Raw genomic sequence first — 51,618 nt, 5'->3', positions numbered from 1 at the left:
TAAAGGTTTGACATGTGAGGCTCCCCTGAACACACTCTCTGTAGGCAGCACTGTGGAGTAGTGGAATGGGCTCAAATCCCAGGTGGGACAATGCTGTTGTACCCTTGAGCAAGGTACTTCACTTAGATTGCTCCAGTAAAATGCCCAGCTGTATAAATAGGTTCAAATGTAAGTCGCCCTGGATAAGAGCGACTGCTAAATGACAAATAATGTAATGTAAAGAGCACTGCACGCCAAGGGTCAGGAGTTCATTCAGTTTGTGTGATTTGATTTATTTTAGGCTATAAACACGTTGTATGTTGTTATTTTGGTATTATAATCAGTCTTCCATTGTTAAAGTCACATAACCAGCTAGGATGCACAGGAGCTATTTGTAATGTACGTGGATGTATATTAAATTGAGATAGGATAACTTATTAATGCAAATACAAACTATCGATAACGTTTTTGGTTACTATTTCTGTGCTGCGCTGCGTTTTGCTTATTATGCTTTCATCAAAATATGTAATTATTAAATCGTATTTATAATTTTTATTAAAATTCGTATTTTCTACTCGCATGTCAAGCATAATAGTACAGTTGCACACATTTAAAATCTTACCTCCAGGTGTTTTAGGTGTTTAGATTTTAAGGTTAGTCCTCTGAAGCAGACTGTCCCGTGGTAGGCACATCTTGTATTGCACTTTAATATTTGCTCCATTTTCTTTCTTTGGAAGTGAACAATTGCCTGTACGTCCACGAGTTAAACCCCTGCTCACACACAGTGCTGCCACAGCAGCTTCAGTTGCAGAGCCGTATGTTACTGGCTGGGATAGTGCTGACCATATAGTAGCTCCATTCTACTGCTTGTTGCAGAATGGTGCCGAATCAGCCGCTCTAGGGCTAGAGACGCATAGATAAAAACAATGTTGCAAAAATACTACACACAGGCCCCTTCGGATTCCCTTACACTTGTACACTTTGATGTAAATTATGTATAAGTAATGAGTAATCTCTTAGTCTTTTTAAAAAGTATCGGTAATCAGTATACTTGTCTAACATGAGTAACTGTAATGGGAATACAAGTATCAGAATTCTGTAATCTGATTACGTAATGACGCTACTTGTATTCAGTTACTCCCCAACCCTGATTATTATAGTATATTATATATTATATGTGGAAAATATTAAATAAAATATGAAAAGAAAAATAATTAGGTTTTTTTTCCACTATGCCCAGATTTACCCCTGCCAGCCCCACTGGGGTGCAACTGGACAAAACAAAGACTCACAGTCCACTGGATCACACGCAAACACCGTTGACAGTTGCCCCTCTGGACACACTACACCCTCAATATAGCCCTGCTTCTTTGAGCAGGAACTGTGAGCACTGTAAGATCAGCGGAGTATATGCCAGGTGCCCTTCTGCAAATTCCTGGAGAGGCCCAGCTTTGCTCATTTGCATGTCTGAGTGACCTGAATAAGTCAGGGAAAATAGAATAAGAAAATTCGATATGGTCTATTTGCAAGACAGGTGGATTATTTCAGTGTTATTTATATAGTATATTGAAAAACAATGCATATTTCAATACCTAAGGCTTTAAATACCATATTCAAAGTGTCAAAATTGTTCACAATTACTGTGTAGGGTGTGAAATCAATAATAATAATAATAATAATAATAATAATAATAATAATAATAATAATAAAACAATACATTCAGTTTCTTAACTTTTTTTACTTTATTGCACATTGTCCACTGAAATACTGTTATAAGTACATTATACATGAAAAATTAGGTTGTTTCGAAATGATAGATATTACACACATTTTGGTTCATAAGCAAATGTATATTGTTTATCAGCTTGAAACATTGGCTCAGTCCTCTGAGGGTTAAAAGATGAATGGATTATCACAATATACATGTGACATCTAGGTGTGCACAGCTACAGTGGAAGCTCTAATCGACATTGTATCGATTGTATAAAAACGTTGCATGATCACCTTCCGCAGCTATCGATACACACTGTATCGTAGCAGCACTGCCTTTCGGAATGATATCTGAAACGCTGGACTGAGCATCCGCTAATAGAATAGAATAAGAAACTCTCTGTACACACATACAGCATTGTACTGAGTGAGGGTTTTCATTTGACATACATGCGTACGTCATGGAACAGCTCTAATATAATTTTTGGTGCATTTTAACTGCTTACAGAATAGAGATACAATCACTATTGCTCTTGGAAATGTAAAAGTCACCATAAATGGGAAGTGTAAAATTGTCCTTAATTTTGACCTTTCATTTGAGATCAAATGCTCATCTTGAGTGATTTTAGCTTCATAACACCTTAAAAGGCATGGATCGACCTTTGGTCAATATGGAACACATATAGGAAGTAATATTGTGGCCTTTCACCTCTCTTTCAAATCAAACTCAATACTTCAATGACTCTGAATATAATTTCACCAAGAAGGAATGTTCACAGCTCCAATCTGACTTCAGATTCTAAAAGAGCATCTTTGGTTTTGTTAAGACATTGACTATCACCTTTGTGCTCTGCATAAGACCCACATATCAACAGACCCACCAATTGACAAACATGACACTAGTAGAGTATTACCAATGTGAATCAATTCAAGCTGCTACACACAATAACATGGTGGTCATGACCCAATTAAAAATATTGTATGCACTGCAAAACACTGCAATTGAGATTACTGTTCACCAATCACAATGACAGCATTTCATTTGAGTCATTAAGGGACCACATTTAAGCTTTTAAACTGTATTGGTATTCTATTCGATTATACTGTTTGCATTCAACAGCTATTGCTTAAGACAGTGGAAAAACAACAACAAACAATCCTTAAACAAAGCAGACGAAATTTCATCAGGAACTTCCATTCTAGTTATTATTATGATCTGCGTTGAAAAACACAGATCTTGTTATTGCTCGGTTTCTTTATGATTTTTCGTATTATTATTAGGCCTATTGTTTCTGTTTGGATTTTTATTTTTAGGGGGCCAAGCAACTGTTGCTGGAACTGTTGCTGGAACCCAATTGTAATTTTTAGGATTACTAGGCTTCAATGCATGAAGTGCTGGACACCTAGTGTTTCTGTTAGGATTTTTATTATTATTAGGCTTCCAGGTCCAGGATGCCTGGAAGCCTATTGTTGTTGTAAGGATTTTAATTATTAGGTTTCCAGGTCCAGGATGCCTGGAAGCCTATTGTTGTTGTAAGGATTTTTATTATTATCATTATTATTATTATTATTATTATTATTATTATTATTATTATTATTATTATTTCTTTTCTTCTGCCAGAATATTTTCAAATGCGTATAACTTTTGAACCGCTTGGTATGAGTATGTGAATATGAATATGGTGGCCTAAAGTCACATGGTTTGGCAGCCATCTTGAAACATCGTTTTATCAACAATGGTAAAGAGTTGGTTTATGAAACCTTTACTACATAGTGCGCTTATGTTAATACTTGATTTGGATATAACAGAAAATTGATAAATCACATGGTGTGCCCACAATGTTCGATTATGGTGAAAACACTCCTCATAGACCATTTGACTGGCTGATGTGTGCTTTGGTATACAGCATCTTTGGACTGTTCTCTACAAATATTCTATAAGAAAAGTTATTACATTAAGAAATATGGGAGCAATGAACAAATGTTTTAGACAAAAAGTAATTTTGTTCAATTATCTGACTGTAATGACGCACTGTCACCACTTGTGGCAGAATATATCGTATTTTTCACTGAGAAAACAAGATTCAGGCGCCATCTTTGGCATGTACATCCTAAAAACTAAGAACTATCAGTCACTTGCAACAGTATCACAATGGAAAGTATCTGTTTAAACACACAGACACTTCTGCAAGCAAATACAAAAAGTGTAAACTGAGATTTGTTATAGTTAAGCCGTGGAGAAAAGCGAGACATCCCAAAAGTAAAACTAAAACATAGAATTAAAGTGATTCACAAAACACGAAAATACAAGTTATTAAAATAAATACATGAATATGAACAGTGGTAGAACAGCAATGACATTAACATGGGGTTATTGCTTTAATTTGAAAGTAATTTCAAACTGAGACCGAGTGCCACCGCGAGTGCATGACTTCGTGTTTAATGTTAACGATGCAACACGGGGGTACGACTTTGTCCTCTTCTCACTCAGTGAAATCGTAACTTATGGTGACAAGTTATATACTCAACTGTGCAGAATCACATTCAATAGAGTTGAAAGGGTGAACATAAGACGTGTACTGTGTGAGCTACACCCGAAAAAACAGACATACTCGCTCAGCGGCTTCAGATTAATAATTGGAGCTATTTCCCCTTTAATGAAAAACATAGCTTTTACAAACTGGAATTATAAATAACACAACACATCGGTAATTAATGTGACAACCAAATTAAACATCAAGTAAGCAACTAAATAAGGTTGAGAATGTAACTACGATTTTATAAGCTGCAGCAGTTTTAAGCTGCTTAAAGTTTGTTTTTGTTTCCTGGTTCGTTTGATTGTTTTTTTATAACAAGTACACAAAGTAGTGAGGGATTATTTCAGCTGTAGAAACCAGGAAAAAAGCAAGAGAAAACGAAAGTGAAACTAAAACATACAATTAAAAGTGATTCACAACAAACGAAAATACAAGATATTAAAAAAATACATGAATATGAACAGTGGTAAAACAGCAATGGCGTTGCTGAATCTGTAGCGGTGGGTTAATGCTTTAATTTAAACGTTATTTCAAACTGAGATCAAGTGCCACCTCGAGTGCATAGCTTCCTGTTTAATGTTAACGATGCAACACGGGGCACGACTTTGTGCTCTTCTCTCTCAGTGAAATCGTAACTTAAGGTGACATATTATGTACTGAACAATGCAGAATCGCTGGCTGTATAAAGTAGAATTGAAAGGGATATAAGACGTGTACTGTGCGAGCTACACCCGAATAAACTCGGTCTTTGGCATGTACATTGTAACAGCAAAAGTCTCAGACCCCGTTCACACTTATTAAGCCGGCCCTGGGCCGCCTCAAAATTAGTCCGGCTTTTTTCAAACACCCCGTTCACATTTGCGGTTTTAGGAGGCCTAAGTGCGTTCACTAATTCGGGCGAAAAGGCGGCCTAAACGAAATGCATACCGGGAAGTAAACAAATCTGCTCAAACAAACCAGTGATGCATGACATTGGGTCTGCTTACAGGTGTATGCAATGTATTTATAATCACAACTTATATATATATAAACTAAACTAAAGCTAAACTAAATCTGACAGCACCCCCCACCCCCGCTAATTTAGATTGATATAATTTGTATAACATTAATAATAACGTTTGTTTGCATTTTAATAAATTGGAAAGCAATGCAAACACATGCAGAAAGTATCATTTTCTTTTTATTAAGATGGTGAAGTGGTTCAACAGTTGTATTATTATTATTATTATTATTATTATTATTATTATTATTATTATTATAACTGTTTTGTATTAACACGTGCTGAATCGAAGCGCGACAGTCAGAAAGAAATGTCTCTGTCTAGCAGATGTTAAATGCGCCACTATAAACCGGGATGTGGTAAATCTACCTGAATCTATACCTTTAACAGCGCATGTGTTGCGCGATTACTATTACCTGTGTTATTGTTGTTATGTGACAGTAAATCATAATGTGTATATGTATATATGTGCTCTGAGGAAGATACGTTGAAACGCGTAAGCATTATGATGTTCACTTTTTCTATAATAAATAATTTTTGAGACATCGGTGAATATGGACTGTTTTAAGACGGGAGCTGCTGTACCATGCTTCCTTGACCGGATAATTGTTCTATATAAAATCCCTGGGATAAGGCACCCCGCATTTAAGATTTATTAAAACTATTATAACGCCAGCTATTTTTAAACTTTTGTATATATCCCATAACAACATAACACAGGTAATAGTAATCACACAACACGTGCCCTGTAATGTGTTGCATTCTGCATATATTTACCATGTCAGCCTGCATGTAGTATTTGTTAGTTTTGCTTATTGAAGGATTAACGAAATACTTGTAGTTTGAATGTCTTCGGTCTTATTTTGTGGCTTGATTTGATAAAAACAAGAAATATCGAGATATATATTGTGTATCGCCCAAACTTCTAAAAATATCGAGATATTATTTTTAAGTCATATCGCCCAGCCCTAATCAGTTCTATATTTTCTTTGAAAGTAATCTTAACCCTTTGCAGCCGAAGCTTTCTAATATAATTTAAAATGTGCTGGTTCAATGGTGAATCGAATTTATATATTTCCCTTTTCAAATGTTCGGTTCTGCAAGTCTAAAAGTGCTGTTATACAATTCATCCGAAAGCAAAGCACCTTTATTACGACATCTACATTAAATCACAAATAAATCGTATGGATTAGTATGCAATCGTATGCATCGAAAGCAGCCTCTGTGATAGCTTCTATATCCTCGTAGAGAAACCGTGAAGAAATACGAGAGAAAATGAAAGTGAAACTGAAACATACAATTAAATGTGATTCACAACACAAGTTATTAAAATAAATACATTAATATGAACAGTGGTATAACAGCAATGACGTTGCTGAATCTGTTGTGGGTTATTGCTTTCAAATTAAAGTAATTTCAAACTGAGATCACAACGAGTGCGTGACTTCCTGTTTATATCATGTTACCGATGCAACACGGGGGCACGACTTTGTGCTCTTCTCTCTCGGTGAAATCGTAACTTATGGTGACATATTATATACTGATCTGTGCAGAATCGCTTGGGCTTTGCTGTAGAGTTGAAAGGGTGAACATGAGACGTATACTGTGCGAGCTACACCTGAAAAAACGGACCTACTCGGTCTTTGGCATGCATATCGTAACAACAAAAGACTCAGTCACAATTAGTCACTTGCAGCACGATTATAACGTAAAGTATTAGTTTAAACACACAGACATTTCTGCATGCAGATACAAATACTGTCACCTGAGATTTGTTTATACTGAGGGATTGTTTAAGATGTAGAGAAACCGGGAAGACAAGCGAGAGAAATCGAAAATGAAACTAAAATATAATGTGATTAAAACACACGAATACATGTTATTAAAATAATATATTAAGATGAACAGTGGTAAAACGTCAATGAAACGGCTCAATCTGTAGAGCTGGGTTATTGCTTTAATTTGAAAGTAATTTCAAACTGAGATCGAGTGCCACCACGATTGAATGACTTTCTGTTTAATGTTACCGATGCAACACGGGGGCACGACTTTGCCTTCTTCTCTCTCAGTGAAATCGTATCTTATGGTGACATGTTATATACTCAACTATGCACAATTTCTGGCTCTACACAGTAGAATTGAAAGGGTGAACATAAGACATTTACTGTGCGAGCTACACTCGAAAAAACGGACCTACTCACTGAGGCGTTTAATATTAATAATTGGAGATATTTGCCCCTTAATGAAAAACATTGCGTTTACAAGCTGTAATTATATGTAACGTGCACATCAGTAATCAATGTGACAACAAAATTAAACACAGTAAGCAACTAAATGAGGTTTGGAAGTTAACTGTGAGCTGTATCAGTTCTAAGCTATACAAGTTTTATATTGATGAACACAAACGAGACTTGTAGATTAAAGTGTTTACTCATTGATTATGATAACAGAGCTATTGATATTATAACTAATTTAATTTAAATCAGACCAGGGTAGTTGATTTTTTGAGATTAATACTGGCTTGTACTTTAACATATTTGACCACAAGAGGGGGAACTTGACCATGAAAACTGCCGAGTTTGTCAAAATTTGCCTTGATCTGATTTATATTATTAGGAGCCTGTTGCCATACATTTCTTGACTGGAATCACCTGGAAGCCTCAATAGTTGCCTGCAACTAGTAGATTTTATTAGTATTATTATTATATTTTTTCTGCCGTTATTTTCAAAAGCTTATACAAACAATACTCTTCATACAGTGATTCACATCTGTATAGAGTGATGCCATATGTAATATGGAAGCCATATGTCAGATGGGCTGGTGGCCAGTTTAGTTTAAGTGACACATTTGGGACAATTTTCAGTCATCTTCTTTTCTGAAACCACAGGTATGATTGATGTGGAATTTTATACACATGCCCTTGGCTAGATCCTCCATCAGATTTGTTAAAAGCAATATGATTGATGAATCGAGATGGTTGCCATGAGCCAATCAAATTTCAGCAATGTTTAAATTGCATAAGGTGTCATAAAAAGCAGTTTTTAAGTACATTATAATGTGTTAGAATGAATGGTACTGTGAAGATGTGTACTTGGCCCCCTGCATTGCTGCTTGCAGCTATTATTATTATTATTATTATTATTTTTTTTTTCCTTCCGCCAAAATTTCTAATGCCCCTAAAACGCTCATACATGCATTAAAACTCACGAAACTCGCAAGTGTTGTAGACACCACTTATACCTACAAATGCAGTGAAAACTACAGCGAGTCGGTCACATGGTGCTGCCGCCATATTGCGATTAGTGGAGAAATTGTGAAATGCTACAAAAATCTTCTCCAAAACCAACACACAAGTGCATATGTCACTTCACACACATGCATACCTTATGCCCCACTATTACGCTTGTTCATTAGAAGTTGCTCGGGCGCGCGCTCTGTCTGCCATGTAGCATTCTCTGATTCAAGCTTTGGTGCCTTCTAATTCATGCCACTTATACCCACTGTGACACAAATTGGCACGCATGACTCTAGTACAGAGTCCTACCAAGGGTGTTAAAGGCTAGTTGCCCCAGTGAAAAACATGGGTGCTGTGGACCAATGAAAAAAGTTTGCGCCGCATCATACACATTACACATTCCCTGCACACAGGAATGCAGTATATACATGACACTCTGCACATATGATTATGGCTATGCCTTGAACATAAAACCAGAGAATGAAGTTTGTGGGGTACACAGTTAAGCCGTAATGTTGGATTTAACATGTGTCAGTGTGTGAATATTAACATGGCTACTGATACGGAACTAAAACTTTGTGTAACTTACATAGGTACTTCCATCTGTCAAATTTGTAAAAGGCAAGTGGGTGCATTCTAAAACATGGCCGCCACATGCAAATTACTTTGAATGTATGTTAAATATGTGTATTTTCAAACATATGACATTTGACCCCAGAAACAATATGTATGCCAATTTCACAAACTCACAAATCTTAACTTACAATAATACATTACATTTATATGCTTGATTATGATCAGTTTCGTCACCAGTGGTGATACGGCATGGTGGAATATTGCGTTACAAGGTGTCACTTATGACAGCCAATATCTTCAGAACTATAGAGCTTAATGTACTTACATTTTCAGTGGGTAACACTAATGCAAAGATCTATCAACATTGATGAAGCCAAGTTGATAGGAAATAAAACACAGCTGCTGTACACCAATCAAAATCGCCGCTTCACATTTTACCACATCTTGACATTCCTTATGTACACCTCTGCCTCCATTATGTGGACATGTTTGGAAGTTGCATTCTGCATCTTGAATGACACAAGAATGAAAACTTCACATATATGCTGGAATTAAGTGAAAAATAGAATGGTACCTTACATAATTGATGCATGCAAGAAATTAATATTATGGTCCAGTGACACTACAAATGACAAAAGATTGAAAACCTCAAATGTATACTACAATGGATTGAAATTGAAAATTACACATTTAATAACACATACATTTAAACTACAAATGCCTGCTAAAATCTGAAACCTACTGATACAACATGGAAGCCTTTAAAGTTGCATGCAACTTCTAGTTATTCTTGTTATGGTTATTATTGTAATCATCAAGATATGTGCTAGTAGATATGTATTTTAAATGGCACAACTTAACTTATTACTCTTACTACAGATTTGTAACTGCAAACCACACTTTTTGCCGTATTATTTTTAATTTACTTATCATACATCCTTAACCTGGGAACAAAATTGAAACAAAATACACATGTTTCATGATTAATCATTTGTAGTGGAGATGAGTGGTACCCGGTGGGGTCTTCTGCTGTTGTAGCCCATCCACCTCAAGGTTGTACGTGTTGTGTCTTCACAAATGCTTTGCTGCATACCTCGGTTGTAACGAGTGGTTATTTCAGTCAAAGTTGCTCTTCTATCAGCTTGAATCAGTCGGCCCATTCTCCTCTGACCTCTAGCATCAACAAGGCATTTTCGCCCACAGGACTGCCGCATACTGGATGTTTTTCCCTTTTCACACCATTCTTTGTAAACCCTAGAAATGGTTGTGTGTGAAAATCTCAGTAACTGAGCAGATTGTGAAATACTCAGACCGGCCCGTCTGGCACCAACAACCATGCCACGCTCAAAATTGCTTAAATCACCTTTCTTTCCCATTCAGACATTCAGTTTGGAGTTCAGGAGATTGTCTTGACCAGGACCACACCCCTAAATGCATTGAAGCAACTGCCATGTGATTGGTTGGTTAGATAATTGCATTAATGAGAAATTGAACAGGTGTTCCTAATAATCCTTTAGGTGAGTGTATATGGGTCAGTAATGCAGTCTTCCACTACCTTCAACACTCCAGAAGATGGCAAATGTAATCTTCGTGAGTTTCGGCATGATTGTCTTATGGCTTTTATTGAAACCTGGCTCACTGATGCGGATATGGATTCAATTTAGGGTATAAACGGCTTTGGTCAGGACCAGGGCTGCCCGGGGCTCACCAGGAAGTCTCATGGAGGTGGTGTTTACCTTTGCATAAATCGCAAATGGTGCAACAATGTCACTGTGCGCGAGCTGCTATGAATTCCTGACATTGAACTCTTGTCAGTATTGGTAAGGCCGTTCTACCTCCCAAGGGATTTCCCTCAAGTATTTATTACAGTAGTGTACATTCATCCTAAAGCCGATGCAAAACATGCTGCCAACACTGTCTTTACGGTAATTCAGCGTTTGCAGTCAATATCCCCTGACCCCCCAACTTAATATTAGGAGATTTCAACCACTGCAACCTGAAGAAAACACTGAATAGGCCAAACTGAGATACAAGGCGAAGACTGAAGGTGACCTGAGGAGCAACAATTTAAAAGCAGCTTTGTCTGGAATGAGAATTATGACTGGTTCCCAGGATAAGGGCAATAATAATGTGATCAATGATTGTTTTAATTCTGATAAACAGTTGGCTGTGGTTTTAAATGGTTTTTATCTTTGATTTGAGACTCATGATTTTACCCCTGAGATAAATGAGCTGAGGAGGCAAACTAGGGCTGGTCTCAAATTAATCAACTTTCATATGCAATCTGTGTCCAAGTACTCAAGACATGTGCTGATCAACTAGATAGCATTCACCTTAATATTTATATAAGCATCTTGAGGGCTCTAAGACCCATGCTAGGCATTTATTCATTGATTTCTCTGCAATTAACACTATCTAGCCACACTAGCAGAGAAGCTTTTCACTTATTTTAATTAAGATCCTAACATTACTGGCTGGATAGTGGACTTCTTAACTGATAGGTCACAGCGTGTGAGTGTAAATGGTATACTCTCATGTAACGGTACTCTTCTTGCGTTGTGTATTTTCTTAATAAAGAGCAACAGGACTCCAGCATGTATCACCAGTCATTGCTTTATTGGACGATCTGGTCAGAAACAAAGGGAATGCAGATGACACAATGCAGCCACAGATCATCACCTCTGCATGCATACTTTCTACAAAATACATGAGACTCCATTACTCAGGCCGCAAACTCGCGCTAGCTAGCAAACTAAAAACACTGTGTACAGCAGATGAAGGTGGTACGAATGAAACAGAAAATCCCATTGGTGCAAAATAGAGTGACAAGGGGAATCACCAATACAACCCTGTTACACTCAGAACAATGTCATTCCTGCACAGGCTCCCACCAAGGATGTGTACTCTTCCCTCTCTTATACATTTTGTACACAAGATTTCATCTGTGAACGTTGTCCGCATGTTGAAGTCCTAGAGATCAAAGTCTGTGATCTTGAAGCTCAGCTTGCTGATCTGGGGTATATTAGTGATATGGGAGAATTGGTCAATCAGCCCATGAGAGAGATGGTGTGCAAGCCAAAACCTAGGAAGGTTGAACCCTTAGAGCAGGAAAGTGTAGAGAACTGCTGGTTTACAGTAGTGGTTTTAGTAAGTCCCAGGATATACCGATGAAGAAGTAACAAGTTTATTACAGAAAAAATAAATACAGGTTAACCCGGAGGTCTCCTCTCACATGAAGTGAAGAAAAGAACTAAGGATGTGAGTTGGAGAAGCCTTTTTGTATTTTCAGAGACAATGGGTTACAGTCTTCTCTTTCAGAAGTGATTACATCTCATTATGTTTACCACATACATAATAATTAACACAGACCTAAGTTTGTTACTGTTGTTGAAGTGTTTGATGAGTTGATTGGTGATGGTCAGCATTTGTAGGCAACATTGTTGCAAGTCCTTAACCAAATACCTGTGCCCTAAAACACACAATCTCTATACTGTTTGACTGTTTCAGCTGATTGAATATCCAGAAGACAGTGGTTGAATGAAATCATGAAAAGACAATGCTTGATTGAAGTAACCTCTCAGACAGAATAAATACAAACTAATGATTGCTTCATAGATAAACTGAAACAATGTATAATATAACAACATGAAACAATTAATAATATATACAGAATATAAAGGAAATAATACAAGTAAATTTTCCCACTACAGTCTTAACCACAGAAAAGGGCACACATCTTAGAGACAACCCAAGAGGTAGAAATGCCCAACAGGTTCCAACTGCTGGACACCGAGTTGGACAGTGACAGCTCAGAGGGTGATGAGAGGGCAGTTGAGCACCAGAGCAACATGGTGCCCACTCCCCCCCCAGAACAGGGAGGTAGTTATAGTAGGAGACTCAATTCATAGAGACGTAGATCACACACTGTGTTCTAGCGATAAGGAGACCTGCATGGTATCTTGCCTGCCTGGTGCTCAGGTTGCAGATCTCCCTAAACTAGTAGACAGGCTACTGGCCAACGCCAGGTGGGATCCACTGATCATGGTCCACATAGGAACCAATGACATAGGAAAGGGTAGGCCAGAAGTTCTGGAAGACAAATGTAAAGAGTTAGGTAAGAAACTAAAGAGCAGAACCTCCATGGTAGTTTTCTCTGAAATACTACCAGTACCACGTGCCAGGCTAGGGAGACCGGCAGACATTAGAAAGTTCAACACATGGTTGAAATCCTGGTGTAGGGAAGAGGGCTTTAGATTTATGGGGCACTGGTCTTTCTTCTGGGATAGATGGGATCTGTACAAACTGGATGGTCTACAACTAAACAGAAGAGGGGCTAATGCATTGGGAGAGCGTATGTGTAGAGTAATTGAGAATCTTTTAAACTATGGACCAGGGTGGCAGGGTAATCTGACAATGGGAGATGTTCCACTAAGGAAAGAAAATGAAGGGAAACTGCTAGCAGGAAAGTCCTGAAATGTTTGTGTAGCGTTACTACTATTAAACTAATAGGATTTTAATTAATACAAATGACTATGCCACCCTCAGACAGGTGAGGGACCTCCAAGGATCTCCCGCACAGGTCTCAACTGTGTGGACTAATGGCAACTGCAGGGATTGATAATGAGACAATGAGACCACAATTATAATACTAATATTATAATAATTATAATATTTATTACGCTTTTAAGGTTAAAATATTGTCCTCAAAGTTCTCCAATAAACATTTTCACCAACAATTCAAGTCGGAGATGACAAGTTCAAACTGGCACACCACAGGGAATAAGTAAACAATTTAAATAAAGTGAATTAACAAATCTATAAAGATACACCTCTAAAATATCAAATGATTTAACTTACAACCAAACCGAAAATGAAATGAACATCCAATAAATAAAGCAAACCAATTAAAAGTTGACTTAACAACAAAAGAAAACCCTAGGGCACAATTATTGCAGATGTTACTCTCCGACTCTAAAAATGGACCAGAACAAGATAAAAACCATCTTGGACAATAACAGCTATTTAAAATACAAGATGGGTACACAATATATACAACATTTATTGTTAATAATATTTTAAAAGCAATACCACACAAGGACTATCAAACAACAAAAATCAAACATACAATCTAAAACCAAAGAGTGCCTGAGATGGGAGAAGTGTACGACTAATAATATCCACAAATTGGTGCTAAATCACGTCACACACCAACCCGACTTTCTTGAACCTATGCCACAGTCTCATGTAATAGTCACTCTCCTTTAAGGCCGCAAACAAACAGCTTCTCTCTCTGTGTAGCCTTCTCCCAGCTCAGCTGCCCCTGTACAGCTTCTCCCCCTTGTACACAGTGAAATCCCATTTTTAAATGACACCACACTGATCTTCCTATTGCAAACACGGACCGGAGGACCAATGCAGAAGTGCATCGGGTCTCCAGGGCAACAGATCATCCGCAATCTTTTATGCAAAACAAGACATGCTGTCAATTATGCAGCCAGGGAGATCAATAACAAATCATGCCATCCGGGAAAGTAAAATATAAAACTAAAGGAACAAGATGTTAGACCTATAAGCCACAGTGTTGGCATGTGACTATGGCATGTGATTAGTGGTAGGAGTGTGTTACAGACCACCCAATTCAGATATTCAAAAATATGTAATCAGTGCTTAATTTGTAAATTGGAAGGTTCTGGAATGCAAAGTGTATATGAGAGCGGAGCGGGTGACAAGGCTGGTGCTGGTCCCGGAACAGTGCAGGATTTGAGAGTTGGTGGTCGACGGGGGGGTGGCGACGGTCAAAAACCATGACACCGCCACGTTACGTACAGGATCGGCGTAATTAGGTACCGGAACACAGACCCTCAAAACCCGAGATCCGGCAGGATCTGGCACAAATTAAGCACTGGGGATCCCCCAAAACAGGTGCCGGATCTAAATTTGGAGGTTCCGGATCCAGACCCGGCTTGTTCTGCCACAAATAAAGCCCTGGATGAAATGTACAATGTAATCAGAACTGCATGTAGCAAGGATGTGGCTTTTATAATAGGGGATTTCAATTTCCCAAACATAAACTGGGAAAGTACAGTTGAGACTATAGAAGCAGAAATACAAATGGTTGAGATGGCTTTCTAACTCAATCTGTCAAGGCACCAACTAGAGAGAGCGCATGCATTGATTTGATATTTGCAAACGACCATAATAGAGTCAGTAGGACATTAGTTAGAGAACCAATGGGTAACTGCGATTACAATATGGTCAGCTTTGAGGCACACTTTCAAAAAACAAGGACTAAGTCGAAAACCATGGTCTACAATTTTAGAAAAGCAAACCTTGAAGGTATGAGGCAGCACTTAGAAGAGTTAGACTGGAGCACACTGGATATAGATTCAGTTGAATATGGATGGTTATATTTTAAGAATATACTACTAGAGGCCCAGGAGAAATTTGTAACAAAGTTTAGCAAATTGAGGACCAAAAGAAGATATTAAGAGAAAGAAAATGTTGTATAGTGCATACAAAAAATATAGAGATGAAACAAAATACAAAGAATATATAGAACTACAAAGATATGTTAAGAGAGGGATCAGGAAAGCAAAGAGGGAAATGGAAATAAACATAGCTCTTGGTGTAAAACTAATGCAAAAAACTTTATTCAATACAATAACAGCAAGTGGAGGAAGTGAAAAGGGTAAAAGCTAAAAATGGAAGTATCTTAGAAAACGAACAAGATGTGGCAAATGTTCTAATTTAGTATTTTACAGAGGACAACATGCCATAGGTTAACATTCAGTACAGTGAAATCCTAAGATAGATCAGGATAAATGAGCAGGAGGGACTTCCAGAATTAAAACAAACAAACAAATCACCTGGAACAGATGATGTATTTCCAACAGTACTTAAAGCAATGAGGGAAATTATTTATAGGCCGCTGTATAAGCCGGGCTTTATTACAGGTCAGGTCCGTTCAGGGCACACAGACAAACAGGGAAAATAAAAGCAAAATAAAGACACAAACGTCCACAAAACAGGGTGCTCCGGGCAGGCAGGGGTTCTACAAACAGTTCTCTTTCCCTCTGGTTAGCTGCCTCCGTCTGGGAGGGAGAGGGATTAAATAAACAGGGCACAGCTGCCGCTGACGTCACAATCGCCTCGGTGCTCATTGCCCGCAGCCATGAGTCCGCAACCTGTTAGCGAGGGAGCGGACAACACAGCTGCGGCACATGAGCACCGAGGCGATTGTGACATCAGCGGCAGCTGTGCTGTGACAGACAGCGGGCAGAGTTTTTTTTAAAAGCAACTGCATATGTAGATCACATGAAAGCATATGATATGATATACCTTTATGATATGATATAGCTTTTGATAAGATGAGTTGCTTCTAACTGGAGTGAGGTTGTTAGTGGAGTTCCACAGGGATCAGTATTAGGGCCTGTACTTTTTCTAATCTATATTAATGATCTGGACTCTGGGATAGTTAGCAAACTTGTCAAATTTGCAGATGGTACTAAAATAGGTGGCTCAGCAGATATAATCTCGGCATCTCAGGTTATTCAAAGGGACTTAGATAATATTCAGCTGTGGGCTGACACCTGGCAGATGAAATTCAATGTGGACAAGTGCAAGGTATCACATGCAGGTAATAAAAATAATTACACTATGGGAGGAATAGAACTGAGAAGTAACGCATGAGAAAGACCCAGGAGTCTATGTGGACTCATCACTTTCCCCATACAAGCAATGTGGGGAAGCAATAAAAAAGGCAAACAAAATGCTAGAGTATATTGTCAAAAGTGTAGAATTTAAACAAGGGAAGAAATGTTAAGACTACAGTGCACTAGTTAGATCTCATTTGGAATACTGTGTACTGTTCTGGATAGTTCTGGGCATCACACTTCAAGAAAGATATTGCTGCTCTAGAGCAACCAGACTTACACTCACCTAAAGGATTATTAGGAACACCATACTAATACTGTGTTTGACCCCCTTTCGCCTTCAGAACTGCCTTAATTCTACGTGGCATTGATTCAACAAGGTGCTGAAAGCATTCTTTAGAAATGTTGGCCCATATTGATAGGATAGCATCTTGCAGTTGATGGAGATTTGTGGGATGCACATCCAGGGCACGAAGCTCCCGTTCCACCACATCCCAAAGATGCTCTATTGGGTTGAGATCTGGTGACTGTGGGGGCCAGTTTAGTACAGTGAACTCATTGTCATGTTCAAGAAACCAATTTGAAATGATTCGACCTTTGTGACATGGTGCATTATCCTGCTGGAAGTAGCCATCAGAGGATGGGTACATGGTGGTCATAAAGGGATGGACATGGTCAGAAACAATGCTCAGGTAGGCCGTGGCATTTAAACGATGCCCAATTGGCACTAAGGGGCCTAAAGTGTGCCAAGAAAACATCCCCCACACCATTACACCACCACCAGCAGCCTGCACAGTGGTAACAAGGCATGATGGATCCATGTTCTCATTCTGTTTATGCCAAATTCTGACTCTACCATCTGAATGTCTCAACAGAAATCGAGACTCATCAGACCAGGCAACATTTTTCCAGTCTTCAACTGTCCAATTTTGGTGAGCTTGTGCAAATTGTAGCCTCTTTTTCCTATTTGTAGTGGAGATGAGTGGTACCCGGTGGGGTCTTCTGCTGTTGTAGCCCATCCGCCTCAAGGTTGTACGTGTTGTGGCTTCACAAATGCTTTGCTGCATACCTCGGTTGTAACGATGGGTTATTTCAGTCAAAGTTGCTCTTCTATCAGCTTGAATCAGTCGGCCCATTCTCCTCTGACCTCTAGCATCAACAAGGCATTTTCGCCCACAGGACTGCCGCATACTGGATGTTTTTCCCTTTTCACACCATTCTTTGTAAACCCTAGAAATGGTTGTGCGTGAAATTCCCAGTAACTGAGCAGATTGTGAAATACTCAGACCGCCCCGTCTGGCACCAACAACCATGCCACGCTCAAAATTGCTTAAATCACCTTTCTTTCCCATTCAGACATTCAGTTTGGAGTTCAGGAGATTGTCTTGACCAGGACCACACCCCTAAATGCATTGAAGCAACTGCCATGTGATTGGTTGGTTAGATAATTGCATTAATGAGAAATTGAACAGGTGTTCCTAATAATCCTTTAGGTGAGTGTATTTCAGATTTTAAGGGAATGTCCTACTCGGAGAGACTGAGTGAACGGAACCTTTTCACCCTGGAACAGAGAAGACTATGTGGGGACTTGATTCAAGTCTTCAAAATCATGAAAGGCATTGACCACTTCAAACCAGAAGAGTAACCCATCTACTAGTTTAGGGAGATTTCCAATGGAAATTGGGCTTCAAGGCATTCAAGACAGAAAACAGGAGACAATTATTTACTCAGAGAATCGTCATGAAGAGTTGCAGAAAATAGCAAGAGACTCGGTGTGTAGTAGAAGCAGGGCTTAATTTGTGCCGGAACAAGCCGGATCCAGATCCGGCACCTCCAAATTTCGATCTGGGACTTGTTTTGGGGGATCCCCAGTGCTTAATTTTTGGCGGATCTCGGGTTTTGAGTGTCTGTATATTTACGCCGATTCTGTCGCAATCTGCAGGATGATTAACAGATTAGCAGGATGGTGATACAGTCCACCCCTGGGAGTGGCTGTGTTTGTGACTGGTCCACTTCGCCCTTCATGCTGGTTTTGAATGAATTCTGTTCGAGTTTCATTATTTTTTTTCTTTTTCTTTCTTTCTTTCTTTCTTTCTCCCTCCTCTGTTTTTTACATCCCCCATTCCCCACCTCCAGCAAAAAATATTTTAACATTTTTTTTACCGTATTGTACTGTACTGTAGTGTATTGTACAGGATAGCATTGTATTGTTGTGTATTGTACAGTAGTGGAATGTGTTGTGTTGTACAGTACTGCATTGTAATGTAGTGCATTGTACTGTACTGCCATGTAGATCATTGTGTTGTGTTACTGTTCTGTACTGCAACACTGTACTGCACTGTACTGAGCTGTGCTTGTATGGCTTTGTATTTGTGTTGCAAGGAGGGAATGAGCCATGGAGATATTGAAGGAGGACACAGAGAGACAGAGAGATTCAGGGATACAAGACTTTCGCCATTTCAGTTTATTTGTCTTCACAGCGTGGACTTCTTTCAGTGTATTTCACCACTGTATGGGGCTGAGCTTTGGGGGGAGGGGTGTATAGGAGGGTAATTGGGAAAGAGAGGGAGATGGGGGTGTTGTAGTAGAGGGGAGTGGAGAACAATATATAAAAAAACCCAACAATAAATAGAGTGAGTGAGTGAGTGATCCTGGGGTGGGGGTACCTCTACTACACCCCCTCCCCCCACCAGATTCCAGTCCAATCTAGTCCGGTGTAGTCCGATCCGGTCCGGTCTGGAATGGTTGGGAGTTAGTTTGCGGTTGGGAGAAGGGGGAGTGTTGGAGTTCAGGGCGTGACAGTAAGGATAGGGGATGGGGAGGTTATGGCCTTGGTCAGGTCTGCTTATGACTCGGCCACCAAGACAGCGAACTCTGCAATAAATAGAGAGAGAGAGAGAGAGAGAGAGAGAAAGGGACTGAGATGGGCTGTGTCAGTGAGAGACAGGGACAGAAAGACAGAGAGAGAGAGAGACAGACAGACAGATGGGTGCCATACTGACCATCAATGCCGATCTTGCCATCACCATCCTTGTCTCCTGCCTTCAGGAATGCTTTGGTCTCTGCGTCGGTGAGATCCCTGCCATTTTTGGAGAACCCCTTCAGTACGAATCTGAGATGGAAAGACGGAGAGAGGGAGTGGATTACAGTGTCACAGAGTACAGTACAGTGTTTTTTTTGATAGTATAATATTTTTGGCAGCACAGTACAACTCAGGTATGTACGTAGAGCACCGTACAGTGTGTTGATATAGTCTAGAACAGTCCACTCCCTTTATCCAGTCCAGTACTGCAGTCTACAGTACAGTCCACTCACTTGAGCTCATCCTCCTCAATGAAGCCACTCTGATCCACGTCTAGGACCTTGAAGGCCTTCTTGACATCATCGGCGGTCTTACCCTTCAGCCCCACCATGGCAAAGAACTTCTTATAGTCAAATGACTCTGCACCTGAGAGCATGGAGGGAGGGAGAGATTGAGAGACACACACACAGAGTAAGAGATAAGAGATGCACAGAGACACAGTGACATTGGGGGACACTTAGAGATACAGAGACACTGGGAGACACATAGAGACACTTAGAGACACACAGACAGCGTGCTCTACACACCTTTGAAGGCCTCCAAGGCTTTATTGATGTCTTCGGCTTTGAGAATGTCAGTCATCGACATCTTGGCAGCTGTGGTGGGTTAGAGAGAGAGGGATTGGAGGGGAGAGGCATGAGGGGAGTGGAGATGGAGGGGCAGGAGAGGTTAGGGAGAAATGGAAAGGGGGAGGGGGGATAGGAGGGGAGGAATGGAGAGGGATGGAGAAAAGGACAAGGGGAGAGAGGGAGAGGGCAGGGGACAAGGAGAAAGTCAGAATCTAGTAACAGTCTGTGGGAATATAGGTAACCAGTTTATTTTACTATAGCCCCATGTCATGTATGAGTCACACCACCAGTAGAACCTGTCCACGTGTGTGTTTGTGTGAGAGAGAGAAGGAGGGAGAGAGAGTACAAGAGAGAGGAGGAGGGAGAGGAGCAGCTACGGAGAAGGCATGTTGAATATTACAACAAGAACACCACTGTAGTAAAGCTCAGTGGAGGTCTGTTGGACTACACAACACTGCACTACTCTACACTGGATGACTGTTGGAACTGCACTCAGGACCCAGTGTAGTCAAGCCTAGTAAAGGGTTGAGCCTCAATAGGACTCCACTGAAAGCCTTGTATTGTACTGTTTTATCTATTTAAACACGCACTGCTTATACGTGTGTTAACATCACAGAGACCACTGTGTACTGTGTCTCTCCAGGACCAGTGCTAGAGACCCTGCTGTACTGCAAATGCGTTACTGAGTGACAGAGTGAGAGAGCGTGAGACAGAGAGAGAGAGAGAGAGACAGAGAGAATATGTCAGGGTTCTGGAGATCCCCCCAGAGATTCTTGGCATGATTCCAGCACTAACGAAGGAGAGAAATCCCCCCCATCTCTTTCTCCTACCCCCCACCTTTTATACAGGGAAACTCAACCTGTTAGGGGAGGCAAGTGGAGGAGTTTAAGAGACAGCTGGTGCGCGTGTGTAGGGGGGGTGGTGGTAACATTCACAGTGTATTTACAACTGAGTAACTGCTCCCTTGAAACTCGATCACCTGATATATGTTGCAGATGTATGTGTGTGTGTGTGTGTGTATATTTATGCAGTTATATATCATCCGGGGCATGCGGACACCCTGCACTCAGGCTTGTGACATTTCCACAGGCTGTCTGGGCAGGTCCCCGGAGGTCAAGGTTTCCTCTGGTGTTGGATTTACAAGCAGCCTCTTGATATAGAGTGAGCTGCAGAAACACTGACAGACTGAGACACTGACTGACTGAAACACCAACTGATTGAGAGACTGACTGACTGACACACTGACTGACTGACTGACTGAATGAATGATACACTGACTGAGACATTGACTTACTGACTGACTGACTGAATGAATGATACACTGACTGAGACACTGACTTACTGACTGACTGATTCACTAACAGTGTGTATATAGCTTAGGGGCCAGATTGAAAGTTCCCATTGTTATTATTATTATTATTATTATTATTATTAGTAGTAGTAGTAGTAGTAGTAGTAGTAGTAGTAGTAGTAGTAGTAGTAGTAGTAGTTACTTGTATTAATATCTAAAGTGACTCCTGGTCCAATACACCACTCCTAATACTACATCCATACAAGTAAATGTTTAAAAACAATCTCTCTCTCTCTCTTTCAGTACACCTCTTTTTAAAAGACGGACACCAGCACCAGCTCCTCTCATCTCTTGTTATACAATTAAAAAACATAAATATTCATATGACTACAATTTACATGGCCCACACAGAGAGAGAGATAGTCCTTAATCACCCCCCTTGTTGTGATGGGCAGCAGCACAGGGAGACAGGTGGGGACTGTATGTGAGAGATGCCAATTAATGGGTATAGCCTTGACCTCCCTTCCATTCCCATTCTCTCTCTTTCTCTCTCTCTCTCTCTCTCTCTCTCATTCTGCCTCTTTATCAGCCTCCCTCTCTCACCATCTCTGCCTTTCATTTTCTCTCTCACACACAATAGCTTTGTGACAATTTGTATTACAGTATGTTCAGGTAAAATGGTTTATTTTTCTTTCTCTCTCTCTCTCTCTCCCAATTCTCCAATTCTCTCTCCCTTCCACCCTCCCTATTCTCTCACTATCTGTAAATGTGATAACTTTACTTTTTCTCTCCTTACCTCTTCCCATCTCTACCCCCTCCACCCTTCCTGGCTGTACTTTTCTCCTTAACCTTAATAACTAATCACACTGACTGTCCATATATATTTCAACTGTCCACACAGCCTATCCTCACACACTGACAGTCTACATATATACTGTCCACACATATTTATACAGTACACGGTCCACACAGACTAACCATCCACACACTGTGTGTCCATATATATATAAATACACACACACATACACTGACTGTCGAACTTGAGCTGCAGGCTGCACAGCTACAGATGGGGAGTCATTGTGCTGTCTACCCCAGTGCATTCCCAGCAGCATGACTTATTTTTTGTTCTATCTTTTTCTTTGCTTTGGGTGTTCTTCCCCTTCCCATCCCCGTCTTTTCCCTGCCTGCTCTCTCTCTCTCACTCACTTTTGCTTATTCTTTCGTTATCTTTCTTCCATCCACAGCATCCCAAACAAATTGAGCAGTGCATAGTGCAGACCTCCCTACACTTCTCTCTCTATATATCCCATTCTCTTGCTCTTTCTACTCTTCCTTCTCTCTTGCACGCTTTCTTTATTCCTCCCTCACCTTCCCTCTTGCCCTCCCTCTGTTTTCCTCCCCCTTGATCCACCTCTCACCCTCTCTCTATTTCAACAGTTTCGTTGAAGGGCTGTGTAAAATCTTTCTCGCCTGCTCTCCCCCCGTCTCTCTGACCAGCACTGTCAAATCACTCTGTCTCATTAATTAATCTGCATCCCCTTGCTTTTAGTGCTACTCCTTTATTTTGTATTTGTTTTCCTTTATTGTTCTTGTTTCTCCTCTGCCTAAATCCTCCATCCCTCGTTGCTCCCTCTTCTTCTCTTTCTCACTCTCTCCCTCTTCTTCACCTCCTCTCTCCCTTTCCTCTCATTCTCTGTTCCAAAATTGCTGAATAACCTTTCTGTCTTCCGCCTCCAATTCCTGTCACAAAAACAAAAGCATTTTGCACTCTCTCTCTTTTCACCCTGCCTTTCTCCCCTTCTCTCCTTCAAAGACTCCCATCCCCCTGAACAACCTCTGTCCAAATATTTTTATAAAATGAAACTTTTTCTTATTTCTCTACCCACGTGGTTCATCAAGCCTGCCCTTTCCCCTTCCTCCCCATGGAAACCCACAAATCTGTACATCTCTAACCCCATACCCCCTCTCTGTTGCACGGTCTTGCCTTGTGGGTGGCACTCACCTGGGTGTGTGTGAAGCCTGCGCTGTTGAAGGTGACCAGGCCTGGGCAGTGGGAAGACAGTGGTGGGGAGGGCGGCGGTCTCCTAAGACTCTTATATACTGCCTCCCTGCTCTCTATTTTAGGAAAAATAACATTGAAACCTTTTCGCTTGGTATCAAAATACTTTTCAAGCGCTCCAGACGTATCACTTTCTCCCTCCCAAACTAATCAAGCCCTGCTATTAATAATCTCTGCCACTCCCTCCCTCCCTCTCTCTCTCCCTCTCTTTCTATCTCTCTATCTCTGTCTTTCTATGTAGCAAGATTGTAGCAGGCAAGCACTGATGTGGGTTTCCCCTCAGTAGTCCAATCGCTGACCCTGTGTCCGCAGTGCGGGTCACCGGGTCTGTTTTGGCGGGACACAGTTAAAGCCATAATGCCACTTGTTTGGTTTGGTCACCTGCTCTCTCCTGACCTACCTCTGGCGCCTCCCTGCGTTCTGCAGTGGTGTCAATGCATGGGCGTGTGTAAGGGCGTCTGCGAAGAAATAAATAATCTTCATCATAATCATCATATTAAATAATATTAATAGTAATGTTGACCGGGGTCTGTGTGTCTCTGATTCTCACTTCTGGTGGAATTCTGCTAAAGAAATTGAATAATAATGATAATAATAATAATAATAGTCCCACGGGTTCTCTCTAAGCCAGTGTAACCAGACACTCTGTATGAAGGTTGTAGCCTTACCTGATCTGGCACTCTGACCTGAGAGAGAGAGGGAGAGAGAGAGAGAGCGATAGAGAGAGAGAAAGGGAGAGAGCGAAAGGTTGAAGAAGGTGAAGAGAGTTAGGGATAGTGAAATGGAGGGGGAATGGGGGTTCAGGAGAGACAGATAACAGGGCAGAGGGAGGGATCAGAAGAGAAAGACGGATCAAGGAATGTCAAGAGAGAGAGCAGGAATGAGAGATAAGGGGAGAGAGAGATGGGGAGGTGGAGAGGGAGCAGTGGTGTAGTCGAGGGCATACGCAGACATGCGCTGTATGACCACGTAGGACGTAGGTTTAGTTTCAGAACTGGGGGGACATGCACTTGGGGGGGGCGCATCCCCTGTGCCTATGGAGGTGGGTATACATTATTGGGGGGGGATAATTTAACATTCTTTCAACATTGGGGGAGATGCGTCCCATCCTAAGCCTACACTTATGTTCTAGTTACTGAGTCAGTACTGAGATGGAAATGCAGGGAGATGTAGGGTGGAGGGGTTGTGTCTTTACTCTCACAGGGAAGGTCTGTGCCCAGCTGTGTTAACCCCTTCAGTGCTGATTACTCCAACATTAAGTATAGCAGCTGCCCCTTAACTAGTATCTCACTGCATTGTTCGGCATTATATTGTACTATAAGTAAGTCTACGTTTAGCTCATTATATTGTATTGTACTGTAACTTATTGTATTCAGATACTGAAATATTATTAAAAAAGCAAACACTGTTTATTAGTTCTGTAACACCACTGAGACCCCTGCTGTAATGTACTGTGCTGTGTCTCTCCAGGACCAGTGCCAGATACCCTGCTGTACTGTAATGTACTGTAGCTCCAGTAAAATGCTACAATCCACCTCCCCACATTTTCAGTACACACATACACACACCTACACACTCACATTTACACACACACTCACACACTTGTGCACACACATACAGACATACACATACACTAACTTACACACACTTACGTACACTCACACTCACCCTCCCCCATCCCCTACCAAAACACAAACATATGCACACTTACCCTCCAGACCACCACCCCACCCACACCCTGACTATCCAGCGGGCATGCAAGTGACACCAGCCCAGAGTTTAATTTAGCCCCCTCCTTGGCTGAGATCAAGAGGCCCCGATAAATATAGTCTGTATCAAGCAGGCATCTTGCAAGGAGATTGTGAGGTCCTTAAAAGGAGGCCCCACTGTAGTGTCCAGTCCACAGGAGTGAGGGGGATATAGAAAGAGAGTGATAGAGAAACACACGCACAGACAGAGAGAGAGAGAGAGGGGTGGTGTTGGTGGTGGTGGCGGAGAGATGGAGAGATGCAGGGTGTGTGTTGAGACGTGGGGTGGTGGAGAGATGGAGCGATGGTGTGACTGATGAGGGTACACTTATGTTAGATTGTAGCTGTACTCTTATTATTTTTGTTGTTTTTTCTTGCTGTATAGGCACTGGACAGAGGCACTTTATTATTATTATTATTATTATTATTATTATTATTATTATTATTATTATCATTATTATCATCATCATCACGGCAGTATAAGAGTGTCACTGTTTGAGCCTGTCTGTCCAGTGACAGGGTATTCCGCAGCAGCGATGAATGTTGATGAAACACGGAATGACTTCTGAATTAATTTTTCTGCATCATATGGAGTCAATTAAAACCTGTAGCGTGGGGAGTGGAAAACACCTTAAAAAACTTTCCTTTTTATATTTTAAGAATGGTTGTGGTTTTCTTTCATGAAATAGATTATTTCAGTGCTATTTCAACATGTCAAAAGTGGCAACAAATTTGAAAGACTGCAATCTTTGGAGAATGTTAATTTCCTAATTTCTCTCCGGGGCCGTTTTTGGCCTCTATGGCAAAATCTATTTGTGCCATAACACACTTATTTTGCTGCCCTGGATCAGATATATGCTTTAATAGTACTTGAATAGGATAAGTAGTAGTAGTAGTAGTAGTAGTGTAGGAGTGCTTGTTTTCCATTTCTTTGCTGTTTTCCTTGCTTAGTGCATGTCTGGGTAACAGGAGGCTGTGGAATGCAGCATGCTGTTGCTATGGCAGCACAGAGGTACCATTGCTTTCACAGAGTTCCACAAATGAACACTAAAGTTCCTGGGGCTGGTTGCATAAAACTATAATAGACTAGTCTTAACCATTAGACTAGTCTTAGTTTGACAGTTAGATTAGTCTAATGAAAGTTAGTCAGTTGTATACAAATTAAGACTGACTAAGACTTGGCCTGAAAAGTTAGCATCCTCATCCCCGGGTAAATCTTTCCATTGAAACTGATTGTCTGAGTCTACGTCGACACTGTCATGCTGACAGGCCAAGCATCTCACTGGCTCACACACAAACCTCACCCACAAGCAATCCCCCAAAACATCGAGACTCCTCCCAGTCACACTTTATAATAAGGTGCTGTGATTCCTCATTAATTAATATATGCATGCCACAGGATAAATACAAGGGTTTGTCATGCATTTAATCCGAGTTCGTATGTTAATCACATGTATAACAGGCTTAGGGTTAGACTTCAACAGACTTCAATAACCAATCCTGTGGTCTGTTTAAGTTTTGAGGGAGGTCCTCCTCTAGTACACTGATGTTTCCTTTGAAATATTCTTTTTTGTTTTAGAGACCCCACACAAAATGGGTTGACACTGTTAAGTTTTTTTGATCCCTCGCTTGAATTATATTTCAATAACTAGCATAGATTATCAGTTACTGTGAATTTGGATTATTGCTGTTTTAGAGAAGCATCCACATCCACTTAAAATTCTGGTGTCTTCAAATTCAAAGAATGGGTTTCGTGATTGACTAAGTAAGACCAGTCTAAGGAAAGTTGCTGATTTATGCAATGGTTTTAACTGAGTGTCTATTGTTAGTATGACTTATACTTATACAGATATAAAGATTTAGTCTATATTAAGCAACCGGTCCCAGGACTTTTAACGGTGAAAACAATCACAGCCTTTTGCAGGGCGAGAAGCTGACCCATCCCAGCCCACTGTGTGCTTGCAGCAGGCATGCTCTCAGCACTGGCAGCTCTGATCTCTGCATGGTGGGGGTAATGGGATGGGGGACCTGCACGCACAAGCTCCATTGTGGGTTGTGTTTTGAGAGAGGGGGGGAGAGAAACAGAGACACTAGGAGAGAAAGAGAGACTAGGAGATAGAGGGTGATGGAGAATCTGAGATAGAGAGAGAGGAAGTCCCAGTAAGTGAGTAGCCATATGTTTAAGTGTTTCTCTTTTTTTGACCCAGGGGTATCCCTTCCTGCCTTGTATTGATCTCATCACAGACCCACCCAGCCCAATGCCCATCTCCTTCCGGAAGGGAATCCCCGCATGACTCAGACACATTCCGCATTCTGAGAATTCCACTACCCTGCTCCCCCTCCTCTGCCACCACCAGTCACAACATGGTGATGGTGGTGTAGATGGATTGGGGGATATCAGTGTCTACAGTTAGGTGCTGTGCCAAGAAACATATATCTATAGATGTATATATCTGTGTGAGAGGGGGTGTAAAACCTATAGTATAGTATAGCATAGGGCCCCAGACCAGAGGTAGCACTGTGTTTACTGTAGTATAGTATAGTATTGTATAGGGGGCGAACTTGAGTCAGTGTTGTGTGGAATATAGTATTGTATAGTATAGGGGACCAGACTTCCATCACCAAACGTCATCACTTTTCCTCTGTGTCCATTTGCAATCCTCTCTCCACCCACTTCTCTCTCTCTCCCTGACCCTTTATCTCCTGCGGTCTCTCACTCTTCCTCTCTCTCCATCTGTCTCTCCTGCTCCCTCTATCTATGACTCTGTCTCTCAGTCTCAGAGCTCTTGCTGGCAGTGAGGGATGTGCGTGTCGTGTTTCCCTGCTGCTCTCTCAGGACTGTGTTATTATTAGTGTATTTGGGCCGTGGGCCCTCAGACGGCCCAACACCTACAGGGATTGCACTACTTCAGCACAATCCGTTCCCATAGCCTTAACCCCTGAATGACAGACTGATCCACTGACTGACTGACACTATGACTGACACACTGACTGACTGACACACTACTTCTATTCTATTTTGCATTATAGAACACTACGGTACACTACACCGTGCTAAAGTAATGTGATTTTTCAACTGCTAGTCTCCTTAAACAAATGTGTCGTGTAAATGAAATAAGAATTGTGAGTGTGTTTGTTTTTTGTACTGTATGTATTATTTTGTGTGTATGTATATTCTGTGTGTTTGGTTGTATTCTCTATGTGTGAGTATACAGTACTGTGCAAATGTTTTAGGCAGGTGTGAAAAAAAATGCTGTAATGTATGAATGCTTTCAAAAACAGAAATGTTAATAGATTATACTTATCAATTAACAAAATGCAAAGTGAGTGAACAGAAGAAAAATATACATCAAATCCATATTTAGTGTGACCACCCTTTGCCTTCAAAATGGCATCAATTCTTCTAGGTACACTTGCACACAGTTTTTGATGGAACTCAACAGGTAGGTTGGCCCAAACATCTTGGAGAACTAACCACAGTTCTTCTGTGAATTTAGGCAGCCTCAGTTGCTTCTCTCTCTTCATGTAATCCCAGACAGACTCGATGATGTTGCGATATGGGCTCTGTGGGGGCCGTACCATCACTTCCAGGACTCCTTGTTCTTTACACTGAAGATAGTTCTTAATGACTTACGCTGTACGTTTGGGGTCGTTGTCATGCTGCAAAATAAATTTGGGGCCCATCAGATGCCTCCCTGATGGTATTGCATGATGGATAAGTATCTGCCTGTACTTCTTAGCATTGAGTAGACCACAAATTCTGACCAAATCCCCAACTCCATTTGCAGAAATGCAACCCCAGACTTGCAAGGAACCTCCACCATGCTTCACTATTGCCTGCAGACACTCATTCATGTACCGCTCTCCAGCCCTTTGGCAAACAAACTGCCTTCTGCTACAGCCTTTGCCATGACACTCAAAATTGAGCTCAGGTGCATCCTGTTTCCACTAATCATCCTTGAGATGTTTCTACAACTTGATTGGAGTCCACCTGTGGTAAATTCAGTTGATTGGACATGATTTGGAAAGGCACACACCTGTCTATATAAGGTCCCACAGTTAACAGTGCATGTCAGAGCACAAACCAAGCCATGAAGTCCAAGAAATTGGCTGTAGACTGCCGAGACAGGATTGTATCAAGGCACAGATCTGGGGAAGGGTACAGAAAAATTTCTGCAGCATTGAAGGTCCCAATGAGCACAGTGGCCTACATCATCTGTAAATGGAAGAAGTTTGGAACCACCAGGACTCTTCCTAGAGCTAGCCGCTCCAAACTGAGTGATTGGGGGAGAAGGGCCTTAATCAGGGAGGTGACCAAGAACCCAATGGTCACTCTGACAGAGCTCCAGCATGTCTCTGTGGAGAGAGGAGAACCTTCCAGAAGAACAACCATCTCTGCAGCACTCCGCCAATCAGGCCTGTATGGTCAGTGGCCAGACGGAAGCCACTCCTCGGTAAAAGGCACATGACCGCCCACCTGGAGTTTGCCAAAAGGCACCTGAAGGACTCTCACACCATGAGAAACAAAACTGGTCTGATGAAACAAATATTGAACTAATGTCTGGAGGAAACCAGGCACCGCTCATTACCTGGCCAATACCATCCCTACAGTGAAGCATGGTGGTGGCAGCATCATGCTGTGGGGATGTTTTTCAGCGGCAGGAACTGGGAGACTATTCCGGATCGAGGGAAAGATTAATGCAGCAATGTACAGAGACATCCATGATGGAAACCTGCTCCAGAGCGCTCTGGACCTCAGACTGGGGCGAAGGTTCATCTTCCAACAGGACAACTCTGTGAATGTCCTTGAGTGGCCCAGTCAGAGCCCAGACATGAACCCGATTGAACATCTCTGGAGGGATCTGAAAATGGCTGTGCACCGACGCTGCCCATCCAACCTGATGGAGCTTGAGAGCTCCTGCAAAGAAGAATGGGAGAAACTGCCCAAAAATAGGTGTGCCAAGCTTGTAGCATCATACTCCAAAAGACTTGAGGCTGTAATTGGTACCAAAGGTGCTTCAACAAAGTATTGAGCAAAGGCTGTGAATACTTATGTACATGTGCTTTTTTTTTTTTAATGAATTTGCAAAGATTTCAAACTTTTTACATTGTCATTATGGGGTATTGTTTGTAGAATTATTAGGAAAATAATGAATTTAATCAATTTTGGAATAAGGCTGTAACCTAACAAAATGTGGAAAAAGTGAAGCGCTGTGAATACTTTCCAGATGCACTGTACATGCCTACAGAATCCCTGACTTGCAAGTGTACCTAGAAGAATTGATGCTGTTTTGAAGGAAAAGGGTGGTCACGCCAAATATGGATTTGATTTAGATTTTTCTTCTGTTCACTTACTTTGCATTTAGTTAATTGATAAATACAATCTTCAAACATCTATTTTTGAAAGCATTCTTACTTTACAGCATTTTCTCACACCTGCCTAAAACTTTTGCACAGTAGTGTATGTCTGTGTATGTGCTCTGTGTGTGTGTTTTTTTTTTTTTCTGTACGGCTCACCCCCAATGTTGAGAGAATGTTAAATTGTCCCCCCCCCCCCAATAATGTGTGCCTGGCTCCATAGGTGTTGGGGACAAGCCCCCCAAATATTGACAGCATCCCCCCCAATTCTGAAATGAAACCTACACCCTGAGTGTGTGTTTTTTTTTTTTTTTTTTTTTTTTTTTTGCATGTGTGTATACTGTTTGAGTTTATGTGTGTACATAGTCAGTGGGCAGGCATCTCCACAGGGTTTCTCATGTTTTTAATGTTCTCTCTGTTCTTGGCGCTCCAAAGCATAATATTAAACCTCAAAACTGAGATTTCTGTCTTGGAGCTGCATTTGTGTGTGGCTGACTCATGGGATTCCCCTAACGCCAGCCAGAGGAACTGCATGGCGCTCGACTCGAGGCGATTGGGCGCAGCTTCCGATTTCTGTGATTTCACTGCGCTCTCCGTGGCTATTGAATTTCTCTTTCTCAGCAGACTGGGAGAGAAAGGGGGGGAGTGAGAGTAGTCCAAGGCAAAGAAAGAGAGAGAGATAAAGAGATGCAGAAACCAAGATAAAGAGAGAAAAGGGTAGAGAAAGAAAAAGTGGAAAAGAGAGATGCAAACACTGAGGAAGAGAGCTGTAGAGAGCGAGAGAGAGACATGCAGAGAACAAGGGAGAGGTAGAAACCAATAAGAAAAAGACAAAGTGTGACACTGGACAGCCAAAACGTGTCATACAGGAATGAGGACAATCCACTTTTGGTTCCATTGGCTTCAATTGTTTATTTGTTTTTAATTGATTTTAATAATTACTGATCAAATTCTTTAAGATACAGGAAGTATTATGTGTGTACAGTAAAAACTGTGGGAAGAGGTAGTAATTGTGTGCCATGAATAATAATTGTATGTGTATGTGTGTATACATATATGTATGACCTAACAATTTGTGTTGTCAGGCAACTGGTAAACGTAAGATATAGAGAGACAGGGAGAAAGGTAGAGATAGAGGGAGAATGAGAGAGAGAAGGAGAGACAGAGAGAGAGTGAGAGAACTAGAGATTCACACTTGCATGCAAGGAAGCCAGCAGATGTGTGTTAAATGTAGTAACAGGTGCCATGGTGCCGTGGTGTGTGTGTGTGTGTGTGTGTGTGGGGGGGGTATTACATCATGGCCTGACTGGGGAAGGGGGTTAAGGAGGGTGAAGAGGACAGCACTCTGTATTCAGGTCAAAATCAATCACTCCATATTACACCTATCTGAAATACAGGTAGTACAGACAGAATTTGCAAAAAAACAGTATAGTGTACGTTTAGTACAGAATAGTATAGTGTAGTATAGTATACTGTGGAGTGGAGTGTATTAAAGTGTAGAACAGTAAACTTCAAAGTACTGTGGTATAATGCTGTATAATGTAGTAGAGTACAGTGCAGTGTAATAAAGTGTTGAGTAGTTCTGTGCAGTATGATACAGTACAGTTTACTGTAGTGTAATAGAGTGTAGAATTGTACACTCCAGGGTGTTGTGGTATAGTACTGTGTAGTATAGTGTAGTGCAATAAAGTGTAGTGTAGTGCAGTAACGTACAGTGTAGTTACTGTTCTACAGTGTAATAAAATACAGCTTGTCGTAATGTAGCAAAATACAGTATATTTAGTACCATGCAATGTGGTGTAGAGAGTACAGATAGTATGGTACACAGTAGTGTAGTGTAGTATAAGAGACTGACTCTTAGTCTAGTAGTAGAGGGCAGGGCAGTGCAGTGTAGTGCAGTATGGTACAGTAGAGGGGAGGGGAGCGTAAATTGTATAGAGGTTCGCATGTATAGAAAAAGTTAATAAAGGACACATTTCAAAAAGCTCATCAAATAGGTCTAATGTATAATAATAATAATAATAATAATAATAATAATAATAATTATTATTATTATTATTATTATAAAACGATTAACTTAGAAGCGTTTGGAACAAGAAACATCGGCGGCTGGAAGTGGGGTGAGTAGGCCAGTAACTGAGAAGTACCCGGATTAAGACACTACGCTCAGCGCTGCGGCTCGCGGCGACAGCTGCATTTCTTGGCGTTGCCCCGGGTGACCAATAACACCGGCCGCGTCATACAGTAAATAAATCATCATAATTGTAAAAAAAAAAAAAGGCATAGCTGTCAGTGTTGCCAGATCAGAGGTTTTCCTTCCAGATTTAGAGGTATTTAGTCCTTAAATAGGTATTTCTAGAGGTAACGTTTTTTTTTTGAGGAAGTAATTAAGTAAGGATTTTATGAGGTTTTTCCAAGTTTAATTGTTCATAATGTTACGTTCCAATCATTCCCTTTATATGGCAGAAAAGTGCCCATATGCAGCTCGGCTCAAAAGAAAACGCTGTTGTGATATTTAATCCTGAACCGGATGTTAATTAGCAATTGTTAATAGCAAGAATGCAATTGCTGATATCAGAAATACAGTTATTGATATCAAGAATTATCTGCCAATTGCTGATATCAATAATTGTATTTTTGATATCAGAAATTGAGTCTTGATATCAAAAATGCATAGTAATTAGCATCCGGTTTCGGCTGCTTTCCGTGTTATAGTTACTTACTCCCCTTCTTCGGAAAAGTCGCCCAGTAGATGTGAATAACTAAGCTCTTAGACAGGCATCCTCTCATTGTTTATGTCTGACACTGCCCTGTTCATTGTTAAACAACCTCAGCGGTATTGCCATTCTCTACTGGCATTTTTTTTGGCATTTTTCTACTGTTTATTTCTGTGTTTCTCCTTGATAGTTTGTACCATATGCATTTATCGTATATCAAATGAAAGAACAAGTTGTGGCCTTTCGTATTATAAGGGCTAATCGGCTGACAGAGTACAAACAAAAACTCGAGCATATATGCAAATTATTCCTGTACACCATGAGAAATGTCGATTTCGCAAGCCTGTAGCTCAAGCTATGAAGACCCTACATACTTCCTGGTCTCTAGTTTCTATATTTTATTTTATTTTATTATTTATCTTTTGATAAACGTATTTGATACATGTATTTATAATGATCTGAAAATAATGGGGCGGAGTGTAAATGGTTAACGTCAACGGTTGTTAATTAGTATGCATTTTTGATATCAAGAATTCAGTTTCTGATATCCAAAATACAATTTCTGATATCAAAAATACAATTACTGATATCAAAGATACAATTGATGATATAAAAAATACCAGATCATTCTTGACATCAGACATTTTATATTTGATATCAGAAATTGTATTCTTGATATCAGCAATTATGGATTAAATGTCACAACGGCTTGCCATACGCACTTCTGGAGAATAGACATTGCATATTATGTTCTTGTACTCCATGATTATTTATATATATACTGGTTACAAGCTGTCATATGAGAGCCATTCCATGCATTTTGTAAGGTTTGCAAAGTTTCAAACTGCCAGGAAAAAATACCTAGGCCTACTTGACCATTCAAAGACTAAAAACTTTAGTTTGAAGGGAGTCATGTTTTGTTGTGTTTTTACGTTCAGACAATGTTTACAGCTCTTGTAATCTCGTTAAAATTTTAAATAAAACTGTTAAAAATAAAAATCGCTCTCCCTCAGTCTTTTGCACACACACACATTCACACTCTCACACACGCATTCACTGTCTTTCACACACACACACACACACACACACACACACACACACACACACACACACACACACATTAACATATGATATGAATATTATCCCCCAATAACGTACGTTTCAAAGTCACTGTGTCTGTTTCTCTCTCTGTCTCTGTTTCACTCACTGTGGTCGGTCTCCCTCTCTCTGTTTGTCTCTCTTTATTTCAGTCCCTCTCTATCTTTCTCTGTGTGTCTGTTTCTCTTTCTGACTCTCTGCCTGTCTCTCTCTCTCTAGACTGCTCCACTTCCCATCCCTGTATCTGTCTCTGCCAGTCTGTGTCTGAGCAGTACACTGAGCGCTGCTGTGACACCAGTTTCTTTCAGCCGCATCAGCCCTCCAAGTCTCACAAAATACACTCATTTAAATTAATATTTAATACGGATACACTCTGGGGCACGACAGACGCTGTGGAGCGACAGGTGACAGGTGGAGTTCACCGTCCATTCGTTTTAACGCAACATGCGCAATTACTTGTTGTAATTAATTATTATTATTATTGTTGGATGACATTGGAACAGGTGCCTTCGCTGTTCGCCTGCCAGCTCACCAGCGACATCAAGCAGTAACAATGGGTTCTGCACGACTGCGTCCCCTGCGGGCTGCGAGCGCGTATGTGTTTGTATCGGACGGTCTGTGTGTATGTGTGCAGATGTGCGTCTCCGTGTGTGTGGGTCTCTGTGCGTACGTGCGTTTGTGTGCCCGCCTGTTTGTGTTGGTTCAACAGGCCAACTTGCAACACACTCCAATGCGCAATTTTAACACTTATCGCCCACGGTCGGCGCCGCGTGTGTTTCCGTGGATCTGTGTTACCCAACTAACTTCAGCGTTTTGCTTCCAAAAATGAGAGGCGTTGTGTTTGCGGTAAGGCAGTGGTGACGAAACTTAGCGATAAAGCCGGGACTAAGTTGACTCAGTGATAGTGGCACCGACCTCGCCTCTCCTCCATCCCCCCATCCCTCCGTTTCCTGCGCTATCTTTCACTATTAGGTCATTTGTAATGGGGAACTTCGTAACCATCGCAAACATCCTCATTCATTTTTGAGGAACAAGACGGGAAAAAAACCATAACGAACATCTCTCTCTCTCTCTCTCTCTCTCTCTCTCTCTCTACTATAGACCTTCTCGCTTCCTGTATCACGGCGACGCACAGTACATAGCTCAAATCTGACTCAAAGCCAGCCTTCTCCAGCCCAGTCCAGCCCTGCCCAGCCAGTAATGACCAGCTAACTAAGCGACTGACCGACCGAACAACCGTTGGACGGACAGAGGAAGTAACCGCGCTCTACCGTCGCTGCCCCGGTGCCTCTTTCTCCACCTTACCGGCCGCCCCGTGGTCTGTCCCGGCGTCACCATGTCTTTACCTCGGCAGCTGAGAGACGAGAGGTGAGGGTATGACCGAGAGAGAGAGTTTATTCAAGTTTGATAATCAGTTAAACAACCTCGGGCAAAACATTATTATTGTTATTTTAATTATTATTACATACATGATTTGTTATTTAGATTAACTTCATACTATGTATTTTGTATACTGTTCAGTTTGCAAAGTGTGTATATTATTCAGTTTAATATGTATGTGTTGAGTGTATAGTGTGTAGAGCATAGTGTTCAGTGTACTGTGTATATATACTATTCAGTGTATAATGTATATTGTATATCATATTCATTATACTGTGTGAATAGTGTGTATTTGTACACCTATGTAGTGATAATGCTGTTTAATCAGCTTATTGATATGCAACACCTGTCAGGTGGATGGGTTAGACGCGTCCGACACAGTTTTGAGCTGTCCCAGACGCCCCGATATTTTTAAGCATGTTTGAAATGATCGGTACCTATTGAGCACTGTAGTGAGATCGGCGAGGAGCTGCAGCCAATGAGAGAGCAGAGAGCTCTAGAAGGAGTCGGGCAGGTGCTGCTCTGAGTGTTTCATATTGATAGTTCAAGTGTAAAGTTCTACACTGCGGTTTCTGTACAATTGCTTGTGCAGGTTGCAATGTTAAATACATGTGTGAAACAGATTTTTCTAAATGTGTGTGTTTTTTTTAATATGTAAGCAAACTATAAGTTAAAATAAATTAAATAATATTATTTACCATTTTACTTCCCGCTAATGACATTAAACAATGGAAATAAAACAATAATATGACATATGATTATAAACTATGCCACTGCACGCATTACTACAGCTTTTTTTCCGAACAATGTATCGTCTGAGCCAACATTAATACTGTTCAGTGAGCAGCCTCTACAAAGTGAATACACGGGTTCACATATACACGAAGTTACCGTAAAGTAAGTAATGCACATATAATGCTTACTTTCAACTGACTATTCAAAACTGAACATAAAAACCATACTCGTATTAACAAACCGATTCCCTTGTACGAAATTGTTTACTAGGGAAAACTAAACTATACTAAACGCAAAGATTACAGGCTATTGGTACCTATTCCTCTACTAAAAGTGACAGCACTGCAGCTCAGCTATTATTCAGTGCAATTATGAATATGAGCAAAGTAACATTTTAATAAAATTCTATCACAGCATGTCCATTATTCATAGCAGAATCCAGAATGAACTTTCCAGCCTTCTTGTTTTTACAGATGCTTTAATTTCTTGAGAGTCGCGGGTTGCGTTTTTTGGGCATGTTCTATTTGGAATGTGCTTTGGGCTTTAATTATTATTAGCCTATAAAAAACAACAATAAAGATTCGTTTGTAGTACTGAGTGGATTATCATTATTATTAATAGATGTATTTGAATCCACAATTCTATAAACAAGGGGGAAAAACTACATTAAATCATATTCATAATTCGTAATAGTGTTTTCTATGGGTGCGTTCAAAAGCCGCAGACTTTCACGATAATCTTGTAAAGTGTGCAGCTTGTCTGCGCCTGTTGCGTGCGCACCGCTACGTCGACAAGACAACAGATTACAAGGAAGAATGTCTGTAATTTGAGCGGTACAGCGATTTAGATATTTTGAAAGTCGTTTAGTGTGAATATGCCTTAGCAGAGATGTATGGGCTCAAAATAGCGCCATAAGTATCGCATTCTAAAACAATAAGTATTGTAAACAAAAAAAACTTGAGAAAAAATTGATGTTGAGATCAAAAATAAAAAAATCGATTGCAACATTTATACAATTGTAAACCAAAAAAAATGTATCGAAAGCAAAACATGTTGAATCGAGAGCAAAACTGCAGTCCCTGTCTTTGCTTGCGATGCTGCGATCTTTGCTTTCGCCGCCAGTTTCTTTGCTTTCGATTTATTTTTTTTCGTTTACGAGTTTTGGCACTGTTTTGTCGTGAGGGCGGGATTTACAGGGAGGCGTGGATCCTGGGTCTCCATTGGTCCAGCAGGTTTGATTGACAATGATCAGGGTGAGCTGGTCTGACAGTCTGTATTTTTGATCTCAGCATCAATTTATTCTCGTTTCCTTTTTTTGTTTACAATATATTTTTTTAATGCGATACTTATGGCGCTAATTTGAGCCCATACATCTCTGCTAAGGCATATTCACACTAAACGACTTTCAAAATATCTAAATCGCTGTACCGCTCAAATTACAGACATTCTTCCTTGTAATCTGTTGTCTTGTCGACGTAGCGGTGCGCACGCAACAGGCGCAGACGAGCTGCACATTTTATAAGATTAACGTGAAAGTCTGCGACTTTTGAACGCAACCATAGAAAACACTTACGAATTATGAATATGATTTAATGTAGTTAGAGATACATAGAGATGTAAACAAAATATGAGAGAACTAAGCTTTTCTGAGTATGGAAGATTTCTGGGATCTTTCATTTCAGCTCATTAAAGATGGGACCAACACTTCACATGTTGCTTAACGATTTTTGTTCAGTATAGTATTCAGTGTATATAGTGTGTAATGTGTATGTAGTGTACTGTTTGTATATACTAGTGGGTGTGATACTAATGATAATAATATTCCCCCTCTCTCTCACACAGTGATTTTGACCAGCTCCCAGAGGAAATCCCCATCTCAGCAACAATTGCAGACATAGAGGAGAAGAGGGGCTTCACAAGCTACTATGTGAGACATCCACACCCCCCCAGTGGGGTCACAGCTCCCTCCCCCTGCTCTCAAAACAACAGGCCTGTTCTTAGGACTGCTTCAGTTGAAGAATATTGATCAACTAACCCAACCTTTGTGTCTTTGTACATCTCTTTGTGTCTGTTTGTTTCTGTGTGTGTATGTCTCTCCATGTCTTCATGTCTCTGTGTGTGTGTGTGTGTTTCTGTATGTCTCTGTGTGTCTCTTTGTGTCTGTGTGTTTCTCTGTGTCTGTGTATCTCTCTGTGTCTGTGTGTTTCTGTGTGTCTCTCTGTGTTTGTGTGTGTGTGTGTGTGTGTGTCTGTGTGCCGGTCTGTCTCTCTGTGTATCTGTGTCTGTGTGTCTCTCCATCTGTGTGTGTCTCTCTCTGTGTCTGTGTGCCCATGTGTCTCTTTGTGTATCTGTGTCTGAGTTTCTCTCTATATTTGTATGTCTGTGTGTCTCTCTGCGTCTGTGTCTGTGTGTGCAGATGTTTGTGATCGAGGTGAAGACGAAGGGGGGCAGCAAGTACCTGATCTACCGGCGCTATCGCAGCTTCTTCTCTCTGCACCAGGAGCTGGAGCAGAAGTTCTCCCCTGACAGACAGAGCGGCACCTACACCTGCACCCTGCCCACCCTGCCCGGTGAGCGCCCTGCAATACAACTGTACTACTACTGATGATAATCATAGTAATAGCTACACTTGCAGCAACTGTGACATTAACAGAATGAAAATAATAATAATCATAATCATAATCATAATACAATAAAAATAAAATAAAAAATCTAGCTGCAATCAGCACTAATTAGAGGCCTATCATGTATGTACATTAATGTGTGTGTACTACTGCTACTACTATTATTATTAGTCAGTTACTGCAGCAGTCAGGGCATTAGTCAGTGTGTCAGTCAGTATATCAGTGTGTCAGTCAGTGAGTGTGGCTGGGGACTCTCTGATAATTGGGAGGCTGTTCCCCTTGGGGCCCAGGCACAGGTGCAGCGCTGCTCTGAGCTTGTACTTCCCCTTGTCTAAATAGAGTAAATAGACACACAGCAGCTATCAGCTCTCACTCAGTCTGAGGCAGAGGTGAGTTGAAGGTGAAGATTAGGTTTGAACACAGGGATGACTATTATTGTTGTTGTTGTTGTTGGTGGTGTTGGTGTTATTAATACTAGTAATAGTAGTAATTGTAGTTGTAGTAATAAAAACTGTAGTTACTGTAATAGTGATAGTGGAAGACCCACAGACAGACACAGACACTCACTCAAACACACGCACACAGATAGAAACACAAACACTTTTTCTCAAACACCCACACTGACTTACAGAAACAGATACACACACATTGACAGACCTAGAGACAGACAGACACACACACACACACACACACACACACACACACACACACACACACACACACACACACACACACACACACACACAAGACAGATACACCTGGAGACACATACACAAACAGACAGACACTAAGGAATGTACTTCTGTAATGTTGCACTGGTATGCTGAGTTAAACAGGCCTGTCAGCCTCCCCAGCTCTCTCACTAGCTCCATCTCTCTTTCACTTTCTCTTTCTCCTCCTCCCTCTCTCCTTCTGTCATCATTTCTCTACAGGCAGTAGAATGCTCTACAGTCATTGCTCTGTCAGTATTATTATGCCTCTAGTCTCACACCCGACGGCTATCCCAGTAATCCTGAGTTCTCACTCTGTCGATCTTTTGTTAGTTTTTGAAATCAGTGCAGGTGTGGCAGTACAATGTATATAGAGAGAGTGTAAATGTGTGTGGGTGGGAGAGAATGAATGACCGTGTGTGTGAAAACCTGTGCTTGTGTGAGATAGACAATTAGTGTGTGTGCGTGAATGAGAGAGTTTGTGAGAGAATTTGAAAGTGTGCAAAAATGTAGGTGTGAGTTTTTGAGTGTGTGTGTAATAGTGAGTGTGTTTGTGAGCCATTGACTGCATGAGTATGAGAATGCGTGTGCATGTGTGTGTGTGTGTGTGTGTGTGTGTGTTTGGGTGTGGATGTGAGTGTGTTTGTGAGCTTGGTAGCCCAAAATCAAGGCTACCTTCAATAACCTTAAATAACACTCTGTCTTTATCTCTCCAGGAAAAGTGTTCATGGGGAACAAGCAGGAGATTGCAGAGTCCCGGATCCCTGAACTCAACACCTACATGAAGGTATCCTGTTTCAACGTCTGTCTGACTGTCTATCTCTTTGCCTCTGTGTATCTCTGTGTCTGCCTGTTGTGTGTGTCTGTCTTTGTGTGTGTCTGTACATTTATGTCTACCTGTCTGTGTCTGTCTGTCTGTCTGTCAGAGGTTCTATATTACCCCAGACCTGCTGGTCTCTCTCTCTCTCTCTCTCTCTCTCTCTCTCTCTCTCTCTCTCTCTCTTCCTCTGCACCCCACCCTCTCTCTATCAGGGGCTGCTGAGCCTGCCTACTTGGGCCCTGCTGGATGACCTCATCAGGATGTTCTTCTACCAGACTGAATCTGACAGCCAGCAGGTCCCCCGCAACCTGCGTCGCCTGCGGCCCCCTACCCGCAGAGTGTGAGCTACTACTGCCCTACTACTACTACACCACTGTCCGGCTACTGCTCTACTACTGCCCCCCATCTGCGTCGTTAGACCCGGGCTTCCGGGGCTTAAGCCCCGGGTCTCTTAGTTAAATCCCCGGATCTTTTGATCCAATTCAGATTATTTCCTATAACGGCATTTCTGCGTGATTATATTATACTGATGTACGAAAACTGTATACGAAAACAACGTCGGTTCCCCCGGTCGTACCGGAGAAATCATCGTCAGCCCCGGGTGATCCGGTTAAAACTTAAAGTCTAGCGACGCCCCTGCTGCCCCCACCCGCAGTGTGCGAGCTACTGCTGCCCTACTACTACTACACCACTGTCCTGCTACTGCTCTACTACTGCCCCCACCAGTATGAGCTACTACTGCCTTATTTTTGCCATACTACTGCCCTAAAAAAGCTCTCTTCCTGAGTGTTCTGTCACCTACTATGGCTCCATCAGCACTCTGTTACAATGTTATTTTTACTGTGTTATTCCAGCTCCATAACACTGTTTTCTCTCTGTAACAGGAAAACCATAAAGCCCAAGATGGATCTTTTCTCCAGCCCAAGAGCTGAGGTCAGTGCCATTAGATCTGAACAGGGAACATACATCCCATAGGGTTAATACAGGTCAATGGACTGAGAGCAGGGCAACATCCAGTCATTCCAGAGGACTCAAGCTCTGAAACACACAGATGGACTGACGTTGCAGACTGGCTGACACACTGACGGATAGAGTGACTGACTGAGACTTACTGATCCACTAACTGACAGACACACACACTCACACAAGCAGGGAAAGACGGTTCATTCCCATTCCCAGCATGTCTGGGATTCGTACATGGAGCCATGGAGAGAGGAGACGGGGAAAAGGGAGAGAATGGATTAAACCCATGAATATTCTCCTGGTGTCTTTGCTAGAGTTTACGGGCTTGGGGAGGCAATCAGTTCAGCTAATTTATCTGTTTCAAGATCTGCACAATAAAGTCTTCAGTCCAGTGCAGTACAGCACTATAAGTCTGTCTCTCTACTAAAGTACAGTATCTCTTTGATACAGTACAGTATGGTACAGTACAGTCCCTCTCTCGGGTACAGGACAGTACAGCATTTGGATATCAATATATGTGTGTGTATGAGTGTGCGTGTGTGTCTGGGTAAATTGCCTCGTCAGCTCTCAGTTTAAACAAATGGAGTGCACTTTCTCTCTCTTTCTTGCTCTCTCTTTCTCTCCCTCTCTCCCTCTCTCTCTCTCACCCCCCCCTCCATTGACCTTGCACCACAAAATAAAAAGACAGGACACGCAATTGAAGCTCACTCACACAAACTCACACATTCACACACTCATACACACACACTCTTTTCCTTATTATTATCATTACCATTATTATTTTGAAACATTCTCTTTCATTGTAATTCTACACACTTGACCCCCCACCATCCACGGTGGATCCAGAAAGAAATTATGTATTAAGAGACAGGTCACAGACTCCTATTACTGCAGTCCAGCCATTTAACTTGCTGCCCCTGCACCACTGTCCCAGCAGTGCAGTGCCTGTCTCTGTCAGAGAGGTCACTGGCTGTCTTAATTGGGAGCAGTGACCCCTGGGCTTCACCACAGACCTGCAGGCTGACTTACACAACTGCTGCAGCAGCCCAAGAGAGAGAGGGAAAAGGGAGAGGGAGGGAGGGAGCAGGGGGGGAGGAAGATGGAGAGACTGTATGAAACTGCTTTGGCGACACTTCTCCTGTTGGTCATGCCAATAAAGCAACCTTTGAATTTGAATTTGAATTTGAATTTGATATTGGAGAGGGGGAGGAGGAGGAGGAGGAGGAGGAGGAGGGGGAGGGAGAGGGAGAGGGCAAGGGAGAGCATTGACTCTTATACACTTCTCCACATTACTGTCACTTTTTCAGGATGAATCACTTAATTTAATTTTCATTTTTTCCCTCTTAAAATAATTTCCATCACCCTTAACTGTCTGACCTCTGACCTTTGAGGACTGAAATGAATGGGATTAAATAAACAAAATATAATCATCATGATTTTTAGTCTTTGGATTTCTGGACAGGCTTCCTCATTAACCTCTGGGTCCTCAGTCTAAAGTTATCTGTGTGTGTGATTTACTCTACTTTACTGTACTATTGTACTATTTTACACTATGCTATGCTATACTGTATAGCACCATATGGTAAATTAATGTAATAGTCTATACTAGTTTATTCTATACTATACAATCCAATTGTATGCTATACTGTACTATATAGTAGTATAGTATATTAGTAAGACTGTGCTATACTATATTATAGTATACTATATAATGTACTTTGCCATACTACACTAGACTTATCTATACAAGTTCATGGTATAGCTTTATTGACTTTGTATCCTTCAGGATGTTTCGCAGTAATTAAACACATTGTAAGGAGGCTGTGAGACTGGAGGGACAGGCAGGGCGCTCCACTGTCACTGTGTGTTAATGGAGACAGATGACAGTCTGACTGGCAGCATATGTAGCTGCTTCCTGCACCAGTAGATCACAGACTCCCTGACTGCCTGGCACACTGACTGTGTACCTGCCTGACACACTGACTGACTGCCTGCCTGACACACTGACTGCCTGGTACACTGACTGAGAGGCACACTGACTGCTGACACATTGACTGATTGTTTTACTGACTGACTCACACTCTGACTGATGATTGACTGACACTCTGACTGACTGACTGTGTTCACTCCATTAAGCCCTACTGTGCCCTGGGACAGCTTTTCCCCTCTGTCTCTGCCTCTCTCACTCTCAAACTCAAGCTCACACGCACACACTTTCACTCTCACACTCGCTCTCGTTTTCTCCCCTCCTCACTCCCTTCAATCAGTCAGTTGCAATCTTTGACAGTTGTCTCTCAGGTGCTGAATCAGCATTTTTTCAACAACCCCGGGAAACAAGAGACACAATCAGCACTAAGCACAATCCACTAACACCTTGTTGATGCTAGGTGGTGAATTACCTCTGTAAATCACAGGACTGCATTGTGGCAATAAATAAATGAATTCATAGATAAATATATATATGTAACATAAGAAATTTGGGCTAGTGTCCAACAGTTGAAGTTATTTCACTGTGACAAGACACTGTGCCTCCAGGCTAAACCGAGTAGCAACATTGCAATAAGGTGACCCACAGACCCAGTGATGTTTTGGCGAGAGACATGTGCCGACTCCAGCGGGGAATGCTGGCAAAATATTCCAGAACAACGTTATACACTCACCTAAAGGATTATTAGGAACACCTGTTCAATTTCTCATTAATGCAATTATCTAACCAACCAATCACATGGCAGTTGCTTCAATGCATTTAGGGGTGTGGTCCTGGTCAAGACAATCTCCTGAACTCCAAACTGAATGTCTGAATGGGAAAGAAAGGTGATTTAAGCAATTTTGAGCGTGGCATGGTTGTTGGTGCCAGACGGGCCGGTCTGAGTATTTCACAATCTGCTCAGTTACTGGGATTTTCACGCACAACCATTTCTAGGGTTTACAAAGAATGGTGTGAAAAGGGAAAAACATCCAGTATGCGGCAGTCCTGTGGGCGAAAATGCCTTGTTGATGCTAGAGGTCAGAGGAGAATGGGCCGACTGATTCAAGCTGATAGAAGAGCAACTTTGACTGAAATAACCACTCGTTACAACCGAGGTATGCAGCAAAGCATTTGTGAAGCCACAACACGTACAACCTTGAGGCGGATGGGCTACAACAGCAGAAGACCCCACCGGGTACCACTCATCTCCACTACAAATAGGAAAAAGAGGCTACAATTTGCACAAGCTCACCAAAATTGGACAGTTGAAGACTGGAAAAATGTTGCCTGGTCTGATGAGTCTCGATTTCTGTTGAGACATTCAGATGGTAGAGTCAGAATTTGGCATAAACAGAATGAGAACATGGATCCATCATGCCTTGTTACCACTGTGCAGGCTGGTGGTGGTGGTGTAATGGTGTGGGGGATGTTTTCTTGGCACACTTTAGGCCCCTTAGTGCCAATTGGGCATCGTTTAAATGCCACGGCCTACCTGAGCATTGTTTCTGACCATGTCCATCCCTTTATGACCACCATGTACCCATCCTCTGATGGCTACTTCCAGCAGGATAATGCACCATGTCACAAAGGTCGAATCATTTCAAATTGGTTTCTTGAACATGACAATGAGTTCACTGTACTAAACTGGCCCCCACAGTCACCAGATCTCAACCCAATAGAGCATCTTTGGGATGTGGTGGAACGGGAGCTTCGTGCCCTGGATGTGCATCCCACAAATCTCCATCAACTGCAAGATGCTATCCTATCAATATGGGCCAACATTTCTAAAGAATGCTTTCAGCACCTTGTTGAATCAATGCCACGTAGAATTAAGGCAGTTCTGAAGGCGAAAGGGGGTCAAACACAGTATTAGTATGGTGTTCCTAATAATCCTTTAGGTGAGTGTAAATTGACACGTATAACTACAGGTGAAGATAAATTGATATTCACAAATGGCAATACCAAAACACACAGAATTAAGTCAAATGAAATTTGAAATTTGAAAATTATACAGTTTGCGCTTGATGTGTGTTGTTCCAGAGAGGGCCCTGTGACAACCTTAATGCACCACAGACAGAGAACGTGACCGACTGTGGGTAGTCAGGGGCAGACCTATGGGTGATGTTTCTCTCTAGACATCTTTGTCAGGACCGAAACACAACTAAACTGCAACCCTCACACAGCCCCACAGCTGCCCCCCTCCCAGGACAAAACGGGGACAGACAGACTATACTTCTGTATCAATCAGCACCACAAGACACTCTGAAGCACAGACATTACATTACAACTCTTTACTCGCACTCCATACGCAGCCTACCACAGCGGCTCTGTCATTGTGCAAACTAGTCAGCTACATACCGCACAGTGCGAGAGCCCTGCCTGATAGCGTGTCCCTAGTGAACCTAGAGACTTGAGTTTCTAGCTTCCGTTTTATTTTACTTTGTATTTTTTGAAATTTCCCTATAATGTGTTGTGCAATCAGTTTCACAAGTACAAATACTCAGCAAACATCATCCAGTTACCAAACCAAGATGATATCAAAATGAAGATGGTAGCACACTGTACTGTACTGCACTATTCTGTACTGCACTGTGCAATACTGTATTGAAGTGTTATACTGTACTATGCTATAATGCACTATGTTGCTCTATGCTATACTGTACTGCACTGTGCTATTCTGTACTGCGCTATACTGTACTGTTATACTGTACTATACTGTACTGCAGTCTGCTATACTACACTGTGCAATACTTTACTGTACTGTGCTATACTGTACTGCACTGTGCTATACTATAATGTACTGCACTGTGCTGCTACTGCTACGCTGTGCTGTACTGTACTGTACTATACTACACTATGCTATTCTGTACTGTATTCTGCTATAGTACACTATGCTATGTTGTACTATAGTTCAGTAAAGTGCTTCTGACTGACTTACTGACACACTGACTGACTCTCCAAGTGTTACCCATTGGGTTATGAAAACCTTGTGACGTGGAATCCCTGCAGCAGAGCCCCCAGAGCCACACTCCCCCCAGAGCACAGTCTGTATACCCTCCCCTTCACTGCAGAACCCTTACAGCTGATCTCTCCACAAGGAGCTGTCAGAGTCCTGAATGCAAACTACTGCTATAACTCTCTCTCTCTCTCTCTCTCTCTCTCTCTCTCTCTCCCTCCCTTACCTCTCCAGGCGCTGTTCGGGTTTAACGGCAGCGGGCGACTGGAGCTGAGCTTCAGTGCGGGAGAGGTGATCTTCCTGCTGAGGCGAGTGAACAGAGACTGGCTGGAGGTGAGCTGAAGGGGAGAGAGGGAGGGAGGGAGGGATGCAGAGGGAAAGGGGATGGGTTAAAGGGTGAAAGGGGAGTGGTGTGAGAAGAGGAGGGAGATAATGAAGGAAAGGGCAGTAGGAAAAGAGGGAGGAGAGGAGGGAGGGGATGGGAGGGAGAGGGTGGAGGATGGGCAGGGATAGAGAAAGGGACAGAGAGGTGGGGGAAGAAGGGAAGAGAAGGGAGGGAGAGGAGGGGAGGAGGCAAAGGAAAGGGGAATGTAGAGGAGTGAGGAAGGCAGGATAGAGGAGTGTGGGAGAAAGGGAGAGAGGGGAGGGAGAGGGCAGGAGGGAGAAAGGAGTGGAGGGAGAGAGGGGAGGAGGCACAGGGAGAAGGGAAAGGGGGAGTAGGAGGGAGAGAGGGAGGAATAGGGGTGGGTATGGGAGGAGGGAGAGGAGGAAGGAGAGGTAGTTTTCCAAATAAGGAGTGAAAAGAGACTTGCTGGAGGTAAGCTGGAGTGGAGAGAGGTAAAGAAGGATGGGGAGGAAGGAATGGAGAGAAACAGAAGGAAAGAGGAAGAGAGGAGGGGGTTGAAGAGCAGTAGGGAGGAGAGGACAGGTGGGTGGTTGGAAGGAGAAGGGAGAGAGAGGGAGGGGGGAGGAGGGGATGGTAGTGGAGGAGGGAGGGAGAGGAGGGAAGAATAGCTTCACATTCCTTTCCTTCTTCCTTACTCCCCCTCTCCCTCCTTCCCTGTACCTCACTCATTGTCTCTTATCTGTGCTCACCTTCCTTCTCTTCATATCTTTCTCTCTCTTTCTCCCTCTCTCCTGCATTAGAGACAGTCCAATGTTGGACACCTCACATACAGTGCAGTCAGTTTTACAATTATAGACACCAATATCACAATCACATTCACACACACATACACAAAACTAAACATATATATTTTTAAATGCTGAGTTATCAGCATTGTGGGAAAAAAAACATGCCACATGTACAGGGATTGGCTGCCCATGATCCCCTGGTGACCCCTCTGCAGGGGAGAGAGAGGAGTGGGAAAGAGGGAAAGAGAGAGACTGGCAGATTGCCATGTCTCTATACTGCAGTATTGGTTACATATGAGATAATACTGCAAATATATTTTTATCTTGTGTCACTGACTCCTATAGATCTACCCCCCTCCTCTTGCTCTCTCCCTCTCCTTCTCTCTACCTCTCTACCTCTCTCTCTCTCTCTCTCATTGGGTCGCTGTCATTTGTGTCAAAAATATAGATCAACACAGCTGTCCTTTTCTGACCTGTGCAGAGAGAGAGAGAGAGAGAGAGAGAGAGAGAGAGAGAGAGAGAGAGAGAGGGAAATAGTCAGTACATGATGGAGAGATCATTCAAACAAGGGGATAAGAGACAATAGCACATAACAGAAGCAGCCAGAATTAAACTAGTGACGGCTCATTTATTCACTCACTCACTCTCTCACTCTCTCTCCCTGTCGCGTTCTGTTATACACACTTTCACTTATCAGTGCAGTGTGAATGTACTACACTAGGCATTTATTCAATGTCTGTATTAACCCTCCCTCTTTCTCTCCCCCTCCCTCCTCCTCTCTCTTACTCTCTTTCTGGTAGTGCAGTATTAGTATACTGCAGGATCTGTTCTGTATTAACCCTCTCCCTCTTTAGCACAGTGCTGTTCTGTTGCAACCTCTCTTTCTCTTTAGTAGCAACTCACTCACCATTGGTCCCTTCCCCTCTATCAACTCTCTCTGTCTTTAACTTCTTTCTTTTAGTGCAGTGTTAGTGTCCATTAGGATCTGTCCTGTATTAACCGCTCCCCCCTGCTTTCTCCCTCTCTTTGCAGTCCTATTAATATGGACACTCTATTCTCCTTCTCCCTGCCTTAGGGCACAGTGCGGGGGGTGACTGGCATTTTCCCCCAGTCCTTTGTCAAGGTAATCAAGCCCCTCCCTGACGACAGTGACGAGGAGGAAGCGGGGGGTGGTCGGGGGGGTTACAGCTGCCTGCGCTGCTACCTGCAAGAAAACAACGAAACTCAGCTCAGGTACTCTTCTTCTTCTTCTTCTTCTTCTTCTTCTTCTTCTTCTTCTTCTTCTTCTTCTTTACAATAATGCTGAAGTGTAGTAATGAATGCTGTGTTTCTGTGTCTCAGGGATGTCTGTGTGGAGGAAGACATGTCCATCCAGCCCTCGTATAAAGACCTGCTGAAACGCATGAGGTAACACTGCTGTAGAACTACAGTACAGTACAGCAGGGTCTCCAGCCCTGGTCCTGGAGAGACATTACAGTACAGTACAGATGGTTTATAGGTCATCTTATAAAAAGAACCATATAGTATAGGGGCCCAGACCTACTGAAGAAGTCCCTGTCTGACCGTGTTAATTCCCCCGTCAGGGTGAGTTGGGTGAGCGGTGAACATAGTGCAGTTCTGCTGTTAGCCCACAGCAGGAAGTGAAACAAAGAGCCTGTGAGAGATGGGCCCATTTCTGTGTATTCTTTTTTTCTTTTTCTTTCTCGCTTTGTGTTCTGAGGAAACCTATTCAGCAGACACTCAGAAAATTGCACAAATATAGCTCAACCACACATCAGCCCTCAAAGCCACAGTACTGTTCACTGCTCACATCCTGCTGTAGCCATGCTGTTGGACCTACAGCCACATGCTCAGTCTTATGCTACTGCAACCCACACAGAACAAATGTATGATTTTAACAGGTGGCCTTATATTTATCTTATAATTACCCCCTTTTCTTGTATATACCAAATATATGGGATGTATTTGACATGTATTATTGTCAGTAATCCATAAATGGATGTTATTGGTTGGAAATCAATAGAGTGGCACAATCTATTGTACACCCCACCCCAAATCACACACACACACACACACACACACACACACACACACACACATACTTCTCCAATTGTACTGTACTCTACTGTACTGTACTTTTTTGTGCTATATTTGACTGAATTGCACTGTAATCTATTGTATTTTAAACTTTATTGCGTTGGACTGCATTGAGAAAGTGAGATATTGAAGGCCTCAGACAGATTGGTTTGAGGTAGAAGTCTAGCGATCTTTCTTTCTTTGTAATGTCTGAGAATGAAACTGCTATTTTTGCTTATCTTTTTCACTTCTCATTTTCCTCCCCCCATTTCTTGCCAGTGCACTGTGTAATCCTGCTCTGCAGTTTCTGGTTCACTTTGAAGCTACTGACACACACACACACTCACACACACTCTCACTCCCACAAGCTCACACTCACTCATTCAACTCTGGAAGACTCTAACCCTATCCTCTTCTGACTCCCACTCTCTCCATTCCCATCCCTCTGTCATCCCCCTTCTGTTCCTCCCTCTCTTTCCCTCTCCACCTCCCCTTTCGCCCTCCCCTACCCCCATCTCTTTCCCTCTTCCCCTCCCCTCCCCACTCTCTCTATCAGGGAAGTCTTTAACCGTGATGACATCTCTCTGAACTACCGTGACCCAGAAGGAGATCTGGTCCGGATCCTGGATGACCTGGATGTGGCTCTCATGGTAGAGGAGAGCAAAATTCAAGACGGGGTCAAGCGGCCGGTCAACCAGTACCCCTGGGAGCTGCATGTGACCCCGACCTCTGACCTCTCAGTGTACAACAATGCGCCCTGAGACACCAATACTGTACTGTACTTGTCCTGCCCTGTCCTCTCCTGTCCTGTGATGTCCTGTGCTGTATTGTACTGTACTGAGCTTTTGTGTCTTTATCAGTACCCTATAGGCTACAGTAACAACAGTTGTCAAATACATGCACAGCTGGAGTCTTGAAGTCGCACTAAAGTGTTAGTTTGTCTGCTGTGTCTCTGTGATGTGATATTGGTGGTGTTGTTGTCTGTACAGGGGCTCCGACGTTTGCTCCTGCAGGAGCTGGCCTGTATTGTACATTTCAGGGAATGTCCATTACCTTCTGAGCATTATCTCCAGCCAGTCATTGTGCAGCAATAAATAAATGTCTAAATAAATAAATAATAATAATAAAAAAAAAAATTGTCTAATATTGTGTGTGTGTTCCAGTTCGTACCCCTATACTATGCTACACAATACTATGGTCCACACAGCGCTGACTCTAGTCTGGGCCCCTATACTATACTATACTATACTATACTATACACTTTGTATTGCGCTTATATTTTGTAAGGCGCCCTGGATAAGGGCGTCTGCTAATAAATAAATAATAATAATAATAATAATAATAATAATAATAATAATAATAATAATAATAAAATAATATAGTCCATACAGGCTCCAGTCTATGCCAAGTAGATTTAACAATGAGCGATTCCAAACTACACACTCAGAAATAAAAATAATAATGAATACCCAGTGTGCTGGAGGCAGAGTGTCTGTAACTCGGACGCTGTCTTGTGACACTTGCCATTGCCATCAGTCTGCATCTACCACTCTCACCACAACTGAGTACAACCCAGCACTGCAGCCTCCACTCCTCTCTTCTCCCTCCCTCTCCCCCACCATCTCCCTCTGATCCTGCC

The 51,618-nt window shown here is 41.9% G+C and overlaps 2 protein-coding genes across 5 annotated transcripts; one reads left to right on the top strand and one right to left on the bottom strand.

Annotated features, from left to right (window-relative positions):
* Nucleotides 1-19,123: 19,123 nt before the first annotated feature.
* pvalb7 (parvalbumin 7) lies at nucleotides 19,124-23,739 on the bottom strand. 2 transcript variants are annotated; one of them, XM_066707120.1, is made up of 5 exons: nucleotides 23,635-23,739; nucleotides 20,300-20,368; nucleotides 20,006-20,138; nucleotides 19,693-19,802; nucleotides 19,124-19,564 (listed from the first exon to the last, which is right to left on the bottom strand). In XM_066707120.1, the coding sequence occupies exons 2-5, from the start codon at nucleotides 20,358-20,360 to the stop codon at nucleotides 19,536-19,538; spliced, it is 333 nt and encodes a 110-aa protein (XP_066563217.1). In that variant the 5' UTR covers nucleotides 20,361-20,368; nucleotides 23,635-23,739; the 3' UTR covers nucleotides 19,124-19,535. The 2 variants fall into 2 exon arrangements, with proteins under 2 accessions (XP_066563217.1, XP_066563218.1); XM_066707121.1 differs by lacking the exon at nucleotides 23,635-23,739 and adding an exon at nucleotides 23,349-23,369.
* An 11,504-nt stretch (nucleotides 23,740-35,243) lies between these two features.
* ncf4 (neutrophil cytosolic factor 4) lies at nucleotides 35,244-51,123 on the top strand. 3 transcript variants are annotated; one of them, XM_066707118.1, is made up of 11 exons: nucleotides 35,244-35,458; nucleotides 35,714-35,980; nucleotides 38,570-38,654; nucleotides 39,144-39,297; nucleotides 40,778-40,848; nucleotides 41,094-41,221; nucleotides 41,766-41,814; nucleotides 47,004-47,102; nucleotides 48,979-49,136; nucleotides 49,245-49,310; nucleotides 50,536-51,123. In XM_066707118.1, exons 2-11 carry the CDS (start codon nucleotides 35,949-35,951, stop codon nucleotides 50,738-50,740), a joined length of 1,047 nt encoding a protein of 348 aa, XP_066563215.1. In that variant the 5' UTR covers nucleotides 35,244-35,458; nucleotides 35,714-35,948; the 3' UTR covers nucleotides 50,741-51,123. The 3 variants fall into 3 exon arrangements, with proteins under 3 accessions (XP_066563215.1, XP_066563216.1, XP_066563214.1); XM_066707119.1 differs by lacking the exon at nucleotides 35,244-35,458 and having other exon boundaries at nucleotides 35,567-35,980; XM_066707117.1 differs by lacking the exons at nucleotides 35,244-35,458; nucleotides 35,714-35,980; nucleotides 38,570-38,654 and having other exon boundaries at nucleotides 38,664-39,297.
* The last annotated feature ends 495 nt before the right edge of the window (nucleotides 51,124-51,618 follow it).

The sequence above is a fragment of the Amia ocellicauda genome, chromosome 6 (genome assembly GCF_036373705.1).
Source record: "Amia ocellicauda isolate fAmiCal2 chromosome 6, fAmiCal2.hap1, whole genome shotgun sequence".
In the NCBI taxonomy this organism is placed as follows: Eukaryota; Metazoa; Chordata; class Actinopteri; order Amiiformes; family Amiidae; genus Amia; species Amia ocellicauda.
This window is presented reverse-complemented; position numbering and strand designations above follow the sequence as displayed.

What these genes read in the sequence shown, in the direction of transcription:
- pvalb7 (XM_066707120.1), bottom strand. Translation starts at nt 20,360, where the DNA reads ATGTCGATGACTGACATTCTCAAAGCCGAAGACATCAATAAAGCCTTG. An exon ending in AGCCTTGGAGGCCTTCAAAG is followed by an intron (nt 20,139 to 20,299) that starts GTGTGTAGAGCA and finishes CCATGCTCTCAG; the next exon opens with GTGCAGAGTCATTTGACTAT. An exon ending in TGGCAAGATCGGCATTGATG is followed by an intron (nt 19,565 to 19,692) that starts GTCAGTATGGCA and finishes TATTTATTGCAG; the next exon opens with AGTTCGCTGTCTTGGTGGCC.
- ncf4 (XM_066707117.1), top strand. Translation starts at nt 38,826, where the DNA reads ATGTCTTCATGTCTCTGTGTGTGTGTGTGTGTTTCTGTATGTCTCTGT. An exon ending in AACTCAACACCTACATGAAG is followed by an intron (nt 40,849 to 41,093) that starts GTATCCTGTTTC and finishes TCTCTCTATCAG; the next exon opens with GGGCTGCTGAGCCTGCCTAC. An exon ending in TCTCCAGCCCAAGAGCTGAG is followed by an intron (nt 41,815 to 47,003) that starts GTCAGTGCCATT and finishes TTACCTCTCCAG; the next exon opens with GCGCTGTTCGGGTTTAACGG.